Source organism: Quercus robur, chromosome 1, assembly GCF_932294415.1.
Source record: "Quercus robur chromosome 1, dhQueRobu3.1, whole genome shotgun sequence".
Classification (NCBI taxonomy): domain Eukaryota; kingdom Viridiplantae; phylum Streptophyta; class Magnoliopsida; order Fagales; family Fagaceae; genus Quercus; species Quercus robur.
This window is the reverse complement of record NC_065534.1, coordinates 48,944,341-49,016,429: the sequence shown is the minus strand read 5'-3', so window position 1 is coordinate 49,016,429 and position 72,089 is coordinate 48,944,341. Positions and strand designations below refer to the sequence as shown.

At 38.6% G+C, this 72,089-nt stretch overlaps 3 protein-coding genes across 5 annotated transcripts; all 3 read left to right on the top strand.

Moving 5' to 3' along the window:
* Positions 1 to 23,517: 23,517 nt before the first annotated feature.
* On the top strand, positions 23,518 to 23,997 carry LOC126712784 (uncharacterized). The gene has a single exon (XM_050412247.1). The coding sequence runs from the start codon at positions 23,518 to 23,520 to the stop codon at positions 23,995 to 23,997; it is 480 nt and encodes a 159-aa protein (XP_050268204.1).
* A 128-nt stretch (positions 23,998 to 24,125) lies between these two features.
* Positions 24,126 to 24,626, top strand: LOC126712774 (uncharacterized). The gene has a single exon (XM_050412235.1). The coding sequence runs from the start codon at positions 24,126 to 24,128 to the stop codon at positions 24,624 to 24,626; it is 501 nt and encodes a 166-aa protein (XP_050268192.1).
* A 15,861-nt stretch (positions 24,627 to 40,487) lies between these two features.
* LOC126691015 (phospholipase A(1) LCAT3) lies at positions 40,488 to 62,698 on the top strand. 3 transcript variants are annotated; one of them, XR_007644787.1, is made up of 11 exons: positions 40,488 to 40,841; positions 49,065 to 49,156; positions 50,811 to 50,938; positions 51,138 to 51,273; positions 51,386 to 51,437; positions 52,808 to 52,908; positions 53,514 to 53,699; positions 54,396 to 54,557; positions 55,181 to 55,235; positions 59,735 to 59,788; positions 62,069 to 62,206. XR_007644787.1 is itself a non-coding variant. In XM_050386102.1 (11 exons), exons 1-11 carry the CDS (start codon positions 40,613 to 40,615, stop codon positions 62,228 to 62,230), a joined length of 1,353 nt encoding a protein of 450 aa, XP_050242059.1. In that variant the 5' UTR covers positions 40,488 to 40,612; the 3' UTR covers positions 62,231 to 62,698. The 3 variants fall into 3 exon arrangements, 2 of the variants coding, with proteins under 2 accessions (XP_050242059.1, XP_050242064.1); XM_050386102.1 differs by having other exon boundaries at positions 54,396 to 54,553; positions 62,069 to 62,698; XM_050386107.1 differs by lacking the exon at positions 55,181 to 55,235 and having other exon boundaries at positions 54,396 to 54,553; positions 62,069 to 62,698.
* Positions 62,699 to 72,089: the final 9,391 nt, after the last annotated feature.

Here is a 72,089-nt window from a genome sequence, read left to right as displayed (position 1 = left end):
TAAACCATTTCAACATCGCTCCTAGGTAACTTATGCTGAACTTATGGAGAATCGTGATTAGTTGTATGGAGATATGGATGGTCGTCACTGAAGGTGACATGATTAGGGTGGACGAATTCATACACTTGTACTGTTTAAAGAAGTCAAAGGAGTATGAGTACTACGAACTTATGCCCTGGGTTAGGAAGGAGAGGATCATTACGGATCTACCTTTGTCCTTCCGATACTGGAAATCGAGGCTCTTTTTCGTGTCTAGGATGGATAGGAAACTCTTTCTAAGGAACTTTGGGGCAAAGTTCCTTGGTTGCTTCATCGTTGGAGAGCCCCGAGTCTAGGTGCACTCTCTTCCTGCCAGTCCTTTCTTTTTCTTCTTTTTCCTTAATTTGTTACTAACCTCCTATTTGTAACGTCTGTGTAGTTAAGAAGCATCCAAAGCTGAAGAGCAGATACAAGAAACGCGTCTAAGCTGCTACTGAGTACGCTAAGACGATAAACAACTTTGACAACCTGGTCGATCCGAGAACTTTAGCTTATCACTGCCTTGGTCTAGAGCCTTCCTCCATCGTTTTGCGTGCTATTGAGATTGAAGAAAAGAGTAAGTGTTTGGTTCTTCCATAGAAAAATTCCTTCACATTTTTTTTTTTAATAAGTAATTCTCTTTTGCAGAGATGACAACGAAGTTCAATCAAGAAATGTACACCAAGATGACAGCCAAGAAGATTGAGCCTCTCTTGAACCTGGGAAGAGGGTGGTACGAGTTATTGAGAAGGGGATTCCCGTCACCCCCATTGCTTCCATCCCTGAGGCCATGAGGGTCGTGTCTCCTGCTACTTCTATGGAAGAGATCACTCCTCGTCTGAAGAAGCAGCGCATGGCGGACAAGGGTAAGGAGAAAGCTGACTTGCACTCATCAAGTGTCTAGGACGACATTAGCCTAGCTCTAACAAGCGCATAGGATGCCTTCATAGCCGAGGAGCTCAAGGTGTTCTTGGGTATGTCCTCCAACGAGATCATAGGTCGTCACATCCATAAACTCGTCCAGGTGATGTACTTGTATCACTTTTTTTTTTCTTTTCTGATTTTGAGTATAGATCTAAAGGTTTGATGTTCTATATGATCTTCTTTTTAGGTTCTGGGGGAGACGATCCACGTCACGTTGGAGTACCTGAGCCATAAGGCGAAGGCTGTGTTAGTGGGGTCCAAGGTAGAGGCTCTAGAGGCAGAGAATGCTAAGCTAATGACCTGAGGACTAAGAAGAATCTGACCGTGGAAAAGGACGAGCAACTCCAAGCTGTGAACCAAAGGGTCAAGACCATCACCGCTAAGGCCGTTGAAGCCTTTCAACAAACTAAGGAGTACAACACTATTCTCTTCAGTTCGTATTACAAGGGCTTTGAGGGAGTTTGGACCTGGAGGAGGTGGACAAGGAGATGGAGATAGACGAGGCTTCCCAGTCCGCAATTGCTAATCTTGAGGGAAATGCTCTAGAGAATGCTCCTGCTGGTGGTGACGAGGTTGCTGCTTGACACAAAGCCTGTCTAGTATACATATATATATATATATATATATATTGGGTGCCCAGTGTGTTTTGGGGATTTTCATTCTAATTCCAAAACAATGCTTTTTGTCCAATGTTTTTTGGGCTTTGGTTTTTGATCATGGACAAAATATGTTTATGCTATTGCTTATTTTCATACCTTTAATGGTTCTTATTTTATTCATTTTCTAGTCGTCCTATTTGATATTCTTGATTTGCATATGGCTTATGTTTCTCCCAGAATCCTTGTTTGCTTACACCCATCTAAAGGTGTCACTTAGTCATTTTTGGGTGACTGACATCCAGTTAAGGAATTTTTTTCACTTAGGCTTTGTCAATGATCTACATCCGTCTAGCGAAGTCTTATCACTTAACCCTTTTTTAAGTGATTTACGTCCAGTTAAGGAATTTTATCACTTAGGCTTCGTCAATGATCTACATCCGTCTAGCGGAATCTTATCACTTAGCCTTTTTTCTTAAGTGATTTACATCCAGTTAAAGAATTTTATCACTTAGGCTTCGTCTGTGATCTACATCCGTCTAGCAGAATCTTATCACTTATCCTTTTTTCTTAAGTGATTTACATCCAATAAAGGAATCTTATCACTTAGGCTTCGTTAGTGATCTACATCCGTCTAGCGGAATCTTATCACTTAGCCTTTTCTCTTATGCGATTTACATCCAGTTAAGGCATTTTATCACTTAGGCTTCATCAGTGATCTACATCCGTCTAGCGGAATCTTATCACTTATCCTTTTTTCTTAAGTGATTTACATTCAATTAAGGAATTTTATCACTTAGGCTTCGTCAGTGATCTACATCTGTCTAGCGAAATCTTATCACTTAGGGCTTTTTTTTTTTTTTTTTTTTTTTGGTGTTCTAGGCTTGCATACAATATGTTGGAATATTGGCTGAATAGTTCTTTTATTGCTTTTTTTCAAATGTGGATACAGTTGTACTTTACATCTATTGATGATATTCCTTCAAATGCTCAATATTCCATGGCCGAGGTAGCTTTTTCCCATCCATCATCTCCAGGTGATAGCTGCCTTGTCTCAAGTAATGGATGATCTTCTAGGGCCCTTCCCAGGTTGGTCCAAGCTTCCCTTGGGTTGGATCCTTAGTAGTTAGCGTGACTTTGCGTAGAACGAGGTCTCCTATGTTAAGTCTTCTAAGCTTCACCCTTTTGTTGTAGTAATCGGCCATTTTCTACTGATATTTCACCATCTTTTGAGATGCTCCATCTCTTACTTTGTCCAAGCAATCCAGGTTAACTCTCAATTGATCATCGTTGTTGTCTTCACTAGAAGCTTCTCTTTTTATGTTGGTAACTCTTACTTAACTGGAATTACTACCTCAGTGCCATAGGTGAGCCTATAGGGCATTTCTCTTGACGAGGTTCTTGCTATAGTTCTATATGCCCACAAGACATTAGGCAATTCCTCCTACCATGCACCCTTTGCCTCCTCTAGCCGAACTTTGATGATCTTCAACAACATTTGGTTCGTCACTTTTGTCTGTCCATTAGCTTGCGGATGTCCTGAAGATGAGAACTGGTTCTTGATTTCCAATCTTAAGCAAAAGTCTCTGAAGTCTTGGCTGTCGAATTGTCGTCCGTTGTCTAAGATGATCATCTGTGGTATCCCAAATCTACAAATTATGTTCTTCCATACGAAGTTCTGGATCTTTGCCTCTGTGATGGTTGGTAGTGTTTCTACTTCAACCCATTTTGTAAAGTAATCAATTGCAACTAGCAAGAATTTCACCTATCTCTTACCTTGGGATAGTGGGCCCATGATGTCAATTCCCCATTGGGCGAATGGCCACAGGGAGGTTATGGGCGTTAACTTCTCTGTTGGGATGCATTGAGCATTCCCAAACCTCTGACAATTGTCGTATCATTCAACAAACTCCTTTGCATCTTTCTACATAGTAGGCCAAAAGTAACTTGTTCTAACGATCTTACTTACCAGGGATCTTAGGCCTGCGTAGTCTCCGCATATCCCTTCATGGATCTCCTCCAGGATGTACCTAGCTTCACTTTCCTCGACACAATTTAGGTAGGGCATAGAAAACCCTCTTTTGTATAGGGTGTCGTTCAGGATAGTGAACCTGGTTACTCTCTTCCTAACTTTCCAAGCCTCTTCAACGTCCAATGGTAGTCGTCCATCTTGGAGGAAAGATAGGATCAAGGTCATCCAGCTAGTTTCTCTTTAAATTGCAAAGGTGTGGAACTCTTCAATGCTGGGACACTTCTGGAATTCCATTTTTAAGTCTGTGGTCGACAATCTTGCTTCTAACGACACCTGCTTTGCTATCTCATCTACCTCCATGTTATGGCTCCTAGGGACCTATATGAATTCTACCTAATCAAATTCATGGGCTAGATGCCTCGTCAGCCTCAGGTATTTCTGCATCCTCTCCTCCTTTGCCTCATATTCTTCCTTTATCTGCCCCACGACTTGCTTAGAATCACTCTGAAGGAGCATATTTCTAACGCCTAACGCCTTTTCGACCCTTAGTCCCGTTAGTATTGCCTTGTACTCCGCCTTGTTATTAGTGTCGAGGAACTAAAGTTGAACTCCATATCTGAGCATATCTCCTTCTGGGTTAATAAGGATAACCCCTACTCCACCCCTTTTTCGGGCTGACGACCCGTCAGCCTAGATCGTCCATCTCTCTACTTCGTTCAGTGCTCCTTCTTCGTTAGGGGTTGTGAACTTAGCGATAAAGTCTGCCAATACTTGTGCCTTGATCGCTATTCTGGGGTGGTACTCAATGTCGAACTAGTTAAGTTCAATTGCCCACTGCACCACTCTTCCTACAGCCTCGGGCTTGTTCATCGACTTCTTTATGGGTTGATCTGTCATCACTAAAATAGGATTCGCTTGGAAGTAGGGGTGCAGCTTATGATATGCTATAATCAAAGTGAATGCAATCTTCTCGATTTGTGGGTATTTTGCCTCAGCTCCTTAGAATGTCTAACTAACGTAGTAGACCAGGAGTTGTGTTCCATTCTCTTCCCGAATCAAGACCGCACTCACGGCTGTAGCTGATACTACTAAATATAAATATAGGTCCTCTCTTTCTTTTGACGGGCTAAAAGGCCTTCTCGCACTCTTCTGTCCATGTGAAAGCTTGCTTCAGAGTTTTGAAGAAAGATAAGCATTTATCCGTTACTTTAGAGACGAACCTGTTGAGTGCTGCTATCCTCCCTGTTAACTTTTAGACTTCTTTCACCTTCCTTCACGTTGTCATCTCCAATATGGCTCACACCTTTTCTAGGTTTGCTTCTATCCCCCTTTAGGACACCGTGAACCCTAGAAACTTCCTAGACATTACCTCGAAGACACACTTGCTAGGATTTAGCTTCATCTGGTATTGTTTAAGAGTAATGTAGGTTTCCTCGAGGTCGTCCAAGTGTGTAGATTCTTCTTTGCTCTTGACGAGCATGTCATCTACGTATACCTTCATGTTTCTCCCATTCTGCTTACTGAACATTCTGTTAACTAACCTTTGGTAGGTTGCTCTTGCATTTTTTAGTCCGAAGAGCATTACCTTGTAGCAGTAGAGCCCCTAACTTGTGATGAAAGCAATCTTCTCATGGTCTTCTTCTAATATCTTAATTTGGTTGTATCTTGAGAAAGCATCCATGAATATAAGGAGCTTGTGTCCTGCCGTGGAATCCATAAGTTAATCTATTTTTGGCAGGGGGAAACTGTCTTTCGGGCAGGTCTTATTTAGGTCTGTGAAGTCTACACACATCCTCCACTTCCCATTTACCTTCTTCACCAGGACGACATTGGCCAGCCAGTCTGGATAGTAGACCTCGCGAATAAAGTCTGCTGCCAACAATTTGTTTACCTCGTCCATGATTGCTTTGTTTTGTTTTGGGGCAAAGACTCACCACTTCTGCTGGAAGGGCTTCCTCTCGGGATATACATTCAATTAGTGTTGGATAACCTCAGTTGCTATGTCTGGCATATCCTCGTGACTCTATGCGAAAACTTCCAAATTGCCTTTAAGGAATTGGACTAGCCTTCTCTTCATCTCTTCGCTCAAAGTCATCCCTATCCTTGTGGTCTTCATTAGTTCCCCGTCTACCAGCTCCACAATTTCCAAGGCTTCCACTTTTTCTTCTTCCTTTTCCTCGATCATCCATGTATGGTTCTCCTTTGTGGCTAACACCGCTTGGTAGCATTCCCTGGCCAGCACTTGATCTCCCTTCACTTCGCCCATGCCATTCTCTATTGGAAATTTTTCCTTCAGGCAGTAGGTGGACGTGGCTACCTTCCAGCGGTTGAGTGTGGGCCTTCCAATTATTACATTGTACAAGGAAGGGCAGTCTACCACCAGGAAGTCGAGCTGACGAGTTAACTGTTGAGGGTAAGATCCCACCGTGATTGTCAATGTCACTATACCTTTGGGGTACACTTGATTTCCACTGAAGCTGAGGAGGGGGGACTTAAAAGGCCGCAACCTTTTGAGATCTACCTTCAACTGTTGAAAAGCGGAGAGGTAGATAATGTCTACAAAGCTATTGTTGTTTATAAGGATTCTTCTAGTGTTAAACCCTTCTATCATGAGCATGATAATCAAGGGGTTGTCATGTGGCTGTTTCACACCTCTGGCATCTTCTTCTAAAAATAGGATGTTCCTGTCTGTCCTTCTCTGCTTAAGGGGTGGTATCCTATGGATGCTGTTTACTTGCCTCTATTGTGACTGTTTACTTGCCTCTATTGTGACTTCTTGAGGGATTTGAAAGACCCATCTGTGGACGATCCTCCCGTGATTGTTTTTATTTCTCCTATCGCGCTCTGTGGATGGTTGAACGCGTTGTCCTCGTCCCTCGAAATGTCTTCATGCCTCTCCTTGTTATCACTTCTAAATCTGCTGGATTCCCCTTCTTCACAAATTTCTGGAGCTTCCCCTTCCAAATGAGTTCTTCTATCTACTCCTTCAGGTCTCTGGAATCTTTAGTGTAATGGCTGTGGTCCTTATGGAAATGGCAGTATTTCTTCTTATCACGCACATTAAGTGAGGTGTGCAACAGCCTTGGCCATTTAAGGTAATGTTCGTCTTTAATCTACGTCAAAATTTTGTCAACATGCATACTGAGGGGTTTTATCATCCTTTCGCTTATTTTCGTCGGTACCCTGATAGTCTCCTCTTTTTCTTTTTCGTCCCCTCTGGTCCTCTCCCTTTCCTTCCCTCTCCTTGGGCTTCTCCTCGTCCATTATTGCTGCCAGGGCATCTTCGGCATTCATATACTTTTGCGCTTTCAAGAGCATTTCTGCCACCGTCTAAAGAGGGCTTTTCACGAATGCAACCACGAACTCTCTGGACTTCAATCCAGCCTTGAAGGTTGTCATCTGCACTTTGTCATCTGCTTCATCTACCTCCAAGGTTTCTCTGGTGAAACGCTTCACATATGGCCTCAGGGTCTCCTTCTCCCCTTGCTTGATGGTGAGCAAGTGGTCTGCCGACCTTTTTAGGCATTTTCCATTGATGAAATGGCGTAAAAAGGAACTGCCCAATGGCTCGAAGTTGTTAATAGACGATGTAGGTAGCTTAGTGAACCACTCTCATGCTGCTCCCTTAAGAGTGGTGGGGAAAGAACGGCACAGTATCTCGTTAGGGGGCTATTGAATACCCCGAGTTATCTTAAAGGTGTTAAGGTGGTCTAGAGGATCTTTCAGACTGTCGAACAACTCAAGCTGTGGGAGACAAAACTTTGAAGGCATTGTGCATTCCAAGATTCTAGTTGTTAATGGCGAGTCCGTCCTCCTGACTATCCTGTCTAAGCTTTGATTTGTTTTTTCCCTTATTGCACTTTTCAGCTCATCCATTTCCCTTCTCAGAGGTAGTTGGTCGACGGTGGTTGTTCCTTCTTTGGCTATCTCCATTGCCGTTCTGGTTGGTCCCGGAGTGATTATCTTCCTGTTGAAGCTGTAATCTCATCTCTTAGTTCTGCCTTATGAGTTCCTTTACGCTGGCTGTGAGTGTTTGGATTTGTAGGGCTAATGCTGTAGAGTCTTGAGGCATGCCAGACTCCATTTGGACCTTAGAGTTGAATGGAACTATGCTTTCAAACCTAAGTACGAAATTGTCGTTCCCACAAACAGTGCCAAACTGATGGTGTCGAGATCGTCAGTCAAGTAGGTTTGTCCAAATAGGTCAGCACAGGCTTCGTCTTTGTACCTGCAAGGTTAAGAATGGAATCCTCTCTGAGTGGTTACTGGTATGGTGCCTGCCATGGAGTCTCCGATGGTAAAGTCAGTGAATGGAATTAACATAAAGGGCTTATAAGAGCTAGAGTGAATAAAGAAATTACCAGTGTTTCAGCGTGTGTATGTACCTTATTTAGTTCTAAAGTGTATCTTATATATATACCCTTTTCTTCTAGTTGTTGTACCCTATTTATGGTGGCATAAGTGCCTCCTTTGTAACGCTTCTGGGCTCATTCAATGTAGGTTTTGATGGGTCTCCAACAGTCTTCTTGGCTGATTTGTAATCGTCCGAGGTATTAAATGTTCCTTTTTATGGTGCTTCTACCATCATCCATGCTAGGTTTGGGTGGACGATGGTACTTAATGGGCTCGTCTGGTCAATGGTATTTATTGGGCCTATCAGTATCCCTTAATCAAAACCAAATCTGACCTAAAATACCAATCTAAATCATAATTTCCGTACGGGGCGTGGTTCCCTTTCGTAAGAAAAGGTTTCACTTGGGGGGGTCCTTGACCTCCGTCGGTAACTCGAATCCTTCCCATTAGAGGACTCATCTGAGCCAGAGGGAGATCGTTTTCGCTGCACATGTCGTAACTTCCTTTTCAGGTCATCTATCTCTCGCTGCATGGCCTGATGACTATTTCGCCTCTGGGATACGTGACTACCTATTTGAGTGTGACTCTGGCTCGTCTGGATAGTATGTACACTTCCCTCACGATTCCCTCTGCCGCTCGGGTTGTCAGGGTTATTTTGCCTCTGGGACTCAATGGGTTGTGTCTATTGGGAGTTAGCCTGGTGTGGACCTAGTTCTGCCATGCTCGACCGTTGTGCTAGCTGATACCCTAGTTCTTCCCACAGGCGACGCCAATTGTGGGGACAAGATTTTTGTTAACCCGGTCCTGGACGATCAGGCCCTGGCCCAAGAAGTCCCACACAATGAAGTTTGTAGAGGATGGGCTGAAGAACTTGGTTCCAGTTGGCTCAGACGGTTCGTTGCATGTCCTTATTAGTAGATGTAGAAACGTGAATCCAGAAAATGGGTGTGAAAAATGGAAGTTTTATTTCTAGACCTACTTTCATACAAAGACTTCTTACTTTTTCTCTTTTTCTTTTTCCTTTTCTCTCTCCTTTTCCGTCCCCTCTTCTGGGGGACTCTTACATATGATATAGGCCTTCTTTTATCATCTGGGCCCTACACTTGTTGATCATCCAAACCCCCACTTGAGCACCTATCCCATCAGACGCCCTTACCAGTTCTTTGTGAGTTGCAGTGACCAAGGTAACACTGTTCAGGTGTCTTCTCTTCATTAATGCGGCCAGGAGAGTAGTTGTGGTGCATTTAATGTGGTGGTGACAGCCTTTACTGGGATATTTTGAGCCTTCTTTCTTTTTACGTGTTTGGAGTGAGGGCTATAGTAACTTGGATGCACCATTAATCTGGACTTTGGAACGTCCGAGGAGGAGTTACTCCTCGGGCTTGTTTTCTTCGTCCCAGTTGGCTTGGGCAGGGATCCTTGGACAGAATCGTCCTCGGACGGGCCCAAGGCCCAGCCAACTTGTTACTCTGGGCCGGTCCCCACAATAGCCCCTCAAAACTCCGGTTTTGATCTCCCTCCGAGGAAAAAAGCGGGGTTTTGACATTTATGAAGGATGGAACGGATGACCTCTTGGTCCGCGCGCGTGGGCGGTTACTGTTGACGCGCCACAAGTTATGAGGCGCGGCCATTTACTCCAGACAACTTTATGTCTCATTCATCCAATGGCGAGATGTGGATCTGACGGTCAGCATTACTCCTTGAATTCGTGAGTTGGAGGGATTTTTCCTCTCTCCCTCCTGCTATATAAAGCGCCTGAGAGGCTCCTTTTTTCTTTTTTATCCGCACATCAGAACAGAGAGCTCCAGAGAACTCCAACGCCCAGAAATTCTTGAGCACCTCCTTCCTTCAAATCTCCATAATCGTTTCTGCGAAGCGCCCTCCATAGAAGAGATTTCCGATCACCTCACCGGTCATTTGTGAAGATATCCGTAAGTTCCGTTCGCTTCGTCGCTTCGATTTTCTCCTCGGATTTTATTTTTCTCCTCGGTCTTTATTTCCATTCCTCCAGTTCAGCTTAAATGGGTAGATTCAAAAAACTAGTAGACACTCCGGCTGCTATGGAGGCTTTTAGGGCAAAATACCATATCCCGCCGGGGGTGGTTCTGCGGTACTGTCCCCCAGAAGGAGTACTGTTAGATAGAGGAGTGGGTGAAGTGGTCATTCCCATGATTGCCTTTATTCAAAGGGGAATGACGCTCCCCATGCGTAGGATTACCCGGGACTACTTGTTCCACCATAGGTTGACGCCACACTAGTGCGCTCCAAACATGTTCAGGGTATTAGGCTGCATAGATGTCTTGAACGAGCAAATGGGTCTAGGTCTGACCTGGCATGACGTGGTACGCATGTACGAGTGCCACTACGTTGAGAATGGAGGGTATTACCTTAAATCTCGATCCGAGATGGTTAGGCTAATCTCCTGTCTCCCTATATCCAATAAGACTATGAAGGATGACTTCCTCATTGCCTCAGGAGAATGGAGCGATGGTCTTCATTGTCCAACTCAGGCAGGAACCCCAGGTGCGGCGCCTTTAGGCCCAATCCTTTAGGGGAGGAGCTTAGCTCCTCGGACTTACTCTCTTTTCTACTTGTCATAAATCTTTTAGTTTAATTCTAATTTTCTTCTCGGCTGTATTGCAAATAGAGCTTTGGTTGCTCCCAGGCTGAGCCACGTGAACGTTCCGGCCCTAAATTATCTTTTAAGGTCAGAAATCTACGTCCACGAGGACGGGCAGCTGTGTGCGTGTCATCTGGTTTTGGGCTATCACCCACTAACCCGTGCTTTCCAACCCGTTGGCCACGCCATTAGAGCTGGTAGCCCCCGGTTAGCTAGGATTGACGTGTCCAAGCCTGGGTGTTTGGCCCGAGTAGATCTTAAGCCAGTCGTGCTACCTGGAGTTCGGGATCCTCCTCCGGCCGTGCAACTGCCTCCAGAAGACCTTGAAGCCGTCGTGCCAGCTGAGGAAGAGGTCGAATCATCTCGTCTTTCTCTTGAGGAGGAAATAGACGAGTTTTATTTTGAGGAGGAGGTTGACAAAGCCCCCGTAGTTGAGCTCTCGGACCCTGAAGGAGAGTAGGATCGCAACTCCGTGGCTGGCGGTCCAATCATTATAACTTACTCGGACGATTCTTCAAACGGGGAAGTAGGCGATATGGCTGGTAAGGGAAAATCTTTGCGAGAACCAATGTCCAGCCGAGGAAAAGGTCAGTCCTCAAAGGCGCCTGCTAAGGCTCAAACCCAGGACCCTTCTCCAATCGCCCCTCAAGTTCCTTCCGACCCTGGCCTCAAGGTTAACCCTGACCTAAAAAAGAAGAGGTCGGTTGACGTTCCTGAGGAAGGTGAAGTGGCCCCCCGCCCGGCCAAGCAGCAAAAAGCCACTCGGGGTCAGAGGAGTAAGAGGGCTAACTCCACGGAGAGCCGGGATGAGGAGAATCGGGCTAATGTGCGCGTTAATCCCCGCGCATGAAGTCCGAAGATGGAGTTGGACGGGGTCGCTATCCCCTATACTGTCTCGGTTTGAGAGTACAATAGGGGCAGAGCGGGTTATATAGTTGAGGCCCTAGAGCAGCCAGTGCTCCTTCCTCAGGATATGGAGGCCTACAGGCGGTTCTCCCAGCCCGAGCTTTTTCTGTCCCTTAAGAGGGACCTTGCGATGGTAAGCCCTTCTTGCATCCTTTTGTTAAGCCATCAACATTGTTGCACTCTGTCCTAATTCTGGTCTTGTTTTGTTGACAGATCACCCAGCAGGTGTTTGTGGCTGAGGAGTTTTGCCGCAGCAACCGCAGCTTGGCTGAAGCTGAGGTTCAATCTCGGGCTGAGGTGGAGAAGACCGTGGGGTCCCTCAAGCAAGAAATCTTTGAACTGACGGAGAAGTTCAAAGAGTCGGAGAAACAGCGCAGGAGCGCGGAGGCTGGCCTGAAGAGTGCCGAAACCCAGGCAGAGGATCAACGCCAGAAATTGTACGTAACTGAAACTAGTCTTGCTACTGAGAAGCAGAATGTACTGGAACTTAAGGCCGCTCTGCAGAAAGTTGGGGATGAGACGAGGCGGGCAAAAGAAGAGGCCCAGCTGATCCGAGAGGCTGCAGAGGCTGAAAAGAAAGCTTCTCACCAGCTCGGGATCCAAGAAACGGAGGCCAGACTATCCGAGGAGATCCCCGAGGTGTGCAGGGACTACTGCAGCATCTCATGGGCTCATGCCCTTGATGCTGCAGGAATTCCTGCAGATTCGGCGCTGAGACTGCCCGAGAACGTCTTCTATCCTTAGGAGATCCGAGAGAATCCTGATGGTGCCCAAGCAGCTTCTGAGCAGGACTTGGCGTTGCCTGATGCCGTCCCTGTGCTTGATAAAGCGAAGGATCCTGCCATGGACTCTATCTCCGAGGCTCCTCCTCCTCAGCCAGAGCAAAAGAAGGATCCTCCTGCTAAGGCTTAGCTTTTAGGCTTTTAATTTTTGTACTTCCCTTTTTTTTTTTTGAATGAGAGTAGTCCTGTTTTTGTGTTCTTTTGTAAGGACCTCTCTTTGTATTGACCTCGGAATATTAATATAGAATGTTCTCTTTGTTTTCTATTGATGTATGCTGGTACCATCCTTTTATTTAACGTTTGCAATGATATAAATAAATATAGACGGTTGAGATAAAAAGGATGTCGTGTGGCGGATTTGAATAAGGGTTGCAATAATGCTAGACTGCGCGCACACCTTGAAATGATTTCCCTTAAGTAATTTCCCCTAAGTCTGTGGTCCGAGGACCATGCAGGACTTATGTTCTGTTTAAAACTTGAATAAATTATCATAAGTAATAATTTTCCCTAAGTCTGTGGTCCGAGGACCATGCAGGACTTAGGTTCTGTTTAAAACTATGATAAATTGTCATAAGTAATAATTTCCCCTAAGTCTGTGGTCCGAGGAGCCATGCAGGACTTAGGTTCTGTTTAAAACTATGATAAATTGTCATAAGTAATAATTTCCCCTAAGTCTGTGGTCCGAGGAGCCATGCAGGACTTAGGTTCTGTTTAAAACTATGATAGTTGCCATAAGTAATAATTTCCCCTAAGTCTGTGGTCCGAGGATCCATGCAGCACTTAGATTCTGTTTAAAACTTGAATAGTTGCCATAAGTAATAATTTCCCCTAAGTCTGTGGTTCGAGGATCCATGCAGCACTTAGGTTCTATTTAAAACTTGAATAGTTGCTATAAGTAATAATTTCCCCTAAGTTTGTGGTCCGAGGATCCATGCAGAACTTAGGTTTTGTTTAAAACTTGGATAAATTGTCATAAGTAATAATTTCCCCTAAGTCTGTGGTCCGAGGATCCATGCAGAACTTAGGTTCTGTTTAAAACTTGGATAAATTGTTATAAGTAATAATTTCCCCTAAGTCTGTGGTTCGAGGACCATGCAGGACTTAGGTTCTGTTTAAAACTATGATAAATTGTCATAAGTAATAATTTCCCCTAAGTCTGTGGTCCGAGGAGCCATGCAGGACTTAGGTTCTGTTTAAAACTATGATAGTTGCCATAAGTAATAATTTCCCCTAAGTCTGTGGTCCGAGGATCCATGCAGCACTTAGATTCTGTTTAAAACTTGAATAGTTGCCATAAGTAATAATTTCCCCTAAGTCTGTGGTCCGAGGATCCATGCAGCACTTAGGTTCTATTTAAAACTTGAATAGTTGCTATAAGTAATAATTTCCCCTAAGTTTGTGGTCCGAGGATCCATGCAGAACTTAGGTTTTGTTTAAAACTTGGATAAATTGTCATAAGTAATAATTTCCCCTAAGTCTGTGGTCCGAGGATCCATGCAGAACTTAGGTTCTGTTTAAAACTTGGATAAATTGTTATAAGTAATAATTTCCCCTAAGTCTGTGGTTCGAGGACCATGCAGGACTTAGGTTCTGTTTAAAACTATGATAAATTGTCATAAGTAATAATTTCCCCTAAGTCTGTGGTCCGAGGAGCCATGCAGGACTTAGGTTCTGTTTAAAACTATGATAAATTGTCATAAGTAATAATTTCCCCTAAGTCTGTGGTCCGAGGACCATGCAGAACTTAGGTTCTGTTTAAAACTATGATAAATTGTCATAAGTAATAATTTCCCCTAAGTCTGTGGTCCGAGGAACCATGCAGGACTTAGGTTTTGTTTAAAACTATGATAAATTGTCATAAGTAATAATTTCCCCTAAGTCTGTGGTCCGAGGAGCCATGCAGGACTTAGGTTCTGTTTAAAACTATGATAAATTGACATAAGTAATAATTTCTCCTAAGTCTGTGGTCCGAGGAGCCATGCAGGATTTAGGTTCTGTTTAAAACTATGATAGTTGTCATAAGTAATAATTTCCCCTAAGTCTGTGGTCTGAGGATCCATGCAGCACTTAGGTTCTGTTTAAAACTTGAATAGTTGCCATAAGTAATAATTTCCCCTAACTCTGTGGTCCGAGGATCCATGTAGCACTTAGGTTCTATTTAAAACTTGAATAGTTGCCATAAGTAATAATTTCCCCTAAGTCTGTGGTCCGAGGATCCATGCAGAACTTAGGTTCTGTTTAAAACTTGGATAAATTGTCATAAGTAATAATTTCTCCTAAGTTTGTGGTCCGAGGACCATGCAGGACTTAGGTTCTGTTTAAAACTATGATAAATTGTCATAAGTAATAATTTCCCTTAAGTCTGTGGTCCGAGGAGCCATGCAGGACTTAGGTTCTGTTTAAAACTATGATAAATTGTCATAAGTAATAATTTCCCCTAAGTTTGTGGTCCGAGGACCATGTAGGACTTAGGTTCTGTTTAAAACTATGATAAATTGTCATAAGTAATAATTTCCCCTAAGTCTGTGGTCCGAGGAACCATGTAGGACTTAGGTTCTGTTTAAAACTATGATAAATTGTCATAAGTAATAATTTCCCCTAAGTCTGTGGTCCGAGGAGTCATGTAGGACTTAGGTTCTGTTTAAAACTATGATAAATTGTCATAAGTAATAATTTCCCCTAAGTCTGTGGTCCGAGGATTCATGCAGAACTTAGGTTCTGTTTAAAACTTGGATAAATTGTCATAAGTAATAATTTCCCCTAAGTCTGTGGTCCGAGGACCATGCAAGACTTAGGTTCTGTTTAAAACTATGATAAATTGTCATAAGTAATAATTTCCCTTAAGTCTGTGGTCCGAGGAGCCATGCAGGACTTAGGTTTTGTTTAAAACTATGATAAATTGTCATAAGTAATAATTTCCCCTAAGTTTGTGGTCCGAGGACCATGTAGGACTTAGGTTCTGTTTAAAACTATGATAAATTGTCATAAGTAATAATTTCCCCTAAGTCTGTGGTCCGAGGAACCATGCAGGACTTAGGTTATGTTTAAAACTATGATAAATTGTCATAAGTAATAATTTCCCCTAAGTCTGTGGTTCGAGGAGTTATGTAGGACTTAGGTTCTGTTTAAAACTATGATAAATTGTCATAAGTAATAATTTCCCCTAAGTCTGTGGTCCGAGGAGCCATGCAGGGCTTAGGTTCTGTTTAAAACTATGATAGTTGCCATAAGTAATAATTTCCCCTAAGTCTGTGGTCCGAGGATCCATGCAGCACTTAGGTTCTATTTAAAATTTGAATAGTTGCCATAAGTAATAATTTCCCCTAAGTCTGTGGTTCGAGAATCCATGCAGCACTTAGGTTCTATTTAAAACTTGAATAGTTGCCATAAGTAATAATTTCCCCTAAGTCTGTGGTCCGAGGATCCATGCAGAACTTAGGTTCTGTTTAAAATTTGGATAAATTGCCATAAGTAATAATTTTCCCTAAGTCTGTGGTCCGAAGAGCCATGCAGGACTTACGTTCTGTTTAAAACTTGAATAGTTGCCATAAGTAATAATTTCCCCTAAGTCTGTGGTTCGAGGAGCCATGCAGGACTTAGGTTCTGTTTAAAACTATGAATAGTTGTAAATAGACCAGCGGGAACAGGATAATCATGAAACAAAACATGGGCGAAGCCATTTTCATTAATAATAGTACTTCTTAGGTTATTTACATTCCATGGTCGAGGTACAGTTTTTTCATCCAAATCTTCTAGATAATAAGCGCTTATCCCGACCGCGGATGTGATGCAATACGGTCTTTCCCAATTAGGCCCCAGCTTACCCCAAGAGGGGTTTTTTACGCTGCCGAGAATCTTTCTCATTACGAGGTCACCCGGGCCTAAAGGTCGCAGTTTAACATTGGCATCATATCCTTGCCTTAGCTTCTGATGATAATAGGCCATATGGATCGTAGCTTTTTCCCTTCTTTCCTCGGCTAGGTCTAGGCTTCTTTCCAATAACTCGTCGTTACTGTTTGGGGTAAATGAGTTAGACCTCAGTGTGGGAAAGTTGTTCTCGATTGGGAGCACGGCCTCAGCCCCATAAGTCATCGAGAAGGGGGTTTCACCGGTTGATCGTCGCGGCGTTGTCCGATAGGTCCATAAGACGTGTGGGAGCTCTTCTACCCATCTCCCCTTTGCCTCATCCAGTCTTTTCTTCAGTCCGTTTACTATGACCTTGTTCACGGCCTTGACCTGCCCATTTCCTTGGGGGTAGGCGGGAGTGGAGTATCGGTTAATGATCCCAAACTCGCGGCAATACTCCCTAAAGTTCTTGCTGTCGAATTGGAGACCGTTGTCCGAAATGAGTGTGTGTGGAATTCCGAAGCGGGTAATAATGTTCTTCCAGATGAATTCCGAAGCGGTTCCGACTATTATGTATCGCTTGTTCCTCGCAGCTTTGGGGAAGGGACCGACAATATCAAGCCCCTATTGTGCAAACGGCAAGGGGCTAGAGAGGGGGTTGAGGACCCCTCTGGGTTGATGGATATTTGGGGCGAATCTCTGGCACTGATCACACTTCTTGGCGTATTCTTGGGCCTCTCTTTGCATGTTCTGCCACCAGTATCCTTGGGTGAGTGCCCTGTGTGCTAGCGACCTTCCTCCGGTGTGACTTCCACAAATCCCCTCGTGTAACTCTTCAAGTAGAGACTCGGATTCTTCTGGATGTATGCAGAGTAGGTATGGCCCAGAGTAGGAGCGCCAATATAGTTTGTGGTCCTCCGATAGCCAGAACCGAGGAGCATTCCTCTGTATCTTCTCGGCCTCCAATTCTCTCTCTGGTAGGATGTCGTTTTGGAGGAAGTTTTTTATGGGGTCCATCCAGCTGGGACTTTTTCTGATCTGATGGACCTGGGTCGGGTTTCTTCTAATGGGACTCGCTTGGACTAGATCTTCGACAAGGATCATTCGCAGCAGATTATGCGCCGAGGACGAGGCGAGAGTGGCCAGCGAGTCTGCGTGGGTGTTTACACTCCTGGAAATGTGCGTCAGATTGAAGGACTCAAAACTTGACTATAGGCGTTTGACTTGTCTTAGATACTCTTGCATCCTAGCGTCTCTAGCTTCTAGCTCACCCATCACTTGGCCGACGACCAGTTTAGAGTCCGAGAATGCCTCTATTACTCTACCGCCCAATCTTTGAACCATTGTCATCCCTTGAAGTAGGGCTTCGTACTCGGCCTCGTTGTTCGTAGCCGAGAACCCGAGTCTAAGTGATTTTTCAATGGCAGCACCGTCCGGCGATAATAAAACTATCCCAACTCCAGATCCTCTCTAGTTGGCTACGCCATCCACGTAGACCTTCCAATGCAAGGTTCCCCCTACTGAAATTGTACCAACCGATTTTCCATCCATGTCTTTCTTCTCGGTTATTGTTTCTATAGAGGGTTCAGCAAACTCCGCTACCAAGTCTGCGAGGACCTAACCTTTGATGGAGGATCTGGGCATATATTTAATATCAAAGGCCCCCAAAAGCGCACTCCACATGGCGATCCTTCCTGTGTAGTCAGCGCTTTGAAGCACCGCTCGAAGGGGAAGCTGAGTTAGAACGACAACCGTATGCGCCTGAAAGTAATGAGGGAGCTTCCGGGTGGCATGTACTATCGCCAGAATTGCCTTTTCCAAAGGTAGGTATCGGACCTCGGCCTCATGTAATGATTTGCTCACATAGTAAACCGGTCGCTGCACCCCATTATCATCCCGTATCAGTACCAGGCTTACAGCATAGGGAGCTACAGCGACGTATGCAAACAGCACCTTGTCTGCCTCAGGGCTGGACATGATGGGTGGTCGTGATAGGTATTCCTTAAGTTGCTGGAAGGCTTGAACACAATCCTCCGACCATTCAAACCCTTTCCACTTATTTATCAAGAGGTAGAAAGGTCGACATCGATCCGCTGATCGTGATATAAACCTGTTTAATGCTGCGATCATGCCAGTGAGCTTCTGCACTTCTTTCGGATTCCGAGGAGCCTGTAGGCTGTTAATTTCTTTGATTTGATCGGGACTTATTTCGATTCCCCTGTGGGTTACCATATATCCCAAGAATTTCCCAGACCCGACCCCGAATGAACATTTGGAAGCATTGAGCCGCAACTTGTGCTCCCTTAAGATAGCAAAGATTATTTCAAGGTCTTTCGCGTGCTCGGACACCATTTTACTCTTTACGACCATATCGTCTATGTAAACCTCAATGATTTTGCCCAGCTGTGGCTCGAACATCCTGGTCATCATCCTTTGGTAGGTTGACCCTGCGTTCTTTAGTCCAAACGACATCACCTTATAGTGATAGTTTCCAATGGGCGTCATGAAAGCCGTCTTCTCTTGGTCTTCTAATGCAAGGGGTATCTGATGATAGCCCTGGAAAGCGTCCAGGAAACTCATTCGAGGGTGACCCACGGTTGCATCCACCAATCGGTCGATTCAAGGTAAGGGAAATGGGTCCTTTGGGCACGCCTTGTTTAGGTCCGTGAAGTCCACGCAGACTCTCCACTTCCCCGTTTTCTTCCTTACTACCACTGTGTTTGCCAACCACTCGGGGTAAAAGACCTCTTTAATAGCCCCTGCTTTTTTCAGTTTTGCCACTTCGTCTCTTACGGCATTAGCATGTTCCTTTGAGGGGCGTCGGGGTGGTTGCTTCTTCGGAGTGGAAAATGGGTTAACGTTCAAGTGGTGACAAATAAGGCTAGGATCAACTCCCGGGGCGTCGTAGGCGTCCCATGCAAACACATCGACATTTCTTCTGAGAAATCTGACCAGTTCCTCTTTTTCTTAAGAAGGCAACTCGGAGCCGACCTGGAAAAACTTCTCCGGATCGTTGTTGACAGCGAATTTATCTAAACTTTCACACCTTATCTCCTCGGCTAGCCCATCGTCTTACCCTGCCGAGGCGGCTGGTTGCTATAAGCTCTCAGTGGCCGAGGACTCGGCATGGGATCGATGTAAGATGGCGGCCACCATACACTGCCTGGCCATGGTCTGATCTCCACGAATCTCTTCTACTTGTCCTCTGGATGGGTATTTTACTTTTTGGTGAAGTGTGGAGGATACGGCTTCTAGGGCGTGGATCCATGGCCTGGCAACTATCGCAGTGTAGGGTGAGTAAGCGTCGACCACGATAAAATTTACCTCCACCACCTCCGATCCAGTCTGTATGGGTAGTCTGATCTGCCCCTTCAACGTAACAGTCTTCCCTTCGAAGCTGATAAAGGGGGAGTCATAAGCTGTCAAATCCTCCGACTTCAGGTTCAGCCCCTTGTATAGATCAGGGTACATTATCTCTACCGCACTTCTTGAGCCTACTAACACCCTTTTCACATCGAAGCCTCCAATTCTTAACGTAACCACTAGGGCATCGTCGTGAGGTTGGATAGTTCCTCTCTTATCCTCGTCCGAGAATCCTAGTATCAAGGAGCTTCCCTTTTTTGACCTTTTGGGTTCCCTTTGCCTGTCCTCGGAGGGGAACCGATCAATAGCCAGTACCTGGAGAGGGGTGGCCCAGTTCTTCCTGGTGCGGCGAGGATGATATGTATCGTTTTGGTGGGGGGTTTTAATGACACATCCTTTCGAGGCTCTTGCATTGCTTGACCGGGATGGCCGCTCGAGGGGTGCAGGAGATGACGTAGCTTCCCTTCTCGGACCAACTGATCTAGGTGATTCCATAGATTCCTGCAATCCTCAGTGGTATGCCCATGGTCCTGATGATAGTGGCAGTACAGGTTCTAGTTACGTTTGGAAGGGTTTCCAGCCATCTTTCCTGGCCATCTGAAATAGGGCTCGTTCCTTACTTTCTCCAGCACCTGTTGTACTGGCTCCCTGAACACGGCATTCACCATTTGCGTGTTACTCTATCCAGCCTGTCTCGAAAAATCTCTCCTCGGCTGGTTATGGTTATATCGTTCCGACCTAAAATCATTTGCTTTAGGGGGGATGGCCTTCTCCTTTCCCCTTCCTTGCAGCTGATCTTCCTCCACCCTTTTGTACTTGTCGATCCTATCCATCAACTGATGAACGTTGGCAACTGACTTTCCAGTGAGGGACTTCCTTAAGCCATGCTTGGTGGGGAGACCGCTTTTGAACGTGCTGATAGCAACATCATCATGGTTGTCATCTAACTCGTTATACACCTCCCAATATCTATCCGAATATGCTTTCAAGGTCTTTCCCTCGTGCATGGATAAGGACAGTAGCGAACTGAGGGGTCGAGGAACTCTGGTGTTTGTAATAAAGCGGGAGCAGAAGGCCTGAGTGAGCTGCTTGTATGAGCCTATGGAATTTGTCTTCAAGCTGTTGAACCACCTCATCGCCATTGGTCCCAAGCTGGATGGGAAGACTTTGCACATCAGGGCTTCATTTTGTGAGTAGATAGCCATTTTTTGGTTAAACTGACTCACGTGCTCTACCGGGTTTGCTCGGCCGTTATAGATGGCGAACGTTGGTTGGTTGAAGCGTCGAGGCAGCTTAGCCCCTTCGATTCTATACATGAAGGGTGACCTCAAAATCTGGTCTGGCGCCCTCTTCATAGCATCGTTTCCCGAACCCTTGCTGGATGGGCTCTCATATTTTCATACGGGGCGTGGTTCCCTTTTGTAAGAAAAGGTTTCACTTGGGGGGGTCCTTGACCTCCGTCGGTAACTCGCATCCTCCCCATTAGAGGACTCATCTGAGCCAGAGGGAGATCGTTTTCGCCGCACACGTCGTAACTTCCTTTTCAGGTCATCTATCTCTCGCTGCATAGCCTGATGACTATTTCACCTCTGGGATACGCGACTACCTATTTTAGTGTGACTCTGGCTCGTTTGGATAGTATGTACACTTCCCTCACGATTCCCTCTGCCGCTCGGGTTGTCAGGATTATTTTGCCTTTGGGACTTAATGGGTTGTGTATGTTGGGAGTTAGCCTGATGAGGATTCTCCTGGTGTGAACCTAGTTCTGCCATGCTCGACCGTTGTGCTAGCTGATACCCTAGTTCCTCCCACAGGCGGCGCCAATTGTGGGGACACGATTTTTGTTAACCCGGTCCTGGACGATCAGGCCTTGGCCCAAGAAGTCCCACACAATGAAGTTTGTAGAGGATGGGCTGAAGAACTTGGTTCCAGTTGGCTCAGACGGTTCGTTGCATGTCCTTATTAGTAGATGTAGAAACGTGAATCCAGAAAATGGGTGTGAAAAATGGAAGTTTTATTTCTGGACCTACTTTCATACAAAGACTTCTTACTTTTTCTCTTTTTCTTTTTCCTTTTCTCTCTCCTTTTCCGTCCCCCCTTCTGGGGGACTCTTACATATGATATAGGCCCTCTTTTATCATCTGGGCCCTACATTTGTTGATCATCCAAACCCCCACTTGAGCACCTGTCCCATCAGACGCCCTTACCAGTTCTTTGTGAGTTACAGTGACCAAGGTAACACTGTTCAGGGGTCTTCTCTTCATTAATACGGCTAGGAGAGTAGTTGTGGTGCATTTAATGTGGTGGTGACAGCCTTTGCTGGGATATTTTGAGCCTTCTTTCTTTTTACGTGTTTAGAGTGAGGGCTACAGTAACTGGGATGCACCATTAATCTGGACTTTGGAACGTCCGAGGAGGAGTTACTCCTCGGACTTGTTTTCTTCGTCCTAGTTGGCTTGGGCAGGGATCCTCGGACAGAATCGTCCTCGGACGGGCCCAAGGCCCAGCCAACTTGTTACTCTGGGCCGGTCCCCACACTTTAACATGAAAATTTGAAAGATCATGATAGAAGGGACATAGTATAAATGATACTTGTTCATAAAAGAAAAAATATATAAATGATATATATATATATATATATATATATATATATATATAAAGAGTGAAAATTGTAAGAGTATTTGCATAAGCTCGTGAAAATATTTCCGTATATTTTAGCATAATAACTTACTTTTTCTATTTTACATAGTCACTGTGGGAGGGCCGAGGACCGAGATACCCTACCTGAAGATAAACTTACTAGCCCAAGCAAAGAAACGTAACCAGACCCCAAGGATCACACTTACCCAAGGAGAACTAAGGGACCAAATGGCAACTGGCACCTTGAAAAGCCGAGGATAAGGGAGAAGATGACAAATGAAGAGTACAAGACATGCAGGGGTGGAGAAGGAAGTTTCCTAAATAAGACACTTCCCACCTCCACATTCAATACTCTGCACCAGTTTAATTGGCTGCATTAATGGGGAAATGACCATTGAATAGTGTTCTTATAGCCTACCAAGCATATCTCAGCCACCAGCACTGCCTCGATGGGACATGTATCCAAAGGAGGATCCTCGACCATCCAGATGGAGGGCAAGAATGCATTCAACATTGGTATATAAGGGCATGAAAAGCCAAATGAAAGGGGACGAGGAAATCAAATTATAGTAGGAATATAGAGAGAAAAGAACTGTAGCTCCCTGAGCATTATTTTCTAAATATTAACTATATTATACGTATCCTCGGGCATTCCCGAGGAAAAGTGTGAACTTAACTTCTTGATTTCCCTTTGAGTTGTAATTTCCCTGTTGCACTTATTAATCAAACCTGACCTCAAGATTTACTTATATACATTCTCATACTCTACAAATTAGTTGTATCGAGTCGAAATAAACCTAAGTTTTGCCCTTAACTCTTAGTGTCTTATTTTCGGGCCCTCTATAATTGGCATCGTTTGTGGGAAATCTTCACTTAGTCTTCTTCCACGCTTAGTTTGATTAATATATTGATTGGAAATATGGCAAATAAAGAAGAGTCTGTAAGTTCTTGGTGCCAAGATCAATTTGTCAATTTAGAAAACCGCAGGGATCATGAGTTTTGGGCTGAACCCGTGCATTCCAGACCTATATACTCTACTTACAATAGCCGTAGTCATTCAAGGCCACGAAGCCATTTATCCAGCAAACAGGAGACTCATAGCCATAGGAGGGAGGCAAATCATTTGCGAAGGAAACTTTGACGTTGAGGAAACGACTGGCGAAACAAAACCCCAACTACTTGTCCAGGTTCAAGCTCAAAAGAGCGAAGTTATCAAAGGAGGTCTAGAACTCCTCCAACCGAATATGATACCAAGTCACCTCAGTCATCTCGAGAAGTATAGCGGAGGTGTAGAAAGGACAAGGGGAGAAATGCCATGAGTCAGGCGTTGCGCCAAATCTCCAAATCTCCCTTCACCCGCTGGATAGAAAGGATGAAGCCCCCTTGGTGGTTTACACAGCCCACCTTTACAATATACAATGGAAAGTTAGACCTCATGGAACATGTTAGCCAATTCAACCAAAGAATGGCCATTCATACGAGGAATGAAGCTCTCATATGAGGAATGAAGCCCTCATATGCAAGGCGTTTCCTTCCAGTTTCAAGCATGTTGCCATGAGATGGTTTAATGGGTTGGAGGAGGGCTCGGTAGATTCATTCGAAGAGCTTACCAAAGCTTTTGGGGCCAGATTCTTTACTTGCAGTGGAATCCCCAGGCCTCTAGATGCTCTCCTTTCAATGGCAGTGAGGGAAGGAGAAACCCTGAATACCTACTCTGATAGGTACAGGGAGCTATTTAATGAAATAAATAGTGATTTTGAGGATATGGCTGTCAGGACTTTTAAGGTGGGGCTTCCCACAAATTCTGATTTAAGAAAATCTCTAACCATGAAGCTAGCTCGAAGTATGCATCAGCTGATGGACCGCATCGAAGAGCACAAAAGGGTTGAGGATGACCAAACTCAGGCCAAAGGCAAAGCAAAAGCCTTCGCTCTCGAGCAAAGAGATCATCAGCTTGATAAGTTCGGCTCCAACTGACCAAGGAGGGATTTTTACAACCAAGCACTACAAATTAGTACTCCGGTGGTGAATTCGATATTCAAAGTGCCTATACATCAGGTGTTGGAAAAATTAAGAACGAGTCTTACTTCAAGTGGCCCAATAAAATGGGTAGGGACCCCACCAAACAAAATCAAAATTTGTACTGTCAGTATCATCAAGATCGAGGACACACAACCAAGGATTGTAGGACTCTCCGTGATTTCTTGGGTCAATTGCTGAAGTTTGGGAAGCTTAATCAATTTACACATTCATCTTCTAGTCAAGGAGAAGCATCAAGCCAGGGGTATCAAAGAGAGATAGCGCCACACCTACCATTGGGGACTATACATGTCATCTTCGCCAACCCAAATAGGCAAACTGCCTCGTCGACATTAGTGCTAACCATTTCCCAGCATTCCGAGAAAGAAGAGGAAGAAAATGCTTTTAAAAGAGCAAAGATGAAGCCAGACCAAGTCCTTGGATTTTCAAAGCAAGACAAGTTGGGTACAACCCAGCCCCATCATGACACCTTAGTGCTTACATTGCGGATTGGAGGATTTTATGTCAAGAGAATCATGGTGGATCAAGGAAGTGGAGTTGAGATCATGGACCCTAATCTTTACTAAGAACTAGGGTTGAAGCTTGAGGATCTAGATAAGTATAATTCCCCTCTCGTAGGTTTCGATGGGAGGACTGTGGTCCCCAAGGGGATGATTAAGCTACCTATACAAACTGGTGATGAAGTGGTGGAAGTAAGTTTTGTCATTGTGGACGTCTATTCCCCTTACACGGCTATATTAGCTCGGCCTTGGCTCCATGCAATGAGGCTCATCAACGTTACATCAAAAGGTCAAATACCTGATTGAGGGACGGAATTGATAGGATGTCAAACCATGGCTAGGCAATGTTTGATAGCAGTGGCCAGGCACCAAGCACTACAGCTAAGTCCCCCCGATGAGAGCCGAGACGCATAGCAGTCAACTTTTGGGGTTTCAGGGGCCTTGAGTAAGGGGAAAAGCACCAAAGCACCATGCGAGGACCTAGACTGGGTGGTCATCAGGGAAGACCCCGAGAAATATTTCCAGGTGGAAGCACAATTACTCCCGTGTGAAAAGGAAGAGCTGATAACATTTCTGAAGCAAAACATAGATGTTTTTGCCTAGAGCACATATGAGGACCTAGGAGTTGATCCAGAGTTCATATATCATTATTTGAACGTGAATCCCAAGGCAAAACCAAGGAAGCAGCAACCTCGGCGCTCTTCTAACGAGCATGCGAAAGTAGTAAGAGAAGAAGTCAACAAGCTTAAACAGGTTGGGGCGATCAAGAAGGCTTTTTATCCTAAATGGCTGGCCAATACTGTGGTTGTGAAGAAGAAGTCAGGAAAGTGGAGAGTCTGTGTTGATTTCATAGACCTAAATAAGGCATGCCCTAAAGACCCTTTCCCAGTCCCGAGAATAGACCAGTTGGTGGATGCCATGTTTGGCCATCCTTGAATGAGTTTCTTGAATGTTTTCCAAGGATACCATTAGATCCCCCTAGCACTGCTTGACTAGGAAAAGACCACATTCCTAACCCTATCAGGAAACTATCATTATTGAGTGATTCCCTTCGGACTGAAGAACATAGGCTCTACCTACCAGAGAATAGTGACCAGAATGTTCGAAACCCAGTTGGGGAGGAATGTTAAGGCTTACTATTGACACCCCATTTTACAACCCGCATTTAACCTTACATGAAAGGTAAAAGGGTAATTTTACATTGAAAATATGAATCTTAATTTTGGACATTAGATCTTTAATCTCATTTCACCAAAATGATCTTGATGTTATAACGATCAAATCGACTGGTCATAAGCCCTAATCAGATCATTAGATTGAAAGTTATCATCAAATCAAGTTTTAATGGTCAAGATGCACATCACAAATTAAGTCCAACTATATGTGATTATGAACAATTGATTCCAATTTGTTATAATTATAATCAATTTGAGATTAATGACGTGTCATAATTTGATTGGTTAGGACTACATTTTATAGTAAGGTTGCATATACTTAATTAATTAGATAGTCAAACATTAATTATTCAATGAGTAATTTGTGCAATTATTTTTTTAATTTGGGTTATTTTGGAACTAATTAAGTCTGAAATATGAGTGATTGGAGCCTATTAATGTTAATTGGAAACCAATTTGGGACCTATTAATATTAATTGTTCTGAAATTATTTTCTAACAAATGACCTTTGCTCACCATTTTGTTGTTATCTCTCAAAATATTTGGCTCTACAAACTATTATAGTAGCTACGGGAAAACCGAATTTTGCTTGCTCCTCACTCCCACTAACATCTACATTTAATACACCAGATTTCCCCAAAGTCTAAAATAAGGTCTAGGTTAATGATTCTTTTTGATCCTTTGTCAACTCTCATTAAATGATCTTTCATTTATATTTTTTCCACCACTACTATATAAACCCTCCCCTCTCCTCCATTCCAAAGCACACAAAAACCCCTTTCTCTTCTCCTCTCTTGGGTTCTAGTGAAGTAGAGTAGTCTTGTCATATTTTGTTTTTTCTGAAACTCAAGGTATTGAGTGAGACTCACTCTCCCTCTCCTAGTTCTTCTTTTCTACTCTAACTTTAGGACCTCTATCAAAAGCCTCCTCCTCCACCGTGTGGATCTTACATGCAGATATAATCCCTTTCCCTAATTTGTTTTTTTTTTTTTTTTTTATATTATTATGATGAAATTAGGATTAAAGCATGCTAATGTTAATTTAAATTCCTTGAATATGTTTGAATGTTCTTAAATGTTCATATGTGTTCTTTACATGTTCTTGGTTGTTCATCACATGTTCATACATAATACTAGTATTGATCTTAAATCCACGACAAAAATATGAAAAACATGTTTATTTCATAATTCTCTCAAATTCTTGAATCTAGGATATCACCATTTACACACATTTACTAGAATTTATTTTTCAATCCAAATGAAATGCTTAATAAATTGAATTAGGGTTTATCACAAGCACACACATTAAATTCAACATGCAAATTGATTGAAAACATATTGGATGATATGATATGAATGTTGGCGACCATAGTCTAGAAGACCGGTTTCACCGGGTAAGGTAAGTGCCTAACACCTTCCCACCTTGTAATATAGTCTTTGAGTTTAAATCAAGAGTTGATAAATCAATGCTTATCCTTGTAATTGTCAATTTCTAGATTGTAACTAGGAAATAAAGCCATGTACTTTATCTTAGATTGTATCTAGGATCAAAACCATGTAATTTCCTATGATCAATGTACATTCAATTTCAAATTAATAAAATGATGAATCTTTAAATTAAGGCTTTCTTATTTTTTTTCAATAATTAAATAAGTGGCAACTCCATTGTAAAACCCTTAATCTAAAAGGGAAAATATAATCAGTCGAACCTCCATTTTGAGAGGCAATAACACGACTCCACCCATTCACGTGGATTTAGCCAAACACTACCAAAAACGAGCCGAGGGTGCGGTCTCACACTTACATTGATGATATGGTAGTAAAAAGCAAATTTAAGTCAAAACACTTGTAGGATTTGGATGAGGTCTTCTTTCTCCTTCGAAAGCATAAGCTGCACTTGAATGCCTCAAAATTCTCATTTGGTGTTGGATTAGGAAATTTGTTGAGATATATGATCACTCATCGGGGGATTGAAGTGAATCCTGACCAGATTAAAGCGATCAACGACTTACACTCACCACAAAATCCCAAGGAGGTACAGCACCTGACGGGAATGACCACGACCTTGAATAGATTCATTTCTCTGTTGGTGGATCAGTGTAGACCATTCTTTCAGTTGCTTCACAAGTGGAAGGATTTTTCCTAGTCGAAAAAGTGTGATCAGGCATTCCGGGATTTGAAGGAGTACCTAGCCAATCCACCCATCCTGTCTCGACCTGAGAAAGAGGAAGTTTTATATGCATATATTGCAATTACAGATCACACCGTAAGTTTGGTTCTTATATGAGTAGATTCAAGGGTACAAAAATCCGTATATTATGTAAGTAAATCCCTGCAGGAGGCAGAGACCCGATACCTGCCTTTGGAGAAAGCTATTTTAGCTATTGTACACGCTACCAAGAAGCTTCCCTATTACTTCCAAGCACATACAATAGTCGTCCCCACCCAACTTCCTTTGCAGGCCCTCATTCGAAAATCTGATTATACGGGTAGGATAGTAAAGTAGGGTACCATGCTCAGAGCATTTGATATAAAATAGCAACTGCGGACTGTGGTCAAATGACAAATCCTAGCTAATTTAATTGCCAAGTTCACTAAAATAAATTATTGGAGAGCCCCAAGCAAAAGTGTGACTTCAATAAAAATATCATGATAGTACAAGCACCGTCGCCCTTGTCTTGATAGTTGTATATTGATGGGGTAGCCAACCAAAAAGGATCAGGGGTCGGGATTTTCATCATATCTCCCGAAAGCATAACCATAAAGAAGTCATTGAGACTGGCCTTCTCGGCCACAACAACGAAGTTGAGTACAAAGCCCTTCGGGCCAAATTGGAAGCTATTAAGAAGCTTAGAGGTAAAGTAGTGAAAGTATTCATAATTCAAAGCTTGTCGTAGGACAAGTATTAAGGGAGTTCGAGGCAAAGGACCAAAGGATGCAATGGTATCTAGGTCAGGTTGAGCAGCTACAAGCAAGCTTCCAAGACTTTTCCTTAGAGCAAATACCACGAAGCAGAAACTCTCATGCTGACTCTCTAGCTACTTTAGCCACATCCTTGGGAAGGGTTTTGCCACGATTCATCATGGTGGAGGATTTAAAGATGCTGGGCTGGGAAGATCGGGCTCCAATTCAAGTACACTCGATATATGTTGGTCCGAGTTAGATGGACCCTCTTGTATCATTTTTGAAGGAAGGAGCTCTACCTAAAGGCAAAGCTGAGGCTGAGTAGGTCCGAAGAAAAGCACCCTAGTATTGGCTCTCAAAAGAGCAAAAGTTGTATAGGCGGTCGTATGCAGGACCTTACTTGCTTTGTGTACATCTTGAAGCTGTTGAAGTACTACTAGAGGAGTTGCATAAAGGAATCTATGGTGGTCATACGCGGGGAAGATCCTTGGCACACAGGGCCCTCACACAAGGATATTAATGGCCTAGCATGCAGAAATTTGCTTAAGATTATGTGAGGAAATGTGATTAGTGCTAGAGGTATGCACCAAACTTTCATCAGCCCGAGAGGACTCTAAACCCTCTCTCTAATCTGTGGTCTTTCGGGCTTTTCCTGAGAGCAACAAGCAACCGAAGATAGCTCCTTGTTGGGATAGATTACTTTACTATGTGGGTCGAAGCAAAGCCCTTTGCAGTTATACGGGATCAAGACATAAAAAATTTTGTCTAGAGGAATATTGTCACTTAGTTCGAGGTGCCCCATGCTCTCATATCTGACAACAGACTCCAGTTTGATAGTAAGGCTTTCAAAAGATATTGTGGAGAGTTAGGTATAAGGAATAGATTTTTTACCCCGGCGTGCCCTCAAAGCAACAGACAAGCTAAAGCTACCAGTAAAGTCATTGTAGACGGGATAAAGAAAAGGCTAGATGAAACGAAGGGAAAATGGGTGGATGAGTTGCACCACGTCCTCTGGGCGTACCACACCACCCCGAGGCTGTCCACTAGGGAAATGCCCTTCTCGATGACTTGTGGCTCCGAAGCAGTCATTCCATTAAAAGCAAGTTTCCCGATGATGAAAATGGATCAGTTTGATAGTAGAAAAAATGAGCAACTCGTATGTGCCAGTTTGGACCTAGCCAAGGAAAAAAGGGAGCTCGCCATGTGAAATTAGCTCACTATCAACAAAAGTTAAGGTAGGGATATGACAAGAACACAAGATCAAGAACATTTCTACCGGGGGACTTGGTTTTAAGGAAAGTCATGAGAAATACTAGGAATCCGGCTTGGGGAAAGCTCGGATCTAATTAGGAGGAACCCTACCGTGTTACGTCAGTAGTAGGAGTAAGAGCTTATCTGTTAGAGGACTTGGACGAAATCAGTGTTCCTCGGCCATGGAATGTAAATAATTTTTGTAAATATTATAATTAATGAGATTCTGGATTTCTTTCAACTTTTTGTTTGTTATTCAGTGATCATTCTCTATGGTTAAACACTTTATCTTATGTTGTATTGAAATTGGTTAAGTGTTAAACAGAACCTCAGCTATGTTCGACTCCTCGGGTCACATGCCTTAGGTAAATTAACTCTTATTGAGATTGGTTAAGTGTTAAACAGAACCTCGATCATGTTTAACTCCTCAGGTCATTTTCCTTGGGTAAATTAACTCTTATTGAAATTGGTTAAGTGTTAAACAAAACTCTGGCCATGTTTGACTCATTGGGTCACATGCCTTGGGTAAATTAACTCTTTATGTAATTGGTTAAGTGTTATACGAGACCTCGGCTACTTATCACTCCTCGAGTCACATGTCTCAATCAAAGTGGCATTTGCAAAAAGAAAATGGAATTAAGTAAACAAAATATGCTAGAGGCTTCAAGGCAAAGAGTAAATACACAATTAAAACAAGATAATAGATGAAATATGAGATATGAAATATGAAATTCAAAAGCTTTTTCTATTCATTTAGTCCAGCGACATCTTCACAAGAAGGATAAAGAAAAGGGTAGAGGAAGAAGAAGGGCTAACTATTAAAACTAGCCTATTACAAGTTAGACTATCACAAAATCTGCCTAAGTTTAGAATTAGCAGGTCTACTTAGCAGTCTTCTTCTCTTTTCCTTTGCCTTTCCCCTTAGGCTGCTCCTTTGCTTCAACCTCCTCTGACTCCACCTCCACTACTTGGATTATGTCTTTCTTCTCTTTCTTAGAGGAGGGCTTAGAGGATGGAGGCACCGAGGATGAAGGCACCGAGCTGGACACCTGCGGAGAGGGGTTAGGAGTAATTCGAAGAGCTGGGGGATAGTAAACATTGGAAGGCCCCCTCAGCTTCGAATTGGCATCTACCCTCACAGCATTCAGAGCCTCTCCCTATACCTTGTGGCAAAAAGCCCGAGCAACGTCTCTTAGTTGGGCAGTTAGGCTCTTGACGGTCTTGTTCATGCCAGCATCATACACAGTTTGCTCGGCCTTAGCCTTTTCGGCATCTTTGCCCTCCAGCTCCATCAATTAGAGGTTGATCTGCTCTTTAGCTGAGGTTAGACTAGCCCGGATCTACCTTTTTGAGCATCTCTTAGAGTAGCATTAGACGTGAGGGCATCCTCATGCTTAGCACAAAAGCGGGGTTCCAAAAAGGGACATTAGCACGCTCCTCCCCCTTAACGGTGTTGCCTGCCCCCTCGAAAGGGCCCTTCTTCGGCTGAACCCTTGTAAGTCTACGCTCTTTAGAAGGTTCTTGTTGGGAGGTTGGTGGTATTTCTCCCTCTTCAGAGCTCTCCTTCCCCAAGTGCTTCCCTCTTTTTCTCTTCTTCTTGGCAGCCTTAAAAGGGGAAGGGAGAGGGGGGACAAGCGTAGGCGGCCTCAAAATGACTGGCACTGCAGGAGAATTCTCCTCGGTATAAGCCGTTAACAGGGTCATCAAATCAAGAGTCTTCTCTTCGAGCACTATCCCCTCTGGAATATCAACAGCCTCTTGGTTAGTATTGATTTGAACGGTAACTTGGGGCTAAGAACTGGACTCAAAGGATTCGCCAATATCAGCTTGGTTGAACACTTCAAAGTCTTTCTCCGTATCAACATGAGTAGGCTCCGAGGCTGGTTCCTCCTGCTCCTCGTTAGAAGGGATTGTCTCTTCTTAGGGGTAAAGAAGTCTAGCCACAAGCTGATCCGATAGTTCGGTGTCCTAAAGACCTGGTGTGGAGGCTCAGTCAAGAATTTAGGAACAGCCACATCAATTAGTGCAAGCCTTGGATCTTTGGCATTGATCACATGCTTCAAGGACTGGAAGCATTTGGAAATTGGTGTGAACTTGAGGATCACGTGAACGGCTCGAAGCTGTCCATCTCGGTGGAGGAAAATTTCGAACTTCAAAATCCTATTGAGGTCCTTAAAATTCACCAGATTGAGATTCGGAGCGGTATGGAATTCATCTATAATAAAAAAAAAATGTGTCAGACAAATAGAAGAAGATTGAAGTACAAGAAAAACAAAATAGAAGGTAAGAAAAACCAAAGGAAAGGGAGGGGGTACTCTAATTATACTAAGTCCTCGGGCACCCCACCTGGTTCCCCATCTTGGGTAGGGCAATGCAAACCATCATGTCATTCACCCGAGACGATGAGAAAATCTTCGTCCATACCCTTATTGGTCTTGGGAATACAAGAGATTAATCTAATGGCTGGAACCTTACACTTAAAATAGTAGCCCATATCCTTCCCTCTTTGGCAGTTGTAAACCTAGTTTATGTCATGATGGGTTAGGTGGGTTCCTATTTTTCAGTATAACATATCTACACTGCCGAGGACTCTAAAAAGGTTGGGAGAACACTAGGTGGTAGAAAAGCCTAAAGTTGATGAGAAAATCCCTCGTCACTTTACCCATGGGAATCTCCATCCCACCCTCGATGAAGGCAATCATGGGGATAACTACTGCATCAATAGGTCTCCTCACATGCCATTCTCCTAACTCATAGTATTGTATTTCTACGTCCTCGTGGATCCTATACTTGGCCCTAAAGGTAGCCATACCCTCGGGTGTATTAACCAGCTTGGCGAACCTACCCATGCTATCCTATTAAGCAAAAATGAAAATTGAAGGGAGAAATTCTACAAAAGTGGTGTAGGAGGCTAAAGGCACTTACGAGCTCTGGAAGGAAGTCTCCCTAGCAGTTACTTCAAAGGTAAATCACAAAAGCATAAAAATGGGAGAAAATTACCCCCATCCTCCCTTTTTAGGGGTGGGAAATGAGTGGTAAATTTCCCGCTCATTAATCCCAAAGAATCTAGACCATAGGATCATCATCACACCATAGAACGTGAAGAGACAAGCAGCCGCCTGATGCAATCACTATAGCGTCGTGGATTCTGAAGCATCAGGAATGCTCAGAAGCCAGGTGAAATGACATTCCCATGTGAAAACACATTTTTCGCGTGACAACACTTCCACCTTCTACTAAAACCTTTAAACCTTACTCTCAGGATGTCTCAAAAGAACAAGGTTTTAGGGGGTTATTGTGGGAGGGCCGAGGACTGGGGTACCTTACTCGAAGATAAACTTACCAGCCCAAGCAAAGAAACGCAACCAGACCCCGAGGATTACACTTACCCATGGAGGACTAAGCGACCAAATGACAGCTAGTACCTCAAAAAGTCGAGGATAAGGGAGAAGATGACAAACGAAGAGTACAAGACATGCAGGGGTGAAGGAAGGAAGTTTCCTAAAGGAAACACCTCTCACCTCCACATTCAATGCTTTGCACCAACTTAGCTAGCTACATTAATGGGGAAATGACCCCTAAACAGTATTCTTATAGCTTACCAAGCATATCTAAGCCACCAACACTGCCTCGATGGGACAAGTATCTAAAGGAGGATCCTCAACCATCCAGATGGAGGGCAAGGATGCATTTAACATTGGTATATAAGGGCATGGAAAGCCAAATGAAAGGGGGAAGGGAAATCAAATTATAACAGGAATAGAAAGAGAAAAGTATTGTAGCTCCCTGCGCATTGTTACCTAAATATTAACTATATTATACATATCCTCAGGCATTCTTAAGGAAGAGCTTGAACTTAACTTCTTGATTTCCCTTTGAGTTGTAATTTCCCTGTTGCACTTATTTATCAAACTTGACCTTAAGATTAACTAATATACATTCCTATACTCTACAAATTAGTTGTATAAAGTCGAAATAAACCTAAGTTTCGCTTTTAACTCTTAGTGTCTTATTTCTAGGCCCCTTACACTCACTTTTCAAAACATCCCACATCAAATTATTTATTTTACATTACATTTTATTAAAATATCAAGCATTCTTGATTTTTTTAATCATTTATCTTTTTTCACACATAACAACCTCCATTCACTCTCTTTCCTCATTCTTGAGATACGTAAAAAAAGAATAAATAATTAAAAACAAAATAAATAGTGTTAGTGTAAATTTATACAGTTAACATAACAGACTTAAAATTTTACACAATTATACACAAAATGATTTAATTCATTTTTAGGAAAACTGTATAAATTTATAGTAGTATAGATAACTAAAAATGTTCACAAGGAAAAAAGAAAAAGATAAAACATCTCGTCATCCAAATTCAAATCTAAAATTTAGTCCATTTGGTAGCAGTGTTTAAATATTGTTGTTTAACTTTCAGTGTTGTGGACATACGTGTTTGAGTGTTATAGAATTACATGTCAAAAATGTTATTATTGTTTAAACATTAAAAACTGTTGTTTAAACAACAGTGCCAAACAACCCCAATAGATATATGATTTTGTACGACTACTTCACAAGGATATCCTGCCTCAGACCACACCACTACCATACTCCATTTTTGACTAGATCTAATGCCTTTTCTATCAACCTGTTTTTCCCATAAAAACAGTACACAACTTCTATCTACATATCAAACGCCACGTGATTTATATAATATGATCTTGTACAAATTGTGCAAATGTTCTTTGGTTATTGGTTGGGTTGTTGATCCACCGGATGTAGATGACTCTGACCCATTTGGCGGTTAGGTACAACCATCACACTCCATGCATAGCTAAATTAAATATGTAGGCATTTTTTTTTTTTGGGTGAAAATTTGAAAAGGACTTGTAGGTATAATTTGTCTGACCTTGTAATTTATTTTGCTTTGAACAATGACACATATATACACACACTTTCTTTTTATGCCTTGGTGTCTCTTTATCACATTATTTATGTTTCATCTCCCACCTATACTTTAATTGTGTATAGAATATTTCATTTCGCCAAATGCATTTTTTATTTTTAAGAAAAAAAAAACACTTTGTATTGACTATTGTAATATTATTTTAAATACCCTATAAACCGTGAATTATGTGACCCTCTTAGAGTTTTTGAATGTTTAACATAAAACCCTCTTACGAAATTATTATATATGAAAATACAACTTTAAATATGGACATATGTTGTCATATGAGTAACTATATAGGTGGTGACCCTAATGAACAAAGTTACCAATGAAAGTGGTCTATAGTGGACTAAATTCTAACATGATTCGGCAAAAAACATGAGCTTAATCTCACCCCTACCCCCAATTTTTTATGTTAAGCCTCGAGTGGGTTTAAGGATTTGAAATCCCCAATTCTTTTGTTTTTTTTTGACAAACAAGGGTGTCCAAATCTCTTTGAGTATCTGATTATTCTCTCTGGTGTATGCAGTCTTCCCATCTCACATGCACAATGTTATTACAAAGAGAAATCTCATGAGAGTGGCCCCAAGATACTAACAAGAGGTTTCGAATCCAAGATCTCATAGATATCATGAACTCATAGAAACCACTAAATCAACCTCTTGAGGTTGAAATTCCCAATTCTAGATCCCTTCATGTATCCACGTAACTTTTTAAATAGGTTTTGTTTTTGTTTTTTTTTTAATTTTAAAATAAGTGTTTTATTTTACTTTATTTGTTACAACAAATTTTTATATCTATCACTTAACAATAAGACAATTATTGACTCATGAACATGTTAAAAAATAAAAATAAAAAAGTTTTAAAAAATTAAGAATCATTTTAAAACACACGATAGAAGTTAAATACCAAACTGATAATTAAACTTGGAATGCTTTATTAGGGGTTGAAAACCTTAATATATATATATATATATATAACTGAAACATTTGAAACTCCCACAATTTTCCACGTCAGCACAATATTAAAAAAAAAAAAGTAATAAAACTTTCTTCTATCAGATCCACGGCAGCCCTTTTTGTCATCTGCTTCTTTCTTCTATCTTTTAGTCACGCTTCACTCTGCTCCTTTCTCAAACCCTAAAACGCTAGCCTTATTTGTCTCCACTCTAGTCATGTATCTTCTCCACTATTTGGGTATTGATCACATTTCCCTGCCTCTGGTATTCCCTTCCTAGTTGCTTCTTTACCTTCTGGCTTTCAATTATTTTGAAAAAACACACAAGTTGAAACTTGATGTACTATCAACGTATCTGATGCATTAAATTTGTCACAAACGTTTAAATTTATCATCAGTTTTACATTATATATAGTTTTTGTGATCTTACATTGAGTTTACTTGAGTTGCTAATCTTTGTTTGCATCTGAATAAGTCTTGAGTTTAACTAATCTAATATGTTTTTCATCTTTAAAATTTCAAAATATATATCAGGAAACCATAAGAGAATCTGACAAAAGTGGGAATCCATGTAAAGAAGATGAAGAGAATCTGACAAAGTGGGAATCCATGTAAGGAAGATGAAGACAAGGAACGGGGTTTCTTCAAAAGTGAATGATAAGGTATCAAGGTTAGGTGTGCATGTGATGGGTTTTGAAATATTTGGCTTTTAGAGCTCTGATTGTTTGTGTTTGTGCATGAGTTTCTCTTATATGGCTTGATCATCATCTATCCACTTTGTTCTCTCTTCGAATTCTCATGTGTGGCTGTCTTTGTGCTGATTTGCACTAGCAAAAACTTTGGCAGCTAGGGACAAACAATATTTTGTAAATAGTCCACAGGCCCCTCTTAGATGCTAACTATGGTGTATATTCCTCTTAGTAGCTATTGTATCTTCATTATATTGGTTGAAACTTGGCTATATGATGTTTTTAGAATGACTTGACTATTTAAATTTTATATGACTTTAAAAGGTTTGCTTCTCAGTTGAATGCAGTTTAGCTGTTTGATAAAATTCCTCTTTCAAAATATGCACAATACACGTCTAGTATGAGTGTGTATATTGTGTTTGTTTCTATACTTTTAAACATGCATCATTGTTTGTAGTGTGAAACCCAGTTGAAATTTTCACCATTTCAATCAATCCTTTTTGTATATAATAAACACACAAGATAGTCTAAAGAATTACATAAAAGTTATTACTTTTTTGTTTGATAAGTTGTGGTATTTTATTAATGGAATCGATCAATATATGCTCAATATAATGAGCATGAGCACATCGTAACATTAAAAAATTCTGCTTAAAAAGATTGCTTCTTTCAGCTTTATTCTGCAATGTTTTATATTCTACAATGTTCTGTTGATCAAATTGGTTTCAACCTAATAATCCTAAGTAGGCGACATTATCTGCCCATTTAGTAAGCCATTCTTTTTCACATATTTGCTAAAACTTCTATTTTGCAGAGTGCTTTGATATGCTTATCTAAGCAACATTTTGTGCTAACCTTATATGAATTTTCTAATATGTGTTGGCGTCGTTGGATTTGATTATATTGGTTGAAACTTGGCTATATGATATTTCCAAAATGACTTTACTATTTAAATTTTATATGTTAATTATCCTTAATTTATTGTTAAGTTGGTGCTAAATGTTATTCAAAATCATATTTTGAGAGGTACATTTTGGTTTATTTATTTATTTATTTATTTTTAAAGATTATTCCAATCTTCTATTCAATTTGATTGAAATAGTAAGCTTATAATTTAATCTCCATTATGGTTTCAAATTTAATTTTTCCTGCTACCAGTTTGATAGTTATCGTCATTGAAAGTGTCAAAGTTTATAATTTTAGTACAAATTTTGTAGCTTGTTATTGTGATTATCATGTATAGTTTCTGTGGAAATATAATAATGATGAATATGAAAGGCTTATTTCATTTATTATTTTAAGGCAAAACTACAATATTGGTACCTCAAGTTTACCCTGTGTGCGCAATTGGTCCCTCAAGTTTGAAGCGTGCGCAATTGGTTCCTTAAGTTTTCAAAATGAGCAATATAAGTCCTTTTACTAACTGTCATTAACGGTGTTACTTATGTGACTAACGGAACAATGACTTGGCATTTTGTTTTAATGATGTGGCATATTTTTAATTAAAAAATTACAAATTAAAATTACACATGAGAAACATTATTTACCAAATTAAAAAAACTATTTTCTACCAATTGTAAACACCCAATGACGGCTTAAAAAAAAAAAAAACACCTAGCCACGAGACAAAGAAAGGGAGAGAGGGAACAACAGGCCCCATCCGACGCAACGCTATTGTACGGCAACGCTATTATGTCACCCTTTCCAAACCTGCAACGCTACCATACACCCAATGATTTAAATCAGCACCCAACTCAGCACTTCAAGCACAGTCCTGTTGCTTTTATAGGTCTCGCCAACTATACCATTTAGCATACTTATAGGCAAGCTTGAATTGGATCTTAGAGGAGCCTTCCCTTTCAAAGCTCTACTTATTGTACTACTTGAAGCATAAAAAGAAGAAGAACCTTCTCTTTCATCAAAGCTCAACGGATTTTTTTATAAAATAACTATAAAAGCCAAACTATATTATTAGTTAGCTTAGGTTTGAAACAATTTTGGGATCTAACGACTCGAGTCTTCGAGACTCGATTTCACTGTAGCAAACCGAGTTTAAGAGACTCGATTTCTGTGTATCTTCTTCCTCCGTTCTTTTTTCTCCATTTCAGGTCCTGTTCATCATCTTTTTCCCTTCTTTCTCCATTTCAAGTCCTGTTCACCATCTTCTTCCCTTCTTCCAAACCCCCAAAAATCCATTTCATCTAAATGCCTTCTTCCTTCTCCATCTAAATCCATTTCTCAAAATCCCAAACCCAAATCACGATCTCAATTGGAGCAAAAATCCAAACCCGAAAATCATGATTTCTTCCTGCGTTGGTGGGTTTCTGCGCTGCTCACGATTTCTTCCTGCGTTGGTGTTTTCTGGGCTTTGTGCTGTGATTTCTGGGTTGTGTTTTCTGGGCTTTGTGCTGTGATTTATGGGTTGCGGTTTGTGCTGTGATTTCTGGGTTGCGGCGTCTGTAGTTTTGAGAGAAATCGAGTATTAGTGAGTCGAGTTCCAATGGAAATCGACTCTTACGAACTCGATTTGCTACAGTAAAATCGAGCACCACATACTCGAGTTGTTAGATACTAAAATAGTTTCAAACCTTAGCCAACTAATAATATACTTTGGCTTTTATAGTTATTTTATAAAAAAATCCAAGCTCAACTGTCTATTCCGTAACAATGAAATCTCTCCCCTTCTCTATCTTGTGGTTGGCTAGGTGTTTGTTTTTTTTTTTTTTTAAGGCCGTAGCTGGCTGTTTACAATAGGTAGAAAATAGTTTTTTAATTTGGCAAATAATGTTTCTCATGTGTAATTTTAGTTTGTAATTTTTTAATTAAAAATATGCCACATCATTAAAACAAAATGCCAAGTCATTATTTCGTTAGCCATATAAGTAATACCGTTAATGACAGTTAATAAAAGAACTTATATTGCTCATTTTGAAAACTTGAGGGATTAATTGCGCACGCTTCAAACTTAAGGGACCAATTGCGCACATAAGGTAAACTTGAGGGACAATATTATAGTTTCGCCTTATTTTAATTTATGAAGGGATCTAAGAATACATTCCGCTCTCAAAATGGTTTTTTACCCCAATTGTTTTAGGGGCTCTATATACTTGAGAGACTCTTTGAAGTTTGAAGTTTCTGAGTATGCTCTTAGTTTTCGATATTAATTTCTGGTGCCTATGTCAAATTTATGTTTCATCCCCCCTCTCTCTTTTTGTATCATTGCGTTATTATTATTATTATTTTTTAATAATGACTTATGTGTGGTCAGTCAAAAAAGTGAGAATGTAATTTATATATATAATTATAGGTTATTTTTGGTAGTGTAATTGGGATTCAGCCATCTTTATATAGCTGTTGGGTATGATTTTTTTTTAAAAAGATTCTATTGATCATTGACGGAATGCAACACTTACTCTTCTAAGTTTATGAAAATTATTCTGAAGGAAAAATGTCAACAAAAGCTTATTTCTTTCAATAGGTTAATTACTTACTTTCAACAAAAATAATTGTCAACAACTTATTTTGAATTATCCCATGTATCGCACGGGTTAGCGACTAGTATTTTATATATTCACAATTTTTTTTATTTTTATAAAACAATCATTTCTTACATGTGAAGGAAGGATTGTTAACCCAGTGGGGTTGGCCAAGCGGTTCGGCGCTTGGTCTTAGAGTGCTTGTACTTGGCTCGACTAGGTGTGCTCCCTAGTTCGAGTCCTGCTACCTGCACTTTGAAAAGAATCCCTGGGCCAATGCTTTACCCCTTCGTGGACCGACCCGGCACGAATAGTGATTAGTCTCTGGTTGAAAGCTTTGAGGATACACTGTGAGAAACCAAAAAAAAAAAAAAAAAAGAAGAAGGAAGGATTGTTGATAAAAAAAAAAAAAAAAACCAAAAACAATAAAGAATTTGGGTCAAAGTGCAAATCCCATTTGGTATATATATATATATATATATATATATATTTATATATATATTTTCTTTCTTTTTAAAACCTCTAAGAGAGAGAGAGAGAGAGAGAGAGCGCAACGGCACACACAACCATCACACGTTAACTCTGTTTGCTGAACCGGTCCTGAAAAACCTGAACCCGAATAATTCTGTATTCCGGGTCGGACCAGAAAAATGTTCGGAGGTCTGTGTCCATGTCCGTGCTTCGGAAACCACCGGAGCTCCGACAACGACAAAGACGGTCCGGACTTCGACCCAGTCCTACTGGTGTCCGGTATGGGCGGCTCCATTTTACACTCGAAGAAGAAAAAGTTCGGGTTCGAGACCCGGGTCTGGGTTCGGATCCTCCTCGCGGACCTTGAGTTCAGGAAGAAGCTCTGGTCTCTCTACAACCCCACCACAGGTCTCTCTCTCTCTCTCTCTCTCCCTCTATAAATAAATAAACATGTATGTTGTAGTGTGTATGTGTAGTAAGTGTGTATATGTGTTTGTATTTTATGTTTGTATTAGTGGGTTTGCATGTAAGTTAACTTTGTGATTAACTTGTGTTTTTTGATTTTTTTTTTTGGTGGGGTTGTGTTTGGTTGGTGAGAAAGTGGAGGAAAATAAAAGGGAAAGGAAAGAAAAATGAAAACTTTTTTTTGGTGGGGTTGGGTTTGATTGGTAAGAGGGGAGGAGATTAAAGGGTTGGGGGCAGAATGTTTATGTATGTTCTTGGGTGGTGAGAAAGTTAAGGATGTTGGAAGTATGATTAAATATGGAAACTTGTTAAATATATATATATATATATATATATATATATATTTTTGATGAAATGGTAACTTGTGTGTAGTGTATATCTAATATGTTTTGTATGTGTGTGTGTTTGCATGTACGTTAAACTTTGTGCTTAATTTGATTATGTAAGTTGTTTTTGTGAGGCTTATGTTTGGTTGGTAAGAGAGTGGAGGAAATTAAAAGGAAAAGGGGAAAAACATTGGTTTTGTATATTTTTTGGTTGCTGAGAAGTTAAGTATTTTGGGAGCATGATTAAATATGAAGCCCATTATTTTTTTTTATTTTTTTTATTTTTTATTATTTATTTATGGAAGGCCCATTACTTGATTGCAAATAAATTGTAGAGAGAAGAAGAGAAGAATCAAAAATGTAAATTTTTAGGTTTTACTTTTCTCTCTAGGTTTGGTTGAATTGAGATGAGTTATAGCTGATATTTATTTTTTTTGCTAGACCTTCTTAGAAGTACGTGGTTAAATGATTAAATTCACCATATCCCAATAGTTTAAGCTTTTGGGACAATCTGTAGTTTAACATGGTATCAGAGCGAGAGGTCCTAAGTTTGATCCTTGTCTCCTCCACTCTACCTCCTATTTAAATTCTCATGTGTTGGGCCTCATCTATTAAAAAATATTTTCGGCCCACATGTGAGGGGGAGTGTTAGAAGTATGTGGTTAAATGATTAAATTCACTATATCCCAATAACTCAAGTCTTTGGGACAATTGGTAATTTAATCAAAAGAAAGAAAAATGGTGGTGATTATATAAGCTTGTATACAGTGTTTGGTTGCCAGGGAAATGTAGGAAAACAACATAAACTCGGTTAGTGAATGTTGGGGTTGTTAATAACTTCAAGGAAACTATACCTCCATTCTTCTTTATTTATTAATCATTTTATGCTTTACAATTTCCCTCAACAAGCAAACAATGGGTAGTTTACCCTGAGCTTGCTAATTTTCCATCCAAATAAAACCAGAATTTATACCTTGTAATATTAGTATCTAAATTATTCATGGAATCTTCCCAACAATATTTTAAAACGAGTAGAATTCAAAGGATTTTACCCCGTCTTATTTCAGATCACAGTCCAATTCTCTTGTAGGCAGGGGGAACGACAAGGGGGAAAAGTCCGTTTAGATTTGAAAATATGTGGTTGAAGACGGAGGGGTTTGTGGATAGAGTTCATGATGCAGGACCGTTAAGAAGTTTAGCACTATACTAGGTTTCTTGATGAATTCTTGAATAAGGATTATTGTTTAAGAGTTTAGGTTAGAAAAGTATGAATGTTGACGACTGTTTGGAGCTGAAACAGGGGATAAACAGAAAATAACATAAATAAAACACTAGACAATCACACCTAGGTCTTCCTAAGCATCACACCTAGGGTTCCTTGGCATCACACCTCGGAGAAGTTTGCATCACACAAACAAACCTTAAAATAAGTTACTGAATTTTATTAATCAAAATATTCTAAAATAACATGACTACAAAAGAGCCTTTATGTAGAGGCTATAGTTATCATTTTCCTAGTAGGACTTGGACTCTAAATAACCTATTCTTAGAATGAATAGAAATACTAATAATAATTAAATAAAAGACTTAATAATACGTAAACATAAAATAAGACTCATGGTCCTTTGGTACAGCCAAGGACAGCCCTTTCCAGATTTCTGGAAATTACCAAATTGCCCTTATTCTAATAGAACTTAATTAAAACTGATCCAACAGCTTCTCAACCTAAAAGACTCAATACTAATAACTAAAATGACCTTTCAAAGGTGCAAAGAAGGTCCGACATCAAAATTAGACCACAATTCTTGAATCTTTGTATATTTAATCTTTTTTTTCCTTGAGCTCTTTCTTGTCCTCATCATTCTCCCTTGGTTAGAGAAAACTCGACCTCGAGTTTTGAAATGTTGAAGTAGTACAATCTTGGGCCTCTTGAATAGCATCCTTGAGGTTGGATAAAAAGCTTGACTTTAAGTGCCTTCCTTTTCTTTGGTGCTTGAAACCATGATGACAATGGAACAACCTGCTCCCCAATGGGAACATTATACTTTTCAGGAATTACGAAATCAACAATTGGAACCACCATTGCAAGTGACACATCCTTAACTTGATGCACATGTGGAAGTGTTGGAAAAGACTTTTCCATCTCTTTGTTCCCTTCTTTCATCATGCTATCTTCTTTTGATTCTAGAGTTTCCTCCATTAAGCTTGTAAGTTGCTGTTTTAAATCATCTTCAAGTTGTTGACATTTTTCAGTTTGCTGATTAGACTCTTCTACTTGTTCTTCTGGCTCCGTGGACTTTGTTGCATGTCCCTTTCCCTTCTTCTTTTCATCCAAACCCGAATTCCTAGGGGTGGAGGGTGTGACAGGCTTTGTTGGGATCCTAATAGCAGTGTGAAGTTTGATACTCGGTTTTTTTATCATAAAATTCGAAATGCAACTCCTTCCACTTTCCCCTAGAAAGGAATTTGGAAAGTTAAGGTTTCTAAAAGGGTGGCTTTTTTCATGTGGTCAGCAGCCCATGGTCAGATTCTTACTTTGGATAATCTTATGCTTCGTGGTCGCCCTTTGGTGAATCGTTGTTGCTTGTGTTGTTGCAATGCGGAATCTGTGGATCATCTATTACTTTTTTGCCTGATAACTCATTCTTTGTGGATGTCTATGCTTCGGTTGTTCGGGATTGATTGGGTCATGCCAGGTTCAGTTGTGGACTTATTATTTAGTTGGTATCATTGGATTGGGAAGCATAGCTTTGATATTTGGGATTTGGTTCCAGACTGTTTAATGTGGACTATTTGGATTGAACGGAATCGGTGGTCTTTTGAGGATGAGGAGAAAACTGTGGTTCAGTTATTAGAGTTTTGCCAGCGGGCCCTTTTTAATTGGTCTCGATGTTGGGGTTTCACGGATTGTTCTACCCTTTTGGATTTTCTTTCATCTATTAGAGTAGATTAGGGGCTACTTCTGTCTTTTTGTTCCTTTTTCCTTTGTTCACTACCGTGAACTCTTTGTATTTCTCTTGCTATTCTCTTATTTATAATATTCTCTTCTTACTTATCAAAAAAAAAAAGAGTTGATTGTTACACTTGCTGTTTAGGGTCCACTAGTTGCTCATCTGGTTGTTCTACCATTTTAGCAAACTTTTCTGACTTATCAGCATCTTGTTCCAGCTCTTCAACTTCCTTTTGTGGCTGTATAGCTCTTTGTTTTAGAGTTTCAATAATATCCTTGAGGTTTTTCTGAGTTGCAGCAACATCCTTAGGCTTGACTGCTTGTTTTTGCTTCATTTGTCTTGAACTCATAGGCTTTAATACTATTGCTTCATTATTGAACACAAATTGATATGTATTATTCTTTTCAAAATGATACACATCTTGACCATAGAGCCAAGGGCAACCTAATAAGATATGTGTTGAGTCACAGGAATAACATCACACCATATAGAATCATTATATTGCCCACAAGAAATAGGAACCAAGCATCGTTTAGTTACCAAAATAGAAGTGCTATTTATCCACGCCACCTTGTATGGTTTTGGATGTGGTTCCATTGGTAGCTTCAACCTCTCAACAGTAGCCTTAGAAACAACATTCATGTCACTGCCACCATCAATAATAATCATCCAAGCTTTAGTTCCACGACGCACTATGGTTTGAAATATTGAAGTACACTTCCAATTCTCCTCTTGATTGGGTGCAACAAGAATACGCCTAACAACCGAAAGAAGAGATGTGTCTTCTTCTAATTCTAGGAGATCATTAGCCAAAGTAGCCTTAACTTTCAACTCGTTAGCAGTATTGACTTTGTAGTCAATATGGACTTTGTAATTTGGCTGCACAGTGGATGTTCTAGGGTCAACCTCTCTCAAAGTTGTTTTCCCAGCTTGGGAAGAAAACCTTTATGTAAGGGGCTGCTTCAAACGCTTCTCAATCTATAAAGCTAATTGGAATGCCTCAGCAACTGTGTGAGTTCGTTGTGTAATCATTCGGCTCCGAATTTCAGCCCTTAATCCTGACTTAAATCGGGCTAAGATTTGTTGTGGATCTTCAATTCCTCTATACCAAATTTTGAGGTCTTCAAATTTGTTCATATACTCAGCTACTGACATATTACCTTGCCTAAGAGTAGCGAATTTTTCAAAGACCTCATCTTCATAATGACAGGGCAAGTACTTTTGTTTTAGCTGCTACTTCATGTAATCCCATCTAACAATTGGAGGTTGTCTAGCACATTGACGATCATACTCCACATCTATCCACCAGATCTGAGTTTGTCCAATAAATTCCATAATAGCAAAACTGACCCTACTCTCATCGGGCATGTCATACCCCTCAAAATAACTTTCCAAAGAAGCAAGCCAATCTGAAAATACATGGGCATCAATTGTTCCAGCAAAATATGGTACTTCTACATGAACTTTCTTCATTGTGTCTCCAGCCTTATTGCGATAATCAAGTCTCTCATAAGGATTTCTATAAGGATCCAACCTATTGCTTGAATTTCTGCTTTTGTGAAGGACATTAGCATGTAACCCTTCAAATCTGTCAACTATTGTATAGATATAGTTCTGCCTTTTTGGATCTATCATGCTTTCATAGTGCTAATTTGGGCTCTGATACCAATTTGATGCAGGATCGTTAAGAAGTTCAGCACTATATTCTTTCATGGAAAAGCAATCAACTTAATTCTTTTTCTATACTTTCATGTGTAGAATTGTTATTTTTTAGTGAGTTTTTCTGAAAAAAATTCTCTCCCCCCTTCCCCTAGGAGGCCTGGCTACCTCAGATTAGCCAGATATTTTGTTCTTTTCATCTTCTCCGATCAGATATGGGGGGCTATCGTAGTTTCTTCATTGAATCCAAGCTTTTTCAATTAGTTATAGAGGAAGGGGGATGTTATTTCTCACTACAGATTTTCGAGCATGGCAAATACTCTATGAGGTCAGTTTTCATGGGGAAGAATGTAGCACAATGGTTGATGAAGAATATTGAGCACATTGTCGTTGGGGTTAATTCCAAACAGTTTTTTACATTTAGGGACGGTGATATTGCTTATACTCTCCAAAGGAGCGCCAACTCTTTTGGGCAGTTCTTATTATTGACTAAACTCAAAGCTGGTGGCTTCAGGAGGTCGGTCATTATCCCTGAAGGCGAAGTAAAAAATGTTGGAGGATGTTCGGGATTGAATTAAGAAAGATGATGTATCCTTCACAATATGCGGTGGGCGGCTCAAGCCAATTGAAATTGGTTGCTCCACTGCACAAGCAAAATTTGGAGATTCAGAACTCTAGAACTTTTGCTGAAATGGTGCGAGGCTATCACGTAAAAGTAGAGGATAGAAAGCATCCGATGCAATTATGTGTCATAGATAAGGGGAAGACACAGATAGGAGAGGAGAAGATGGAGGTGCCGGATCTTGTACATGCAAAGAAGGTGGTGAGCGGTAGACCAGTGGTCAATTCTTGCTTGTTAGCTTTTGGTGGAGGGGCTGTGAAACCTCGGAGCATTAATAAGGATATTAATTTGGGGGAGAAAATACTGGCAGGAAATAAACTGAGATTTCCGTTACGGTTTAATTCAAATTCAAAAGAAGCTGTTTATGTTATTGGGAGTGATTTAAGGACTGCATGCTGGACAGGGAAAGGTTTGACTATGGAGATAGATGAGAAAGGAAAGAGGAGGGTTTCATGGGATTATAATAGAGGTAGACTAAAGTGCTTAAAGTGGGCTCACGGGAAACAAGTAAAATTAAGCCAATTGTGGGCTTTTAAGTTTGAAACCCAAGTGGGCCTAACCGTGGTTTTAAAGCTGAGCGTAGGAGGGGTGGTGGGGGCTTTGCATAACTCCTTCAATTTGGAATCCTATCTTGGAAAAAATTGAGAGAAAGTTGGCCAGGTGAAAAAAGTTGTATTTGTCTAAGGGGGGTAGATTGATGCTACTCAAGAGTACGTTATCTAGTCTTCCTACCTATTTCCTATCGCTATTCACCGTTTCTACTTATGTGGCTAATAGAATTGAAAAGTTGCAAAGGGATTTTCTATGGGGTGATAGCAAGACTCATTTGGTAGGATGGGATAAAGTTTGTGTGCCTATAGCCAATGGTGGTTTGGGTGTAAGGAAACTTACTACTTTTAATAAGGCCTTATTGGGGAAATGGCTGTGGCGGTTTGGGAAAGAAGAGAATCGATAGTGGAGGTGGGTGGTAGCTTCAAAGTTTAGGGAAGAGTTGGGGGGATGGACTTCTAAGCTAGGTACGGAAGTTCATGGTTGTGGTTTGTGGAGAGGTATTCGTACGGGTTGGAAGGATTTTAGCAAAAATGCTCAATTTGTTGTTGGGTTGGGAAATAGAGAGATTTTGGCAGGATGGGTGGTATGGGGATCAACCTTTCCAATTGGCTTTCCCGAGGTTGTATGGTATTGCTATTGACAGGGAGGCCTCTATAGAAGCTTCTTTGTCAAGGCAGGGGGTGGAGGATAGAAGAATTTGGGATGTTTGTTTTATTTGAGAATTTAATGATTGGGAGATGGATGAAGGGTTGCATTTTCTTCGTATTTTGGGAGCCAATACTCCTTTAATGGATGTTGGAGACCGGATGAGATGGAAGTTGAAGCCTAATGGGGATTTTGACATTTGGTTGTATTATAACAAGTTGTAGGATTCTCCCTCAGTTGTCTTTCATTGGAAAGGTATATGGAAAGTTAAGGTCCCAGGCGTGTTTCTTTTTTCATTTGGTGTGTAGCTTGGAATAAGATCCTAACGGGTGATAACCTGAGATTGAGGGGCTTGGATTTTGTGGACTAGTGTATTATGTGTCGACACTGTGGGGAGACTGTAGACCACTTACTTCATTGTGAGATGGCTTATCGGTTGTGGAGCTTTGTTTTTATAACTTTTGGATTGTCATGGGTCATAGCTAGATCAATTCTAGATTTGCTTTTTGGCTAATGGGATTGGTTGGGGAAGCATTCGTCTCAGATTTTGAATTTAGTTCCGTTGTGCATACTATGGTGTATTTTGGAAGGAATGGAATCGGCGGACTTTTGAGGATTTGGATAGTTTCGATGATCAGATGCTTGCTTCTTTCAGTGGAACTCTTTTTGATTGGTCTCGGGCTTGGGGACTCACGACTAGTGATTCTCTCCCTTCTTTTCTTAGCTCTCTTTGTTTTTTGTAATTAATCTGTTGCTTGGTTTTCTTTTATGTATTTTCTTTGTTTTTTTCTTCTTGTAATTTTTGGGTTTGCTATGTGCTTTTCATGCATAGAGTAGCCTTTCGTATATATATCATTCTTACTTATCAAAAAAAAAAAAATTTTCATGGTTCCCAAATTGTAAGTAATATTTTATTTTCACAAATTTTAAATTGTTTCGTTATGAAAATCATTAGTTGTCATTAATAATGATGATCCTGGATGCTTCTAATAATTTCCAAACTATCAGTAATTTTTTTAAATTCCAAAAATTTGAAAGATATGAAATTCTCAGACTTTTGATTTTGATTTTTTTTGTTGTTGTTGTTACAATTACTGATAATTTCCGACTTATATTTAAATTCCCCAATGGCAACCCCCAAAATGTTGCTCGCTCATTCATTTTGATTCTTAATGAAGTGTTACTGTTCTCGTATCTATGATGTTTGATAACACAATTTCAACTGTTTGGAGAGATAGTAGCAGTGTCATCTGCAAATTTACCTTCTTTTCATTATCTGCGTTATTTTGTTTACTTAGTGGCATAGTAGCTTGCTTTCTTTAAATTAGTCTGACTTGAATTTACTTAATCCAAAAAAGAGCAAAAAAGAAAAAAGAAAATCTGGCTTAACTTTATGTTTTATGTCTTTCAGGCTATACAGAAACATTGGATGATTCTGTTGAAATTTTGGTCCCAGATGATGATTATGGGCTATATGCAATTGATATTTTAGATCCTTCGTGGGTATGATCAATGATCCTTTCCATGGATTCTCATAGTCCTGAACTGATGTAGCATACAGTATTATGTGATGCAAGGATTACTAGATTTTGGATTGCACAACTTGATTCTTTAGGACATCTGATGGTTGCGGAAGTTCTCCAATTCTTTGGTGTTGGTTGATCTGAAGTATATAAAAAATATGCAGCTGTTCTTGAATCGAGTGACCACCAATAGTGAACATGATTTAAACTAGGTCTAATTGTGAGTGAAAATCGTCTAAAAAATAGTAATTTCATGCAAAGGAGCCCAGCTGACTTACATCCTTTCTGCAATTAAGGAGGGAGTTTTTCTTTCTTGCCTTTGCCTATGATCACCATAAATTATTGACTTTGGAACTATTGTCCTTATTTGATCTTTCTGCCTGTTAGTACTTGGGAACTCCACCCCCCCCCCCCCCCCACCCCCCCAATTCACTCTATTAAACACACACACTCTCTCTCTCTCTCCCCCCTTAATATTCTCTTGGGCTTGGCTTTAGGTTTTTGAGCTGTTCAATTGCTGTGTTCTTTAGATTTTGCACACTGAAAATCATTGCCAAAAAAAAAAAAAAAAATTATTTGCCATTGATACAGCGAAACAAATAGCCCATAATAATGTTCAAATTTACCCATCTCCTGTTCTATCTCTTTTGATGTGATCAACCATATGTTCCCTTGTTTTCAAAACACACATTACTGTGCTTTCAGAGTATAATCAATTAATGCTTCTTCCCATCAGCGTTGCAATAGATGTGGTCATGTGATGAAGTACCTAAGTTGGACTTTCCCCATTTTCCAGCTAACCCATTTTCAGATGATAGTTGCCTGCTTTATCCATAAGGGGCGGGGGGGTGCAAATTTATATGTTAGTGCATTAAGAGAGAGAAAAAAAAAAAAAAAAAAAAGGAGGAAGAAGAAGAAAAAGAAAAAGAAAAAAGAGAGTAAACATGCTATTTTAAGAGAAACGGGGTGGTGGGAGGGGGGGGGGGGGTGGTGGTGGTGGTGGGAGGAAAGGTTATTTAGAATTAGATGAAATAAGTGTATAAATTTTGCAATCTAATTAAGTAGAACTAATTGTTGGGTGACATTTGTACATGCTCATTTAATGTTGTCATTAGACAGATAAATTATTTTTGGAATATAAAGTAAAAAGAAAATTCAGTAACTTTAGATATATTCTCTAAAATATTACATGGATTCAATTGTGAGATTCAAAATTTTGCTTTCTAATTCTTAAATAAGATCATAATATTGAGAAGTAAAAATTTTTTGTTGGAATTCACAAAACATATTTGGACTTTATTTTTTAGAGAGTATATAATACTATACATTAGTGATTTTACTTGGTGGTAAAAACATTTTGAATTTATATTTCTTTTTGAGGGGTTTGGGAGAAGGGGGAGGGGATTTGCATTGCATGAATACACGTTTTGATCCATGTGAGGATCTTGGAATTGCACACAATTAGGAAAAAGGTTTAGTTGAATCATGAGAGTTGGTTTGAGAGCCATAGAAACATTCATTTTGTCTTTATTACTTTTAAAATTTTCATTTCTTATTCTTTCTGTCACCTTTTACCATTGTATTAATTTTTTCTCTTTTATTTATTTCTGATATTATTTTCCTTGATGTTCCAGGTGGTAAAATGTTTACATTTGAAAGAGGTATATCATTTCCATGATATAATAAATATGCTTGTTGGATGCGGGTATAAAAAGGGAACTACATTATTTGGATATGGTTATGATTTCCGGCAAAGCAATAGGTAATTCATATTGTATCAGTTGCCTTTTTGATGGCTAAAGTTGATCATTTGGTGATGCAATTTTTAAGTGACTTAATCTCTAGCCAAATTTTAATTATAGCAACAGTGTCTTATACTTGCAAAAAAAAAAAAAGTGTCTTATAGCTATTAAAAGTTCCATAATATTGCTCATAGTTTATATGCAATGTATTGTTGGCAGAATTGACAAATTAATGGAAGGTCTTAAAGTAAAGTTGAAAGCTGCTCACCAAGCTTCTGGTGGTAGAAAAGTCAATATAATTTCACATTCAATGGGTGGACTGCTAGTTTTGTGTTTCATGTCGCTCCATAATGATGTGCGCAAATTTTCTTTTGGTGACTAGTTGTTTCATGGAACATATGCGAAAAATAGTTAGCTCTTTTTGTGCCATAAGAGGCATGAGTAGCAATATAACTATTCTTCGACAGGTATTTTCCAAGTATGTGAATAAGTGGATTTGCATAGCCTGCCCTTTTCAAGGTAATTTCCTGATTCTCTTTTATTCTATTCAATTTTATGTTCAGGAAATAATTTCTTGTAGTTTCTAATTTTAAATATCAATGCGATTTGCCTCAAATAATTGATTGATTTTTCTGAGATCAAGAGAAAATGATTCCATTCCCTTTTTTTATTAGTTATTATCAGAAGTATTACATAATAGGTCCAAAGAGAAGGTTCTCTACATTGCTGTGAGAATAACTTTGCTCCATTGCTGAAAGTCAAAATAATTGGTTTTTGCTGAAGCCAAAAAGAAAGAAATAAAAAGAATAGGAATGTAAAACTCATCTTCTTTTATTACCAATATGATGAAAGTTCATCAGAGTTATGAGCTTGATGTAAATTTAAGTTTCCCAGTCTTTTAACTTTTTTTTTTTTGAATAAAACCTTTTGGAAATGTGAAACCACTTGAAAAAATAGTATAAAGCCCGTATATGCTGCATCAGTGATGTCACCTGGCTGGAACATGTTAAGGCAGTATAAACATGAAAAGTGGCTGAGCCAACATTGCTGCTACCCTTCACATTCTATGCATTACAAATGCAATTTGATGGAGCTGTAAATCCAAATTATGACACACTGTGATTTTATTGAACTCCTAACCATAAGAACAGGTCCCCTGTTGACCTGGTACTGCTTGTTTCTGGACACACGGGCTAAATTCTTTAAAAAAAGAGGATGTAGTAATTCAGATTTTAGAGGAACTTTCAGTTTCAATTGATGATACCTTCTTATAGTTGTTTGATGCACTGAATCACCTTAAGAGATTTCACTCATCTGGCTCTCAGCTGGTCACGAATGCTGTTGTTTGTTATTACATCTTTCATTTTATTACAAGTTATGTATCATAGCATCCTCATTTCTGATACCCTTATTTTCTGACTATGTTCTTCTTTGTTAAAGTTGGACTTAATCTAAGCTACTTGGAATTGGCTGCATGAATCCACAAACATAATTTTTTGTCCAATTGCTATATTCTTACTTTTATTTATTTATTCGATTTTATAGGTATTTTTTTTGTTTCTGTTTCTTTGCCTTGCATGAAGTTTATAAGCAAGTAATGTGTTCGTAATGGTCTCCTTTTAGAAATCTTATGTTGCTCGCAGAAATGATTGTAAATACAAATTTTATGGGTAAAAATGTAAAAAAGGTGCATAATTGTAGCAATGAAGTTATACTTCTATCATTTCAATGAATCACTAGAGAGCCATAAGTCCAAAAATATCCTTAGAAAACCTGAATAATTTTAGCTTAAATTTACAGTTTTGAAATCTTCTGTTTCTCCCTCCATTATTCTTCTTTACTTTTCATCAAGGTGTGCTCCTATATTAATTCTGAGGTATAATTAACAGGTGCACCAGGATGCATCAACGATTCTCTCTTAACTGGACTACAGTTTGTTGAAGGATTTGAGAGCTACTTTTTTGTATCAAGGTGGACGATGCACCAGCTGGTAATTCCTCTATTTGAGTATTTAGCCCAAGTGGTGGATTTAAACCCAAAATTGGAAACTTATTTATGTCATGCCAAGCATTTTTCTTAATGAAACTTCTTCCAATTTGAAGCATATCCGATATGTAGTGATAACAAGAGGCAGATTCAGAAGAAAATGATTAAGTAGAACAAAATTGGAAGCATGACTGCCACTTCCTCAGAATTCTGTTTGGACAATTATATGCCCTTTCTGGGTAACATGTAGAAAATTATTTGAGGCTGCCTGATTCTGTTTGACTTAGGTCAGCAGTTCAGTTACAGAGGTGCTTGGAACCACATTGAAGACTAGTATAAATTGTTATCATGAGTTGCATTTACAATTTACTACGTAGTCAGCTTGTTATGTTATCTGGTTTAAGTCAGATATGTGCTTCCAGTCCCATGTGACAAGGAATCTCTATTTGGTTTTATCTGCCATCTTGATCAATTTAGAGAGTTCATTCCTAGTGTATCTCATAATGATTCTGTCTCACCATATTCAATGCTAGACTGTAACATTTATTTATTTTTATGCTTGGTTAATACAAGTACTATGCGGTAACATATGCCTCTTTTTCCCTATAGTTGGTTGAGTGCCCATCAATCTATGAGATGTTGGGAAATCCAGAATTCAAGTGGAAAAAGCAGCCAGAAATTCAAGTTTGGCGAAAGCATTCCAATGATGGGTATGGGGAAGCTTCTGTCGATTTGGAGTCCTATGGCCCAACTGAAATTATCACTCTGTTTGAAGAAGCACTGAGGCATAATGAGGTACTACTTCATAATTATTTTGGTGTGAAAATTATCAATGTTTGTCCTGAATCTCCTCGTGTGATTTCACAATTATAATTTTGTGGTGTTTCTATTGTATTGGTCTTAATATCATGTATTTAAGTTCTTTTCTCTCAAATAGCACAAGGTCGCGCTTGGATTTTTCAGCATTAATTTTCTAGAATCAATATGATTCCAAGGTGAGAAGAATAAATCCAAATATCATAAAATAGAATACGTCCCTGGAAGACACTCTGCTTGTATCAAGATAACTCTAGCAATTAAGGAAAGATAAAATTTCACCATGTTAGAGAACTTAATAAAATTAAAACATCCCCTGCTTGACTCTTAAAGTAGTTAAAAGAAATGATAGATCAATGCTCTTTTGTTCTGAAGAATAAGAAATACTAGAAATATAGTTTCTTTCTTCCCGTTTACTTGATTTTATCTTTTAGAAACTTTTTTCAAGCCCTATGAAATCTGATAACCTTTATTCCTGGACTTGTCAGCAACTTCCTATATATGTGTGTGTGTGTGTGTATGTATTATGTCTGACAAATCATCAATAATTTTTTATTGTTGCTTACATTTGTTGATGCAATTGTGTCCTTTCTCTCTTTCCCCCATGGTTGTCTACTTTCATTGCAAAGTCTTCTATGAATAGCCAAAAGCTTATATCATCTTTACTAATTGCAGCTAAATCATGATGGAGAATCTGTAGCTCTACCCTTTAACTTTGAGATTCTGAAATGGGCTGCTGGTACTCGTCAAGTTATGTATGATGCTAAACTACCAGATGGGGTCTGCTTCTATAACATTTATGGAACATCATATGACACACCTTTTGATGTTTGGTATGTAAGTGAATTAATTTAATAATTAGGATTTTTTCGGTTAAGTCAGTGATGAAAACTTTCAAAGAATTGGCCAACTAGTCCCTTGATTGTTTCAAAGTATGAACATTTACAAAGGGTTTGGAATGCATGATATACTCAGTCAAACATTTGAACCTCTCCTCACCAAAACCTACTCATTTTAACCAACTTGAATTATTCATGCCCATTGACGTTTGTTTTTCATATGCACGTATTCCTGATGTTAACAATATCTGACTTGGAGTTTTTGGGGAAAGTGAATACAAATGAAATTTATCTTGAAACTTGATCCAATGGTTAGTATGAATTGATGAGAACTAATGGTTTGCTAAATGACCTGCCTTTCTGTAAATCCGAAATCAATATGGAACTTCACTAAGACTCGGATTTGGATCTATTTTATAGAACCTTAATTATTGATGATATTTAACTATTAATTTGATGAAGGGTGAGAGCAGGATTCTGATTGTATCAATTTACATTATGGTGGTTTTGAACTTACACAATTTAGATTTTTCTTTAGAAAATATCTGAATTAACCTTTGATCATAATTATGAAAATGTTTTATGCTAGAGGTGCATTTGACGTATGCATATTTAATGCAGCTATGGTTCGGAAACATCTCCAATTGAGGACTTGTCTGATATATGCCACTCACTGGTGAGTGATTCGATTTGTTTGTGAAATCTTGATCCTGCTATAAGTTAAACGGGAAAGTATCCTGAACCATCACAGTCACATTTTGAAACTACTATGCTCATCAATTAGTTTCCCTTTTTTAACTGATTAGTAATCATGGTGGTTTGGGAGAGAGAGAGTGGCTTTATTGAGGTGGTTGATAGATAGGAAGTATTTTTTTGAGGGAGGTTGGTGCACCACTGCTATGAATGGGCCTCTTGGGGTGAGCCTTTGGAAATATATTAGGAGATGGATTAATTTCTTGCATTTTATAACTTTTGAAGTAAGGAGATGGGTGATCTTTGGTGTGGTGACATTCCGTTAAAGGAATTTGTCCGAGTTATTTCGCATAGCAAGGTTAGGAGCTGGATCTCCACCCTTTTCTTTTTTTGATAGGTAACATAAAATGTTATTTAAAAAAAAGCCAATCTGAGTACGTTGGAGATGTACTATGGGGGCACAAATCAGGAACCAAAATTACAACGATCAAGTAAAATAGGAAGGGAAAAAACAAGAAAAATGTGACAGCCACACACACTCCATTCAAGGAGAGTTTGCAAGGAAAAAGACTTAATCTCTAGCATAGAATGTTCATATCCCCCAAAACTTTTAGCATTCCTTTCATGCCAAATACACCACATCAAGCAATGCGGCACAAGTCTCCAAAAGTCTATGTTGTGATGTCGCCCAAACCTACCCTGCCAAGACTCAAACGACTCAATAACCTTATGCAACATAACCCAGTGAATTCCAAACAAACAGAACACCAATGACCACAACTCACAAGCTATGGGGCAATGAAGAAGAAGGTGATCCACCAACTTCCCACAACTCTTACACATATAACTCCAATCAAGAACAAGAATACTCCGTTTTGCGAAGATTGTCTGTAGTTAAAATCTTTTCTAAGGAAGCAGACCATGAAAAGAAAGCTACCCTTGGAGGAATCTTCGATTGCCACATCATTCTCCAAGGGAAGGATAAGAGAGTAGTTGGGTACAAAGAAAGATAAAATCCTCTAACCTCAAAACTTCTACTCCTTGCTGGCTTCCAACAAACCTTGTTAGGACCAATCCTCCGCACAGTCAAAGAATAGACCATATCCATAAACATATTGAAAGGTTCTTGCTCCCAATCTGTTGGTGATTGACAAAATTGAACATCCCAATGAACCCTCCTAGCAGACCAACACATAACCTTTGCCAATGAAGATTCCCTTGCCCTACTAATACAATAGAGTTCTGGAAAGGCCTTTTGGAGGGTACAATCCCCACACCACACAGGCTTCCAAAACTTCACTTTAGTACCATCACCTACATCATATTGTAGGAGTTTAGAAAAGTTCAACCAGCCACTTCTAATAAATCTCTGCAGGCTATCACTATAAGCACTTGTCACATTTTTTGTGCACCAACAACCCCATACATTCCCATATTTCGCCTCTATAACCTTCCTCCATAGAGCATGTCTCCATGCCATAAGTCCACAACCATTTTCCTAACAAGCCATTTTCCTAACAAGGCAGAGTTAAAACTCCTCAACCGTCTTATACCAAGTCCCTCAACCTGCATAGGCTTTCAAACCTTAGCCCATTTTACCAGATGTAATTTAGATTCACCACCAATTCCACTCTAAAGAAAATCTCTCTGCAATTTCTCCATGCGATTAGCCACCTTCCCAGGTATATGAAGAAGGGAAAGAAAATAAGTAGGTAAAGAGGAGAGAGAACTTTAATAAGAGTTACCTTACCCCCCTTAGATAAATTCAGCCTCTTCCAAACTGCTAATCTCCGCTTCATCTTCTCTAAAATAGGATTCCAGATAGACAACTCCTTAAATTCAGCACCTAAGGAAAGGCCCAAATATTTCAAAGTAAGGGAAGATTGCTTGCACCCTAACAGCCCCACCAGAACATCCAGATTGTGCACCACTCTAGCTAGTACCAACTTAGATTTCCCAAAATTAATTCTTAAACCTGATACCTCTTCAAATCTGGTCAGAATTGCCCTCAAAATAATTATCTGATTAGGGTCAGCATCACAAAAAATAAGTGTCATCTACAAATAAAAGATGAGACACCATCATCAAAGTACCAGCTGAATTGCTTACAGAGAAGCCCAAAAATTGTCCCACAGTTGTAGCCACATCCAACATACGGCTCAAAGCCTCCATAACAATAAAGAGCAACAGAGATAAGGGATCCCCTTGCCAAATCCCCCTAGAACTTCCAAAGAAATTAGATGGGCTACCATTTAAGCAAAATGGAAAATTTGATAGTTGAAATGCAACACATTATCCATTTTCTCCATTTCTCTAAAAACCCACAGGCAGCGCTGAAGCATTACATTAAAAAATCTAATTCACATGATCATACGACTTCTCCACATCCAACTTGCACAACACCCCTGGAATCCTTGTTTTCAATCTACTATCAATACATTCTAAAGCAATTAAAACGGAATCCAAAATTTGTCTACCTTTCACAAATGCATTCTGTGCATCTGAAATAAGCCCATGTGCCACCCTTCAAAACTGATTAGCCAACACCGTAGAAATAATCTTCTAGATCCCACCAACTAAACTAATTGGCTGAAAATCCTTGACCTTCACAGCATTAACCTTTTGTGGAATAAAGGCAAGAAAAGAAGCATTAAGGTTCTTCTCAAACACAGCCTGAGAATGAACATTCTGAAACACTTCCATAATTTCTGTCTTCAAAGCACTCTAACAAGACTGGAAGAAAGCCATGGAAAAACTATCCGAGCCAGGAGCCTTATCACTATCAAAATCATTTATCATCCCAAACACCTCTTCCTCATCAAATGACCCTATCTAGCGAAAGGGCATCTGCCTCAAAGATACTAGAGAATTCCACATCATCTAAAGTAGGTCTATGAGCCACATTTTCAAAATAGAGCTACCTATAAAAGCGAGAAATACACTCCGCAATAACCTTTGGACCTGAAGACAATTCTCCATCCGCCATAAGCCTATCAATGGAATTAAATCTCCTGTGAGAGTTGGCTATACGATGAAAGAATTTAGTATTCTTGTCTCCTCTAATATAAAGGACTCTAGATTTCTACCTCCAACAAGTTTCTTCCAAAAGAGTAGCTTTTTCTAACTCACCTTGGACTCTTTCCAATTCCAGCTTTTCCTCCTCCATTAGGCCACAACTTTCCTCAGTCATCTCCAGATCACAAAGATCTTTCCACAATTGTTTCACTCGTTCTTCAACATTACCAAAAACCTCCACATTTTATCTTTTGAAGTCATTTTTCAAGAGTTTTAGTTTGTTGGCCAGAACAAACCTCAGAGTGCCTCGAAAATGATAAGAATCCCACCAAGTTTAGTTCGCACCCTATCCAGAAAACCCTCATCCTTAAGCCACATATTCTCAAATCTAAACGGCCTCCTACCTCTTTGAAAAGAACCACCCTCAAGGACAATCGGAAAGTGATCCGATAACAACCTAGACATTCTTCGTTGACAAACAGTTGGAGATGTGTCCCAATCTGCAGAGAACAAAAATCTGTCCAGCCTAGCCTTCGAAGCAACTTCTTGAGAATTAGACCAAGTAAAAATTCCCCTTCCAACTGGAGATCAATGAGGCCTCACTCCGAAATAAAGTTGGAGAACTCATGTATAGTAGCTGTAAAAACAGTAAGAACCAGAATGTTCAGAAGGAAACCTTACCACATTTAGGGGGAGGATGGAATATGTTGGAAGCTGGCAGGTCAGAAGTATTTTGAGGTGAGTTCTTACTATAGGACTTTAGCCCCTAGTGGAGATATGAAGTTCCCATGGAAAAAGGGTTTGGAAACCCAAGGTTCCATCAAGAGTTACATTCTTCATTTGGACTGCATCTTTGGGGAGAATTTTAACAGCAGATAATCTAAGGATGAGAAATATCATATTGACCAGTTGGTGTTGTATGTGTAAGCAGGACGAGGAGACAGTGACTAATTTGCTTTTGCTAGAGAATTATGGGATATGGTTTTTGAGCTATTTGGAGTTCACTAGGTGATGCCTAAGGATGTTGTAGATTTACTAGCTTGTTGGCGGTTTGGGAAGACATAGAAACAGCGCAATATGGAAGGCTATTCCTCACTGCTTGATGTGGTGCACTTGGCATGAAAGAAATGCTAGAATTTTCGAGGGTTGTGGGAGTTCTATCTTAGAAGTGAAGATGCAATTTTTTTGAACATTGCTTGAGTGGATGATGGTGGAAGGAGCATATCCTTTCTATAATTTATTAGATTTTATGGATCAATGTAATCTTAGAACCTTATTGTGTTTTCTCATCAATAAAATTTATTACTTGTAAAAAAAACTATTGATTACTCAGCAATATTCAACATTCTTTATACACCTGGAATTAAAGATTACAGTCTAGCACCCATGGCCTTGATCTTGTGCCTTAGCTACTGACATTGATTCTATTCTTTCTCTATTTATAACTTGTATCCTTTTTTGTTCCAGCCCCAGTATTCTTTTGTTGATGGAGATGGAACAGTTCCTGCTGAATCAACTCAGGTGCTCTATTTGACCTTTCATTTGATGCATAATTTCAGCTGATAGTATGTAAGGACAACATCTATAACGATGTCCAGTGTCAAAACCTTGAAATAACAATTCAAATTCTTGGTTGGTAACTAAAGCTCTCCCTCATTTTTTTCATTAATAGGGGCCACCCCTATCTTTAGGAGAATTTCATAATTTTGAATCCAATCTTTCCGTGTATTTCCATTTATCCATCTTAACATTCTCATTTTAGCTACATTCATGTGATACACCACAACAAAATAAAAATAAATAAATTATAGGAATATTGGATGACGCTGAATAGTACCAATGTTACTAGAGATATTTGGTCTAGACAGGATGAAAAGGTAATCCTGATAACCTTCCAACAACAACAACAACAACAACAACAACAACAACAAAGCCTTAGGCCCAATTTTTTTGGGTTTGGCTATAGGTCCTCAACAAGATTAGTTTGGGTCTGCCACATGTATGTAGGGGACGCCCCAAAGAGGATCTATATTGGATGCATTCATAATAGAGTGACTAAATTTTAGTTAAGCCGTCAATCTACTACAATCCTCCTTTTATCGGGCTTGTGATTGGTTGTGAACACAATATATGGAATTAAGCACAAACATAGACGGAGTTCTGGTAACCTTCTAGCATATGCAATTATAATTTGTGCTAACCTTAATACTTTGGGGATGTAAAATACTGTGATAAGCTTAATACACATGCAGTTGTGCACATAGTTGTCAGTATCGTACGATACGCGATACGTATAGTATCGTGTGTAAAAAGTTCCGTATCATATCGACGTATCGTAAGTGCTCATGAATCGTACAATACAATGTGTGTATCGTATGAATCGTATCGTATCGTAAAATTATACGTATTGTACGATATATAGATAAATGGTTTAAAATGAATTGTCAAATTTTGTACTTTTATTTGAATTTAACAAGTTGTTAGACTTGTTTTAAACACAAAATTATTAGGTTACTTAATTTAACCTAATAAAATAACATAATCATAAGTTTTTTTCTCCTCTCTTTCTTCTACAAATTTTGAACTACACAGTATATACTTACACTTCACTTTAATATTTAAATTTATTTTATATACCATAAATAAGATATTAATTGATAATATAATTATTTTTTATTTTGTCAATATTGTTATGAGTCCAAGAAACTAGAATGCCCAGAAGAAATTTTTAAAATTATTTAAATAAAAAGAATAAGAAGAGATAGTATATGTTAATGGCAATGAAAAAAATTTTAATGTAGAAATAAGTTTGCAAAATGATAAACATGATGATAGCATTGACTTAGATAAGGTTGATTAGCCAATATAATGAAAATAAATTATTATTTTTGGGTCGTTTGTAATATATTATCACTTTTGAATTTAAGTAATTTGAATGTGTATGTTATAAGCACGTGCTAGTTTGATTTATTTAGTTAGCTTGTTAAATATTATTACATAAGTGATGAATAAAATAATCATTAGTTGAATATATTTAAAATTTATAATGAATATTTTATATATGTATATCTATAATTTCTTTATAAATTTCATTAAGTGTTTGTATATCTTACAGTACGATACGATATACGATATGGAAAAATAAAAAATCGATTCACGATACAATTCATGTTTTGACAACTATGGTTGTGTATGTAATCTGTGATTTATGTGTATAATGCTCAAGAAAGAACATGGTGAGAAAGGTTGTCATTGAAAGGCCATGATTTGATCATTTTTTATTTAAGACGTGAATACTTTATACACTAAAGTATTTTGCTTCATCATCCTATGTGTTTGAATGTGGCCATGGACATATTTAATAGAATCAATCCGTTAGATAGCTAACTCGACGGCGTAAGCAAGACATAAATTCCCATTCCTGGCAAAAGTGAGCTTTATGCACTGGGTACAATCTTTTTTATAAGGCTTGGCTAATTGGGAGGTTTGTGCACTGGGTACGACATATTTTTATTAGCCTTGGCTAAGTGAACATTTCAGATTTATTTTGTGATATTAGTTCCTGATGCTGCTATGATCTTACTGTGTATCTAAGTTCATCTTTGGGTATGTATGTTGTATACATTGCAATCTTGAATTAAATTTACATTCTACTTGGTTCCAGGAACAGAAATTTGTAGCACGTTCTTGCTTGATTATTTAATTTGCTCCTGTTGTACACAATGTTGAAGTTTTTAAAGCATTAGTTTCTCTTGCATTTTAGTTAAGCTCTGTCAACCAATCTCTCTTTCCATTGCACAGGCTGATGGATTTCTAGCAGTTGAAAGAGTAGCAGTTGAAGCTAGTCACCGTGGATTATTATGCGACAAAACAGTTTTTAAATATATCCAAAAATGGTTGGGGGTTGAACAAAGGGTCAGCAAGCATGTGAAATCTTCCAGAGTGGTAGATGCTTCAGATTAGCCCTTGGAAGTATGCCATGCTTTGTGCTTAAAGAGAGATGTTTCACATGTTCATGTATTTGTAAGTAATTGTATATTATCATGATAGCATCATAAATTTTCAACTGTGAACCTCTTGCATACATCCCGTGTACAAGAGAGTTCTACACTTAGTTACAGACTCTCCTACTCAGTACAATATTTTTGTGAATTTGAATGTTTAGCAAACTCATGTAGGAGAATTTATGCGCAAAAGGGAGAAAAAAGGCCCATTAGTCTGTATGGGCCTAAATTGGGCCAAGGTTATTCCAATGGATGTAGGCATGAAAATTTAGGAGTTGGCCTACTATTCTCGGTCCGTACAAGGTTCAATCGAGAAAATTGATAGTTTGGGAGGAGACTATAAATGGGATGATGAACTCATGAAAGTTAGAGGTGGAAAAGTGTAATTCATATTCTTCAAATATATAAAGTTTCGATTTCTCTCTAAGTAGTGATTTCGCTGAAAATAATTTCCACCAAAAGTTATTTTTAGCGACAACACTTATTTTTAGTTTCTAAGCCAGTCATTGTCCATAAATTTCCCTAGAGTGATCAGTTTAGTCTTGCAACTATTAGTTGTATTACATGCAACCTTTTGCAAGTTCTCCATAACGCCATTGTATAATTCCATGGGCACAAAGAGAGCCTGAGTTTACTGTGTTTGTGCTCAAATCAAATACTGTAAATTTCATGTTGTAGGATTGGTAATAAAAGGCAAAATTATATTGTTGGTCCTTAAAGTTTGGTCCCTGAAGTTTTAAGTGAGAGCTATTAGTTCCTAAAGTTTTAAAAATGAGCTTTATTGGTCCTTTAGTTAACTTCTGTTAATTTGTTTACCTGTGTCTAACGGAGAATTAATGTGGCAATCGATTTATTATTTAAAAAAATTATACATCACATTATATATACACATCATAATAATCCCAAATAATATATATATATATATATATATATATTTATATATTTATATATAAAAGAATAATCCCAAATAACCCATTAAAACCGGGTCCTTCTCCAAATGCAAAGTTCTCGGATTGCATTTTCTTCTATGTTTTCTCGAAATCTAAGCATGCATTTGCCTAAGGATTATTAGGCATTTTGCGTTTTTTGGCTAGGTCTCACGGCATTGTTCAGGACCTAGCCAAACTTCAAAAAACACGCATAAGCGAGTTAGCCGTGGGTCCTACGACACTATTTATAGTTTAAAAATTATTTTGTTATAGTGATTTTTAGTAATAAGTTTTCAATTTTCAACAAATAAGCAGTATCCAAACATACTTTAAATAAAGTCTAGAAATAGACTGGGAGAAATGTACTGGGTGGCTAGGTGTGCTTTATTCTGCATAGAATCCTTGAATTTGGAGCTCTCTAATCGTTTCACTAGGTTTTCAAATTTTAAAAGTTTCTTTCATTTTCTCAGCCTCCAATCATGTATTCAGATTCCTAAAACCACCTAAGCAAACCAACCTAGAAACACCAAATTCTTGCTTCACTCTCTCAACAATGGCGGAGTCAGTGACTAACAAGAGCCGCCATGGCTCGGCTATACAGATGCGATCGAGACTAGGGTACATGGGTTCTTCCAACTCCTGGGCACGGCTGGTGGTTATGAAGCAGAGGCGGAGGACGGCAAGGTTGGAGGAGAGTTGGGAGTCGGAGCCATCGAAGAAGACGTTTCCATGGGTTCTACTTTCACTTCCACTTCTATTTCTTGGGGAGTGTTTGGTTGCTGAGAAAAATTAGAGTTTTGTTTTTCCTCAGTTATATCCATAGCAGATTCATAGTCACCCAAAACATCTATTTCTCTCACTTTATTGAGATTTGATGAAATTTTCCAACTTCACTTTTTGAACCAGAGAAGGATAAGGCTGGGTGGAGTCGTGAGATTTGAGTTTTTCACTTTAGGGACATTTTGGTAATTTTGATAATTGGGTAATTGGGTGGGTTGGGGTTTACCCATAATAATTGGATTGGATTTGAGTTAGAAGCAATTATTTAAATGAGTTTTAATGGGTAAATGAGTTTTATATACCCAATCCAATTATGCCCACCCCAAACCCACTCAAACCCACTCATTTGACACCACTAGGTTTACCCGGTTAATGTGATGTGTAATTTTTTAATAATAAATAGGTTGTCACATCATTTAAAATATGCCATGTCAATTTTCTATTAGACACATAAGCAAATAATGTAACTGATTTTTATTTTTTAGTAAAGTAACTGAAGTTAATGATGGGACTAATAGTGCTCTTTTTTAAAAATTTTAAGAATCAATGGCGCTCACTTGAAACTTTAGGGACCAAAAGCGTTTAATAGAAAAATTTTAATTTTAAGGACCAACAATGTAGTTTCTCCATAATAGAAACACCCATCTTATCTTAATAAAGAGACCCTTGAACGCTAGCTTTAGATATATTGTAACTGCATCTAGAGAAAAAAAAAAAAAGAAAAAAGAAAAAGGTCTTAAGTTTATTTTTATTTTTATTTTTTATTATGGTAAAATTTTGTCCCCATATCCTTAAGAGCAACTTCAACCTTCAACTTTCAGATTTGGATGAAATTCACCTGATCATGGAATTTGATCTAAGTTCGATTTTGTCTCTACAAATTTAAATATTTTTAATTTATCATTAATTTTTTTTAAAGCTATCTATTTCATCAAGCCACCTATTTCCATCTATTTGTTGTTAAATTAATTAGATTTCATGTCACATTAATTTAAATTCATGTCCTTTTAGTTTATTTATTTATTTTTATAATTTCACATTAGCACTCCGTCTTTTATGTATGTAATTTCTTTACTAGGGAGAGAGAAAATGACATTATAATTTTAAAATTTGAATGAAAAAATTGAAATTAACTTTATGAGGGAGAGAGAAGATTAAAGGAAAACAAAAAATTCAATAAATATAAGATTGGGTAAACTACTACTGTGCACCCTTGGTGCGGTGGTCACTCCACAAGTATAAGTGTTTGTGCGGTGTGGGGGTAAGTGCCGGGGTTCAAATTTCGAAGAGGGAGCTTCACACGCATATATATTTAGATTAGGTTAGAGTAGAATTTCTATCTTGTAAAAAAAAAAAAAAAAGATTGGGTAAACTACGTATTTAGTCCCTATTTTTCACACCATATTTCAATTAGGTCTCTAACTTATCAATTCTGTAAATTTGGCTCCTAACATTTCAGTACCGTGTCATTTTAGTCCTTGCCATTTAGGGATGCTAATGGAGTGGGGTGGGGCCGAAGGATGGGGTCTTCACCCCACCCTGCATGGTTTTGTCTTGACCTATCCCTGCCCAGCCTTACATGACAGAGAAACTTTTCTTGCCCTTCCCCTCCCCTTTGGGCCCCACGAAACCCTGTCCCACCCCGTAAAACTCTACTTCTTGTTAAATTTAGGGTTGACAAAATATGACATAACCTGTGAACCTGACATGATTAACTTGTTTATAAACAGGTCATGAGTTGAGGCTGAATAGATTCGGGTCATATTCGAGTTGACATGGCTAACCTGTTTAATAAACTGGTCGTGTACGTGTTTAGCATGCGAACCCGTCTGACCCGTTTAACTTATAAACTTATTAGTTATTTTGATATTATTACTTAATTTATGGTTATTTTTATATGTTTATTACTATATATATATATATATATATATATATATATATAGACATACTATATTAATTAAATAGATCATAAAATAGGTTATTTGTATTCACCTTTATATGACTTGTTAATTAAACTAGTTAAACGTATCAGGTCGGGTTGACCTGTTTAATAAACAAGTCGTATTCGGCTTGAGAATTCCTAACACGTTTAGTAAACAAGTTGAGTTTGGGTCAACCCATATAACTAAATACTCATGACTCGACACGATATGAACCCGACCCGTGAACAGGAATCGCCACCCCTGATTATATTTGACCAACAACAATTGCAATTTTTTTTTTTTTAATAAAACATCTTTCATTAATAAAAATATACTTGAAATTAAAACTAAATTTATCTCATTAAATCAAACTAATTTTTAGCAAAAACTAAATAGTATTATCCAATTGTTTAACAAGACAATATCACAACAAAAATAAAAATCGCATAATATAACTCATAACAAAATAATTTAAACTACTAATACATAACAAAATTGGTACCTTATTTCCAACCTTGCTAGAGAGAAAATAGAGGCACAAAGCCACGTTGGGCAAAATAAAATAAACTAATATTGATACGTTTGTTTAAATAGTAGGTTTTAGGGTATAAAAAATTTACAATTATATCCTTTATCAACATGTAGCGGGGTGGGTCTAAAAAGTCTAAATCCATCCCCGCCCTACCTCATGTGGAGCTAAAATCTCATCTCATCCCCACCCCACCACTTTTGCGGGGTGGACAAAACCTGCGCAAGGGCTAAGCAAGGAGGGGCGGAGCAAAATTGCCATCCCTATTACTATTATCTCTTGGATAGAAATTGCTGACTTGGTAAATGACCAAAATAAAAATTAATTTATTGCCACATCAAAATAAAATAATTTTTTATTTTAGCCGTTTGTCACGTCAGCAATTTTCATTCAAGAGAAAATGGCATGGACTAAATTGACATGGTTCTGAAAAATTATAGACCAAATTGACACAATTGAAAAGCTAAGGACCAAATATGTAATTTAACCTATTAGATTAGCTTCAGCCGATCACAGGATTTCTCACTTTATTTTCAAGCTCAATTTCAGTCTTTCATATCTACGTTAAATGGCTATAATCATAACTCCTTAATTCAAGCTTTTCTTAATCCTTAAAATCTCTCATGGATCATACGTAACTTCATGAATTAAACACCTTAAGTTTGTGCTACCTTTTGAGATTTGAGGTTAATATATAAAATTCCATCATACAAAAAGGTATAAGTAATACGACTAGTAGTCTAATATTAAAAAGAAAAAAGAAAAAAGGATAGTTTGCAATTCCAATGTATTTTGAAAACTTAACAGAAAAATCAGTACGAATTTTACTTGTATTTTCTAAAATTAAAATTTAGAAATGTTAGAGAATTTTGATAACCAAAAATGTATATTGATTACCCTTGCCAGCTGTTTTGACCAAAGAAAAAAAGAAAAAGACTATGCTTCATTTTGAGAATAAAAAACGAAATATAATGTGTAAAAGGCCGTAGAAAACTTGAGTTTGAGAGCAAGAAAAAATGCTCACCAAAATATTATAATAAAAAAACTATATTTACTTTAGGCATTATTATATATTATTTTAATAGTGTTGTTAGCAGTCCTGTTTGTATCCTTGGCTAGCTAAGGCTGCTTGTCCATCATTGCTATTTTTGTAAAGAAAGTGTTTATAAATTAAACTTTACCGTAAATCTTGTATTACATGGAAATGGAATACTATATATGTATGAAACATATATATAGGGAAACAAAAAGCTTATTTACCTTCTCAGAATGATTAAAAAGAAAAAGAAATGCAAATTAAGCAAAAGTGTATGTTGTTAATTTACATAATAAGTTCATGCATGCCACCATAGAGAGATTTGGCACATATACACACACACATGTCAAGAGAGAAGATCAACGTAGCTATCTATATATGGAGTACACACTTGAATCCAAGATACTAATCTCACTTGCATTTAGTTCAAGAAGTAACATGTAGTTTTCTTTTTCTTAATTTATATATATATATATATATATATATATTTGGGTTGTTCAAATGTAAAGAAGGGGAAGAGTTAAGTTAAGGTGGTCAAAGTCAAAAAGGTTTGAATCCCAAACAGAGTTTCCAAGCCTACTAGGGTTTTGGATTTAATCAAATCAAGATGAATGAAAAGCCCAAGAAAGAGACGAGAATGAGCATTCCTAGGGCTTGTTAGCTTATGAGAGGATTCTATTTGAGATAATAAGGGACAAACACAGACACGCATGAGGCATGCATTTTTTTATTATTATTATTTTTATAATATTGGACAAATGAAAGCCCAAATCCCATCTCTCTCTCTCTCTCTCTCTCTCTCTCACTCACTCATTGAAATCCACAAAATTTGGTGGGTCCACACCGTAAGTAACCATAAGCTTTTTTTTTTTTATTCCAAAAAAAAAAAAAAAAGTTAACCATAAGCTTTTATTTTATTTGTTGTCGGCATATACATATAATTAAAAAAGTATGTGGAGTGTGTACTAAAAGAAGGGTATGATAAAATGGCAACATTAATTATATGAATGTTCAATATATAATGTGATCTTATAAATTGTCTTCTATCTAAAAAATAAATTAAAATTAAAATTTCACACATATATGCGTGCTTTGTTTAGAGAATTTCATTTTTTATTTATATTAATTTAATAGATGAAGTGTAGGAGATTTGAACTGCGAATATCTTTATTTACTTATTAAAAACACTGTGAATATCTTTATTTACTTATTAAAAACACTGCTAGAATATATCAACTTAAAAGGACACTTAATGAGTAAGTAGGAATTGATTTCATGGAAAATAAAATTTCTAATCATAGACATGCATGCAAATGTAAAATAAAATGGAGAACATGAAGTGATTAACGTGGAGACAGGGCATGGGAGCAAAAGAAGGGGCATGGGTTTGGAGTCTTTATGTAATTTTTATATAGCTTTCTTTATTAAAGTTTTTTTTTTAAATTTTAATTTAAATTTTAATTTTCTTGGAAATCTCTTATTCGATGGAGGAGAGAAGTTATTGCATGGATAAGGGTGCAAAGGCAAGGGTAGATTAAGAGAGAGAGAGAGAGTCTGCAGTGCTAGTTGGTATTCTTTCCAAGAAGGCACGGGTGCTCCGCTGATTTCTCCAATGCAAATCCCAGTTCCCCACTGCTTTTATTTTGGCCTTTCAATATTGCTCTCCTCGGTTTTCTTGCTACTTAATTATGACCTTAATGTGCCTTCTACTCTTGTGTAACTAAAAGCGTCCGTTTTTTTGGCAAGAATATTTTTGTTAATTTATTTTTATTATTATTTATGGGTTTCATTTTAATTTTTGATACTATTTATGAGTCTTACTATACTATTTCAACTAATTTTTACTTTTATCTAAAGTACTTTTAGCAAAAAATTTTCAGTTTCAGTAAAATAAGCGGATTCCGAACCAACCCTAACGAAGGACACCAAATTTATGATACTTATCATTGTACACATATTTTTTTTTTAACCTCTTTTTTTTAATAAAAAAATTATATATAAATATATGAATAAAAATATTTTTTTAATAGATAATAAATACAATAGAATATTTGTAACCCATAACATTCACTTTATGATAATTGTTTTTTATTATCAAGTCAAGACATTATTTTATTTTATTTTTTGTAGATAAGGTTCCAATCTTAAATCTTTTATTTAATAACAAAAAAACTTTACTAATGGAGTTACTTGAAATCCACATAAATAAATAATTTTAACTTCAAATGTTCATTATGCTATTCTCATACGATATTTTATGATACTATATCATAATATATTTCATCTGGGTATTTTTCTTATTCAAAAATTCAAATATTTATTGTTCTTTTAGATGAAAGTTGAGGAGGAGATTGACCCCATTTAAACCCCACAAAAAGGGTTGAAATGCTACAAATGACCATTGAAAATGATGTAAGATTCTTGTTACAAGAATTTTCTTTTTTAATTGTTGGGTTACACAACGGGAACAAAAAATTTATTTCTCTCTTGAACCCCCGATCCCTAGTTTGCACGAGATTCAATTTGAATTTAAGTCTCATGAAAAAACTTTACTAATTAGACTAGTATAGGCACCTATAATATAGAAGAAATACTTGTACAAGACTACGAACTACTATAATATTTGATTTTTTTTTTCTTTTTTTGGGAAACAAAGGAAGATAAGAAAATATTAAAAAAAAAATTGAGAAAAAAGATAAGGAAATAAATGATATAGTAAGTTAGTGTAACAAAGGGTAAGCTACAAGATTCTTTCGCCAATTGGTCAAGGAAACCAAAAAAGAAATAATTAGAAGGCAAAATACAACAAAACCCCTACTTTGACCTGCATGAATGAGATACAATTTTCTTTGTATATTTATTTCCCTAAGGGAAAGAAAGGATGTATATTAAAAAAGGTGAGGAATTATATTTTATTGTAAATCCTTGTACTCAAAACAAGAAAGGAAAAAAAAAAAAAAAAAGGAAAAAAGAGAGAAAAGAGTTGATTGTACAACCTAATCATGGAATTAAAGCTAGGGTTTCAACTCGTAACAGACTTTGAACTGCATCAATGAGATATAAAGAAAAATGAATTTAATTTTAATGTATGATGAACAAATTCGTTGGGGGGTGGGGGATGATAAATTTATCATTCAATTAATTGAATTTAATGCAGGGAATTCAGAATTTCGGATATTGGAAAAATTATTGTGTACTCCTGAAGTACCATAAATGTGTACTCCTTCCTCTCACATGAATGGTGGGTCCCACTAATTAAATTCATGGTGGAACTCATCATTCATGTGAAATGGGGAACTATGCATTTATGGTACTCCGGGAATACTTAATAATTTTCTCGGATATATTGGCCCATCTCCCATGCAAATTTGTTTGAACAAGATTCATGCCATTTCCAGTTGATCAGAAATTGTCCAAAGAAAATAAATGTGTGTATGTATATATATATGTGCATATATGTATTGGTGTATATTAAATAAATAAATAAAATAAGTCTAGATATATAATAATATTAAATAATCATGATAAACTTTTAAGTAGGCCACATTAGTCTCTTAGGGCTTGTTTGTTAAAAAAAAAATGGTCACTCATCACTCATCACTCAATTTTCGTCACTCATCACTCATCACTTAAAATACCCCAACTCCCTACACCCACCCGTTTGGCACCATCACTTACTTGTCATCACTCAATATTTTTCAACTGTTTGTGTACCCCATACCTATCACTTGGTGCAGCTTTTATTTATTTATTTTCCTTCAACCCCCAATACCCAAACTCACAGAACCCAGTAAATTATATATAAAAAAAAAAAAACCAAACCCAGTGAAAAAAAAAACATCACTGAACTCAGTGAGAGAAAAAAAAAAAAGTCAAAAGTTGTGGCTGACTTGATTAGTGGGTCCCTCAATGTATGTTTAATTACGGAAATGCCATTGAAAACAGAGTTATGAAAACTGAAAACACCTAAAATGTATTTTTAGTTTCTATAACTCATCACTCAAAAATTAGAAAATTGAGTAATGAAAATAATGATCCAAAATTCATCTAAACAAATGCTCATCCGTGGGACCAACACGATTTGGATGATGGAAACAGAAAATTGAGTGATATCACTCAAAACTCATCCCATCCAAACAAACTCTTAGCATTCTCATCAAAGATTGTAAAAAATTTAGCATCTAGCATCTCAAAAAGCCATTTTATCAATTTTAACAACCCACTTTACAATACACCTAACATCAAAGGTTCTATATTTTTTACCATTTCATTTAAATATATATATATATATATATTTTTATCTTTATTCTTCAATATATATTTCTTTCTCTCTCTTCCTCTCTGTCACTCTTAACCCAGCAAACTCACACAGACCATCTCAACCCAGAAAACCCATATCCAGCACCACCGGGAAAAAACAAACACCAGCCACCCATACCCACCTGTCTATCCAACAAACTCACACTCTTCCATCTCAACCCAGCAAATCAAACCCACACCCACACCCACACCCACTGCCACCAACCACCACTGGCCACACCCACAACAATCACTACCACCATCACCATCACCCACAACCACAACCATAGCAACAACCACAACCACCAAAATCACAAGCCTAA

Bases quoted from the DNA above. Each gene is read 5' to 3' on its own strand.
- LOC126712784 (XM_050412247.1), top strand. From the start codon at position 23,518: ATGAGGAATGAAGCCCTCATATGCAAGGCGTTTCCTTCCAGTTTCAAG.
- LOC126712774 (XM_050412235.1), top strand. From the start codon at position 24,126: ATGGGTAGGGACCCCACCAAACAAAATCAAAATTTGTACTGTCAGTAT.
- LOC126691015 (XM_050386102.1), top strand. From the start codon at position 40,613: ATGTTCGGAGGTCTGTGTCCATGTCCGTGCTTCGGAAACCACCGGAGC. The intron at 40,842-49,064 runs GTCTCTCTCTCT...TATGTCTTTCAG, and splicing joins TCTCTACAACCCCACCACAG to GCTATACAGAAACATTGGAT. The intron at 59,789-62,068 runs GTGCTCTATTTG...TCCATTGCACAG, and splicing joins TTCCTGCTGAATCAACTCAG to GCTGATGGATTTCTAGCAGT.